At 34.3% G+C, this 53,963-nt stretch overlaps 1 protein-coding gene, 2 long non-coding RNA genes and 1 other non-coding gene across 19 annotated transcripts; 2 read left to right on the top strand and 2 right to left on the bottom strand.

The window, feature by feature from the left end:
• The first annotated feature begins 631 nt into the window (after nt 1-631).
• Nucleotides 632-4,951, top strand: LOC115963120. Its single transcript, XR_004085702.1, has 3 exons — nt 632-778; nt 4,670-4,750; nt 4,861-4,951. It is a non-coding gene; the product is annotated as an uncharacterized LOC115963120 (long non-coding RNA).
• Nucleotides 4,952-7,697: 2,746 nt separating this feature from the next.
• On the bottom strand, nt 7,698-17,705 carry LOC115975915. Of its 3 annotated transcripts, XR_004088210.1 has the most exons (6): nt 17,437-17,705; nt 16,466-16,621; nt 10,054-10,107; nt 9,257-9,932; nt 8,377-8,538; nt 7,698-8,072 (listed from the first exon to the last, which is right to left on the bottom strand). It is a non-coding gene; the product is annotated as an uncharacterized LOC115975915 (long non-coding RNA). The 3 variants fall into 3 exon arrangements; XR_004088211.1 differs by lacking the exon at nt 8,377-8,538; XR_004088209.1 differs by having other exon boundaries at nt 7,698-8,538.
• Nucleotides 12,209-12,317, bottom strand: LOC115978512. The gene has a single exon (XR_004088782.1). It is a non-coding gene; the product is annotated as a small nucleolar RNA R71 (small nucleolar RNA).
• Nucleotides 17,706-26,469: 8,764 nt separating the features above from the next.
• Nucleotides 26,470-51,164, top strand: LOC115975916 (putative disease resistance protein RGA3). 14 transcript variants are annotated; one of them, XM_031096958.1, is made up of 30 exons: nt 26,470-26,822; nt 26,939-26,987; nt 35,838-39,500; nt 39,904-40,043; nt 40,148-40,406; nt 40,875-41,131; nt 41,745-41,901; nt 42,006-42,150; nt 42,588-42,635; nt 42,740-43,038; nt 43,563-43,797; nt 44,493-44,649; nt 44,754-44,810; nt 45,070-45,167; nt 45,259-45,357; nt 45,460-45,505; nt 45,657-45,811; nt 46,325-46,379; nt 46,468-46,542; nt 46,661-46,763; nt 46,851-46,888; nt 47,013-47,116; nt 47,256-47,318; nt 48,330-48,394; nt 48,600-48,699; nt 48,831-48,899; nt 49,008-49,115; nt 49,285-49,374; nt 49,478-49,582; nt 50,347-51,164. In XM_031096958.1, exon 3 carries the CDS (start codon nt 36,116-36,118, stop codon nt 39,443-39,445), a length of 3,330 nt encoding a protein of 1,109 aa, XP_030952818.1. In that variant the 5' UTR covers nt 26,470-26,822; nt 26,939-26,987; nt 35,838-36,115; the 3' UTR covers nt 39,446-39,500; nt 39,904-40,043; nt 40,148-40,406; nt 40,875-41,131; nt 41,745-41,901; nt 42,006-42,150; nt 42,588-42,635; nt 42,740-43,038; nt 43,563-43,797; nt 44,493-44,649; nt 44,754-44,810; nt 45,070-45,167; nt 45,259-45,357; nt 45,460-45,505; nt 45,657-45,811; nt 46,325-46,379; nt 46,468-46,542; nt 46,661-46,763; nt 46,851-46,888; nt 47,013-47,116; nt 47,256-47,318; nt 48,330-48,394; nt 48,600-48,699; nt 48,831-48,899; nt 49,008-49,115; nt 49,285-49,374; nt 49,478-49,582; nt 50,347-51,164. The 14 variants fall into 14 exon arrangements, with proteins under 14 accessions (XP_030952818.1, XP_030952821.1, XP_030952825.1 ...); XM_031096961.1 differs by having other exon boundaries at nt 45,657-45,728; XM_031096965.1 differs by having other exon boundaries at nt 45,657-45,682.
• The last annotated feature ends 2,799 nt before the right edge of the window (nt 51,165-53,963 follow it).

The following is a 53,963-nucleotide window of genomic DNA, read 5'->3' on the forward strand; positions in this document are numbered from 1 at the left end:
TCTGTCTATAACCAAATTCCCACAATTTTTATGTACCAATTATATATAATATATATATTATATATTCCCATAATTTTTTTTGTTTTTATATATATTTCTCTCTCTAGCACACCTACATTTTATACATCATATTAAAGCGTAAGACAAAAAATCTGTTGCTAGTGTTTGTTAAGTAGGGTTGTCCAGCGATCCGTTCAAACGGACCCGCCCGAACCGAAGGTCCACGGGCTGCTCCGAATCCTAGTATGGGTCTGTCACGGGTTATAATTATTAAGAACCGAATGATCGGTTTAGGTGGCGGTTTATAAAATATTTCACCCGAACCGACCGAATTACCAGTATAGCCTAACTTTTCTGGCCACTGGCTCTGGGAAACGTATGTCAGTATATAAGCTAAATCAAATGTCTGCTTTTTGTTGCACAACTTCCCAATTTACAAATCCACCGTTTATATCAAATCAAAATTTAAAATCCACGGTGAAGATTAGTACAGATTATAGAGCAGTGATTCAATAGGCACAAGTACCCTATTTGTAAATCATCCGTTAAAATTAGAATCATGACCAAAATCGAACGGTCAAAATTAAATATTCGACTTTTGGTTTGATCTCTCACTGGCTCTAATCTCTTCACTTCAGTCTCACAGTTTCACGCTTCCTCTTCAGACTTCCCTGACTTCTTCGGTCTTCTCAGTTCTCACCACTCTCTCAATCCCTCATGCCTCTGCTCTCTTCTATTCAATCTTTGGCTTTTCGCCTCAGTTCTCATCTCTCTCTTTGTGAGTCTCTCATTGGTTTCATTTGTTATGGAAATCAATTGTTAAATTCAAATAAACCCAAAGATTTATAATTTGAAAATTTAACTGAAAAAACTTGATACCCTAACCATTTTACTTTTGTTCATTGTTCAATTTTTTTTATTAATTTTTTTCAATTTTATTTTGGATTGACAGTTGTCCAAGGCTCCAAGTTGGGTTTTCTGTCTTCAAAAACGAAACTCCAACACCCAATTATGATTTTTTTTTTTACTTTGTGTTTAGTTTTTAAAGTTGGGATTTTGTTCTTCTTTTGGTTTGACTTGATGCCTGATATGAAAAATAGACCAATCTGGTGTAATATGCAATGTAAATCATATCCTATGTTTAGTTGTAATTATTAACTGTAACAAATTATTTTATGTAGATTAGATTGACTCCCTAAACCATTTAGGAGGGAGATTCATATGTTCTTTGGTTTCCTTATAAGTTGTTTTAATGCTGTTGTTTGATGTTTCTTCTGCTGTTAGGGTTGTTGTTGTTTTGCTGTTGTTTGATAAATTTTGAGCATCATTGCTTTTGCTTTTATTATTTAATAAAATTTCTAGTCTCATACTGTTTGTATTTGAGCTTTTTTATTAAAAAGTTTAATTTAGTCTTGTGTTTTTATTTTTTAGGGATAATTACACTTTACTCACCTGTGGTTTGCCTCTAATTTTTTTTTTGATGAATGGTTTGCCTCTAATTTGATTTGTCTACCCGTGGTTTCAATTTTGACACTTTACCCATCTGAGAGTACTTCCGTTTAGTTTCTGTTACCCACCTCCCTTTCATACGTTACTCTAACACATTTTTTATCAAAAAGAAAAATCCAAAACAGATCAAGCACTCCTCTTTCTCCCAAAGTTATATAGTTTCAAGCTTATGTAGATGAAACTATTCTGAATCTGAATCCAACTCGGATTCCTTGAATTTCAAGGCATAAATAATTAAATACATAGCCTTTGTTTTATAATCCTTATTAAAGTTTCTAAAATTATATAAAAGTTGCTAAAACGTACTAACTCTATTTGGAGAATTAAAGGTTGTGTTCTTGGGAGAGACCAAGCCGAAGACTCTTGTTACCATTATCAACAATCTCACTACACGTTTTCTTGTGACAATGACAAAGACACAAGTTTCAAGTTTTGGCTACTTTCTTTAATTTTCTCATCTGGGTTTTGTTTAATTGTTGCATTTTTCTTTGATATTTTTTTTTTCTGGGAAAATGGGTGTGTTTGGAACAGTGAGTGTGATTGCTTTTTTTTTTTTTTTGGGGCATAATCAAAGTGGGTTTTGTGTTGAGTGAAAATGTTGTGTGGAGTTTGATTTGATTGATTCTTCACTCAATGAATATGCTTTTTTATTTTTGCAATTGATGTGTGGATCTGTTGGGTTTGTGTGTTTCACGGTGGTTTCTTGTATAGTGTTTCAAGATAGTCTCTAGCTCCTTCTCCATTTCATCCTCCCCATCTATTTCTGGGTTCATTTGCTCGTTTACCATTTCAGCATCAGTTGTATGATGGCGAGCCCGTCGATGCGGTTGGGATGAGGAGGAGCTTGTACTTGTCATTGAGGGCTTCACAAGTGAAACAGTTCCAGGTGATTGCTGTTCACTAACATCAATCAAAATGTGATTGGGTTCTCTAGATCTGTCAAAAACCATGGCCAAAGGCTTAAGGACTAAAAACAGGTCTTTTGGGTAAAATATTGGTCACAGGTGTCAGGTATCGGAATTGCTTGTTATTCAGTAAAGGAATCACCGAACTAACAAGCAAGAACGAGATCTAAACCCAGCAGAGTACCCAGGTGATTGAAGTTTATCCTCAACTTCAAGGTTAATTTCGCCACCATTTTGAATGCCAGAATTTTCTGCTGTGAGTATGACATCCAGTGTGAGTGTGACATGTCCAGGACTTGTCTTAGAATCCCAAAAGTCAACACCATTTTTCAATCCAGAGTACCCATTAGAAAATTCACCTGAAACCACGCAGTACATAAGCTTTTTATTAGCAATAAGGCTACAAACACAGCACAAACCCAGTAGATCCACCACAACATACCCAAAGCTGGCAACAACGAGATCTAAACCTAGCCAAAAACTGAAATCCAAACACACAAACCACCGTAAAAGATTTGTGGTTTGTACTTTGATGATATTGCTTGATTTGATTTGATTTGATTTGTATTAGTTTTCTGAGTGCATGTTCTTCATGTTTGTGTATGTGCTTCATGTTTGTGAGTTGTGAGAAACTAATACGATATTTTAATCTTGTTTTTCTTTTGTTTTTCTTGTTTTGGGAGGAGAGAGACATAAAATGGGTGTAAAAAGACTTATTTACCCTTCTTTTTTAACAAGGTGGATAACAGAGACTAAACGGAAGTAACCTCAGGTGGGTAAAGTATCAAAATTGAAACCACGGGTAGGTAAATCAAATTAGAGGCAAACCACAGGTAGGTAAAGTATAATTATCCCTATTTTTTATTTTTTGGGTTCATAAGAGCATCCACAGCAGTGGATCTATATTTTTAGCTTTTTAGCTATACAAAAAGTCACTTTATCTATTTTAGCTCCACACATACTACAGCAGTGGATCTATTTTAGCTTCTAACCCAATAAAATAATATAAATATTCCAATAAAATAATATAACTACTATAATAAAATAATAATTCTCACTACAAATAAAAAACCTCCACACCATCGTCCACAACCACCTCCATCATCAGCCCCACCCACAACCACTACCACCACCACCACCACCAGCAGCGGCCACAACCACCATCTACTTTGACAATCACAACAGAACATAGAAAAAAAAAAAAAAAAAAACCAAAACCACAACCACATTCACAGATTCCACAAACACCATTTCTATTCTCAATTCATTGAATCAATCACTTCTAAACAACGATTCCAGGCACCGAGCTCCCGGCCTGAGCTGTGGGACCCAGATTCTTGATCTTAACCGTGGCGGAGGAGCTCAGATTCTCCGTCTTGATCTGCGTGTTTCGAGCTGAGCCGAACCGAAGCCTCCACCCGCGTTGGCGGTGTCGAGGCGAGCTGCGGTGAAGGTGCGAATGGAGGAGTCGTCTTCATCGGAGTTTCAGTGTTTGCAGCGTCGGGGGCTTCCTCGTCGGAATCGTCGTCAGAATCAATGTGGGCGATGGTGCTTCGGGTGGGTCGGCGAGCTGGGTCGGCGGAACAGATCGGCGATGAGGGAGTTGGCCGGCGAGCTGAGGGATGAGGGAGATGAGGGGAGCTGTCCGGCGAGAAAGAGAGGAAAAAAAATTGAGGAAGAAAGAAAAAAAATTGAGGAAGAAAGAAGAAAGAGAGAAGCCGGATAGAGAGAGAGAGAGAAAATAGAAAATGTATATTTAATTGGAGAGGAGAGAGAATTGTAATAAAAAAGTATTTTTTTTTTTTACCTGTGAGCTACAGTGCACATCTAAAAATAGATGTGCACTGTAGCTGAGGAGCTAAATCTTTTAGATTTAGCTCCACTGCTGCATTGTGTTTTTTGTGATAAAAAGCTAAAATTATACCATTATACCTATATAGCTCTACTGCTGCAAATGCTCTAAGTAGGATATTGTTACTGTTTGTATTTGACCTTTAAAAAAAAAAAAAATTTAGTTTAGTTTAGTTTTTGATTTGTGTATTTGAGCTTTTTATTTTTTGTTCAGTTTATATTAGTTTTGATTTGTGTGTTTTTTTTTTTTTTTTTTCCCCGCACAAGTAGGATACTGTTACTGTTTGTGTTTGAGCGAGGAATATGTTTAAATTCTAAAACTTTTTTTCTATTGAGTTTTATTAAATGTCTCATGTATTCAAAAAAAATTTAAGCTATTGTTTTTATTTTATTTTCATTTCTAGTTATAAATCAACAAGCAACAGGAAGTGCAGCAGCAAGTCCTAGCTCAGGCAAACGTCCCTTAATTTGTATTGATTGACTTGGTAAGTTACTGTCTTTAGTCCCGTACTGTTATTAACTTACTGTCCTTACTCATTGGTCTTGTACTTGCTACTGATATATTATTTGTTAAATATCTTTTTGTCTATTGTAGGAGGAAGGTCATTCATTTTGGAAAGGAGGCAGCCTTTTGGAAACATTTTAGATATTGCTTGTCTAACTATACTCAACTCTTAATGCATATACCTTTCCCCCCCCCCCCCCCCAAAAAAAAAAAAAAAAAAATCTCTTAATGCTTATAGGAAAAAAAAAAAAAATCTGACTCCATAGGTTTTATTTTTCTATAAGCTATAGACATTATTAACTAAAGAGTAGTTGCCAGTCAATGCTTTGGAAAAGCTATTATCTGATAATACCTGTGGTATTTCATAGTTGTAACTAATTATATTGCTAGGAACTTTGTATAACTAGCTTTACTGCCTTACAAACTTGCAGTAACTGCCTCTATGGTTACCATTATATATCCATATATGGAAATATTGCAGTATGCTATTATCTGTTTCTTATGCTTGCTGTTGTGATTTATTTGCTGCTGGAAATATTATTTGTTGTGTGATTGGCAGGTTTAATAGGTGTTAAGATTGGCTTTTTTGCCTACTTGTGTTGAGCTACTGGCTTACTGCCTAGGTGCATATTGTGTTGTTAATAGATCACCAATGGTAAAATTAGGTTTTGTGTGTGTCGTGTTGTGCTATTTCGTCCAAATTTAGTCTATTTTGTTGTGTTTATTTTTTGTATTTAATGTGGAAGAGATTATATATTTGGATTGATATGTACTGCCCAGGTGCTTCTATTGTGTTGTTTAAGAGATCACATGTGGTAAAAAGAGGCTTTTTTGTGTGTTCTGTTGTGTTATTCTGTCCAGGATTAAATTTATGTTATTCTGTTATTTTCTGTTTCTCACAAATTAATTACAAAAAATAAACATAACAGAAAGATTGTTTCAGCAAAAAAAAAAAAAAAAAGAAGAGAAACAGAAAGATTGTATTGGGATTGATTTGTATGTCCTGGATGCCAACAAATCTAGTGTAGTAGGAGATTCAAAAAATCTAAAATGTATAGGAGATTCAAAAAATCTGAAATCCAAGTGATTTATAAAACTGCTAAACCCCTTAATTTGGGCTAAAAAAGGCCCCCAAAAAAAAAATTACGAAAATTTTAATGAAGTTCAAAAATTTGGACCAATCGGAGTCCCCAGATCCTGACAACTCTGACCAGTACCCGAAATGTTGGATCCGACCCAAACACCCAAACATTTGGTAGGGAAAAATGTTCTAACACCCTCCTAATCTTTGGCTTGTTGCTTCGACACGCTTTAAACTTTTATTTTAGCAAATTTATCACCTGAACTTCACATGTGCGTCCGATTGCTGCTTCTGCCAGTGCCGTTTAATAAGCCACCGTCTACTCACGTGTGGACAAAAAGCAAATACCAAAATCAATTGTTTGTTGGTTCAGTTTTGAGCGAAAAATCTTGGAGAGGATCCAACCATACCGAAAACCATACCGAATAGAGAAAATCGAACCAGATTTCTCCAGGGACTGAACCAAACCCTAATTACTCAGTTTTTCAGGTCTCGGTCTGTGTATCCCCCTTTTTTTTTCTTCTTTTTTCTTTTCTCAAGCCATCGAATCTAGGAAACCCAAAAGGATTGTCTCCAAGTCATACTTAAACACATGCTTTCTTTGCAACCTACTCTTTCTCAGCCAATTTTTATCTCACAACTCAAATATCCAGGGAACCAAATCAGTCAATTTCCTATACTAAGACCCGAAGTTTTGACCAAGAGAGGAAGAACTTTGTCAAACAGTTGGGTGCTATTAATCAGATTTGACAATCCCAAAAGGGAAAAAAAAAAAAAAACAAATACGAGTCTATAGAAAACAAAGATTGCAAACAATTTTAATCGGTGGAACTAGCATAGAGGTATTTTAGATAATGGTAATTAGATTAAGAGTCAACATAAAACAACAGTTGCAAAAAATTTTAGTTTTAGTTTGATATCTCTCTCTCTTGCACGGAAGACAGAAAATGACCCAAATCCGGCAGGACCATGAATGTTGGCTCTGGCGGTATTACGAACGTCCTATCTCTCTCAAATTGGTCCTGCAAACAAATTTTTTTTTTTTTTTTTTTTTTACATACGTTTTCGTTGTTTTGTGCTCCCGTGAGAACGACGTTAGATTACTAAACAGCAATAACAGAAGTAGTAATTTGAAACATGTGTGAAATTGAGGTATTAAATTAGCTAAAATAAAAGTTTAGGGGAGTGTCAAGGCAACTAGCCCAAAGTTCATGGGGGTGTTAGGACATTTTTCCCAATTGTTATATATTCTCTCTTGACTATAGATAAGCATTCATAATAAGTAGGGATTCCATTTATTCGAACTAGTATGTAACCCCGTGCTACCGCACGGGACTGGTTAATTGTAATGATGCTATTGGCCAATTTTGTTTTGTTTTTGTTTTTTTGGGATTATCACACGGATGATAGAATTAAATAAAACAATAACAAATATATATTGCATATTATTATCTAACAAATATATATTGCATATTATTATCTAAGTAATGCTATTGGTCTTTTTTTTTTTTTTGGTTTATCATACATAGGATAGCATTAGATAAAACAATGAATAAAAAAAGAGAATATTGCATTTTATTATTTAAGTGATGCTACAGTGAAGAAAAAAGAGAATATTGCATTTTATTATTTAAAATATATAAAGGGACATTAATGGAACTTTCTTCAAAAGTTTTTAATAAAATTGGACATGAATAGCATATTGGAATCAGAAGTGTGTTGCAATTCACAGTTTTTAGTGGAGATGTCATCAGATAGCACTTTTCCCCTATAGACATGTCTAATATGCTGTCCTTGAGTTTATTTTGAGTACGTTTCAAGCCGAAGTCAATATTGTTGTCTCTTTTAACACTTCAAATTGCCATTGATCAGTTTCACAAAATTAAAATTTACAGAACATTTTACCTTCTTGTTTTTTCAACATCCGAAGGTTAAATGTTTCTATTAAAATCCAAAAGTTCACCCAACTAAAAATCAAATATACATATCTTTCAGCTATTGTTAATAGCTCTACAATCTATTTATGCACCAAAAGCAATGACTAACTTGAAAGAAGAGAAAGATTACATGTTAGCATAAACTATCACTTCCAAAAGCATCATTAATCAAATATTAAAATGAAACTATAATTCAAAATAATTCCAGCAGTTGCCTATGTCCCAAATTGTAAGCTTCAATCTTCTCCCACCAATTGTGAGCAACTTAATCTCAAAATCCACACCTGAAAATGATTAAAACAATAATGAAAGTTCATAATACAATCTAAAGAATGAAAATAGTGATCCCTACAAAAATAGAAATAAAAGGACATGAAAGCTCTTGGTGCACCTAATAATACAGAGACTAAGGAAGCTCTTGGCCACCCTGATTAGGTCTTGGTTTTTCTCAAACCAAGATAATATTGACTATTTAACTCAAATGTTCGGATAGCACACAATGCAGAATTGTGACTGACGAAGTTTTTAAAAAAAATACAATTACATGAACTCCAAAAAATGAACTTAGCTCAGCAACGCAAGCAATACCTTACCAACATAGTCTACACTTGTGATAAGCAAGAATCCAATGTGATATTTGAGTCCTATAGAGGAGATGCAAATCTATAATAGGATGAGATGAAGTGGGAATCGTAGCAACTTTAGAGAAGCATATATCATGACAAATTCCTACTCCAAAATGACCAACATCTGCATTGAACTCTTGCTTATCAGTGCCAACCAATTTTGAAGAAATTGCTCTTCAACCAATAAATCTAAAAGATAGATTTGTGTTAACTTTCAATATAATTATTTTCAAATTTTGTTATACCACAAATTCTCACAATTGGTCTCAAATGAACCTCTGATGATGGCACCTAGTGGCACCTTACAAAACCACATCCACTTTATCTAAGTAGGCATAGAAGGAACAGAGCCAATCCTCTTAGAAGTATGGATAATACACATTTATGGTGAATAATTTCTATACAATCTTATCACAACAAATGGTAGTTATTTAAGGTTTGAGTCTAAATCATATACACCTATGTTTGGCAACCCAAATTTTAAAAAATCTGGGATAACTACATAAATAAATAACATATTGGAATTTTGTTTGTGTTTGTGTAGTAAAGGGAAAACAAAACCCATAGAGTATAATAAGAAGAAATATTAAGCTAGTATCAACTATCAATTTTTGAATAAAGAAACTCTATGCTTCAAGTGCATCACAAAAAACAAAAAAATCACAAATGGCATTTAAATTAGGGAAATCTTACTTATATACTTCCATTCAGGCAATCAACAGTTCAATCAGTATGAAATGTAACGAACTTAGAGTCATTATTCACTTCTCCAAAAACACAGTCCTTATTTACAAATCAAAGCAAATGAAAAAAATCAGCAATGAAAGAAGAATTTAAGCTACCATTATGTGATGTTGTTGACAGTCTCAGACAGCCTTAAAAACTTTAGTTTTGTTGCCTTATTAACCCAAAGACACACAAAACAAAAACCTGTGACAAACACATGGAATGGAAATGAAATTTTCTCAGAAAGCAAGAAAGCATAGGATACCTTACGTTAAGTTTTGTGAATGTTATACCTTATGTTTTGTTTAAGTGAGGGTCAGATCTGATATCATTCATAAGCAAATAGATATCTAACTATCATAAAAATAATAAAAAATAAAAAAATCACATGAAATTAATACAAACTTGCATAGTTATTAATGAAAGATTGTGTGCACCATTCCTACGCTTGAAGCCTGTCAATGAGACAGCGAAATTAGGACAAGAAAAAAAAAAGTAAGAAGTGAACATCAAATTTAATATTTAGTATTAAATTTTAGATTCAGCGTAGAAATTCTCACCAACAAAACCCATCAACAGAATTTCTCAACCAACCAAATAAATAAATAGAGCAATACAAATTCTGTTAGTTTCAATAGAAAACAGGCTAATTTTCCGGAACCAAATATTATATCTTAAAAAATCATTGCCTTTGAAGGATCTTGGAATCTGGTTGCTATCAAAATTAATCAATCTGTAAGTCCACGAAAGAATACCAAGAATCTCTTTGATGCAAATTCAACCTTTTTCCTCCTGCCACAACAAAGGAAACTTGAGAACTATAAAACAAAACCTAGAAAAGTATTTGAACTCTATGATTGAAAACCAATTAGATGGCAGATTATGCAGAGAACAATCAGCAAGGAATTGTTACCTTAGCTTTCTTCTACATAGAATCAACAAACTTCTCCTCATAACTGGCTCTTCTCTTATAAGCCACAACACATTAAAAGAATGAGACATGAGATATTTCCAAATAAACCAAAATAAAATCAGTTTGTTAGAGAGTGGTCACTCTTCTATGGCCACTGATGGGAATATATAGAGGGTTATTGATGTGCATGAAATATATACAATAAAGTACTCACATATCTACATATTTAGCCTTACTTTTATGTTATTTTGTGACTAATTATATAATATCTTTGTGTTGTAGGTAACAAGGGCTTTACATGCAAAGTGGGGCTAAGCCAATTGAATCAAGCCAACTTACATTCAGCCAGGCATGAATCCAAGAAAACACCAAATCCAAGTCCAATTCGGATTAGGATTCCAGATTGCACATCAGTTATTATTTTTGGCATAACTTTCGGCTCAGATGTCCAATCGAGATGATTCAAGTTGGGCTGGAACGATAACTTAAAGGGCTACAACTTTGTAGTTTACCAAAAGTCCAAATTCTGACGTTAAATGGGCCAAAATAGTCGGTTAAGTGAAGTCTAAAAATCTGGAATTTTCTCCAAACGGGAATTCAACTTGTAATAGGATTCTTTAACCTATTTAAAGGCTCTTTAGGGCAAAATTCAGGGAGGTGAGTGCTAGGGCTGAGGGCTGAGGGCTGAATGTGTAGAGAGTTGCAGCTACTTCTTCCATGACAGTTAGTTTTATTTTATTTGTCTAGTTTAATGTTTAGTATTTTATTTTTGTGTTTTCTTTCAATTACTATGAGTAGCTAAATTTATAATTAGGGTTGAGGATGAAACCTTGTTAAGGATTATCAGTTATATTTATGTGATTTGATTTTTCCCAATATAGTTGTTCTTTAATGATTTAAATTGTTCTTACTTCATATCAATTGACTAAGATGGAATTCTAGATATGAGTTCAATCATGTTTTTCTCATGATTTAGGATTTGTCTTAATTAATTGAATGCTTGGTTTATTAATTCTTGATTATAAAATTGGATATCACTTGTGATTTGTCTGTCAATGGATACAATTTATGATTTGATTTTTAGAATTGGATATATCTTGTGATTTATTTGACTACGGATACAATTGATGATTTGATTTTATACTTAAGAAGCGAAGAAGAACATGCTTTAGATTTTTAAACATAAGTTTTAATGATGATATTTTCCATGATAGCAAGATTGATTTCTAGATTATCATGTAGTGAGTTGGGAAAAGTTAATGATCATAAATATATGCTGATATGACTTACAAGGCGGATTCCAAAACCTTAATTCCTTTCTCTTGATTGTTTACATCTTTTTATTGCTTTATATATTTTTCTTAGTTTAACTATTTGCTTAATTTTATTAATTGCTTAGTTTATTTTATTGTAACCAACCAATTTTTATTTAAACTAGATTAGGATTGATTTGGTTAAGGTTTAATTAATTTTCCTACATTCATACAAGTCCCTGTGGGTTCGACCTCGTTCTTGTCCAACTATACTTCGGTACGGTTCGTACACTTGCGAGTATTTTAAAATTTCACAACAAGTTTTTGGCGCCGTTGCCGGGGACTTGGTTAGGAAAATAAATTAGGTCTTAATTGAATTTTTCCTTCTACTAGTTGTAGTTATTTTTTTTTTTTTAAATAGAAAAAAAACAAAAAAAAATAATAATTTCTTTGTGCTTGGTGTATGAGAACTTGGATACGTGATAAAGAAAATCGTCTTGTTAGTTTTGATTATTCATCCACAATGGGAGAAACTGGAGATGATTCAAAAACTCTTAGGGAGTTGTTCTCACCCATAACCACCAACCCTCCATCTTGCATAGTATTGCCTGCAACCACTGCTGCACATTTTGAGTTAAAGCCACAGATAATCCACCTTCTTCCTACTTTTCATGGATTGGATAGAGAAGATCCTTATATGCATGTGAAGGATTTTCTTGAGATTTGTGCTACTTGTAAGTTTCAGAATTTCACTGATGACTCTGTTCGCTTGCGTTTATTCCCTTTTTCCTTGAAGGATAAGGCAAAAGCATGGCTTAATTCTTTGTCACCTGGATCTATCACTTCATGGGAACTGTTGGTCACAAAATTCCTCTCTAAATTTTTCCCAATGGCCAAGACCAATGCTTTAAGGAGAGAAATTGCAGATTTTTATCAGGATGAACAAGAGAAATTTTATGAGAGTTGGGAGAGATTTAAGGACTTGATCTTAAAGTGTCCCCATCATGGTTTTGAAACATGGAGACTAGTACAATATTTTTATAATGGTTTGACTCAGACAAATCGTAACATGATTGAGTCCATGAATGGTGGTGGATTTTTGAGTCTTGTAGATGATGAGGCTTACAAATTTCTTGAGAATTTTTCTGAAAGTTCACAACAATGGGATTTTTCCAATCGTAAAGAGAGATGTGCCCCTGCAATTAAGAAATGAGGATTGTATGAAGTCAGTGAAGATTTAGACATAAAAGCTAGGTTGGACAATCTCACTCGTAAGGTTGAAGCTTTAGCTTTAGGTAGAGGAATGAATTCTGTCAATCAAGTTCAAAGTGAAACATGCTCTATTTGTGCTAGTCCTATGCATACAACACAAATGTGTCCTTCTGCAGCTGGGTACCCTGATTTTTATGCTGAGCAAGCAAATGCACTGAATAATTATGGAAAACCATTTGCTAGTCCATTTTCAGAGACATACAATCCAAATTGGAGGAACCATCCTAATTTCTCATGGAGGCAAAGTCAGCCTCCCACAAATGTAGGTGGACAACAAGTGCATCAACAAAGTCAATTTCGTCCACCTACTCAAGCATATCCTCCCATTCCTCAATCAACACCTCAGTTTGTAACACCACCAAGACAACAACCATCTTTGGAGGAGTCTCTCAAAACTTTCATGCAGTCAACTAGCCAAGCCATTCAAGAGATGAAAAGTTCCACCCATTTGAATACTCAAGCTATTTCAAAGTTGGAAAATCAAGTTGGCCAGTTAGCAACCCAAGTTGGAGAAAGGGAAAAAGGAAAGTTTCCTAGTCAACCTATACCTAACCCAAAAGGACAGTATGCCATCAATGGTTCTTCTAGTTCTACTCATGGACAAGAACATGTTCAGTCTATTACTACCCTTAGGTCTGGTAAGCAAGTTGATAATCAAGTGAAAATGCCAGAAGTGGAGGATGATGAAAATATTATGTTAAAGGAAAAAGGAACTCATAGTTCACATGATGATCATAGAGAAAAGAAGGACAACCCACCCGCCACTCCAATTCAGGATCTTAATTCCCCCCTTGATAAGAGGTTTGTTCCTAAAGCTTCATTTCCTCAAAGGTTAATCAGTCCTCAGAAAAGTGCACAATTTGGAGACATTTTAGAGGTCTTTAAGCAGGTGCAAATAAACATTCCATTTCTTGATGCAATTCAGCAAGTTCCTGCTTATGCCAAATTTCTAAAAGATCTTGTGACAATGAAGAGAAAGACAAATGTCCCTAAAAAGGCATTTTTGACCGAGCAAGTCAGTTCAATCATTCAGAATAAATATCCAGTGAAATGTAAGGACCCTGGATCTCCTACAATTTCATGTAGGATTGGGGATCATCTCATTGAGCGAGCTTTGCTAGATTTGGGGGCAAGTGTGAACTTATTGCCATATTCAGTATACTTACAGCTAGGTTTGGGGGATTTAAAACCAACAACCATGACACTTCAATTAGCTGATAGGTCTGTGAAAATCCCTAGAGGTATTATTGAGGATGTGTTGATTAAGGTGGACGCATTCTATTTCCTGTTGATTTTGTTGTGTTAGACACTGAACCTACTCTAAATGCCAATACACAAATCCATGTCATTTTAGGTCGCCCTTTCTTAGCCACATCCAATGCTTTGATCAATTGTCGGAGTGGTGTGATGAAGATTTCTTTTGGGAATATGACTGTTGAGCTTAATATTTTTGACATAAGTAAGCAAGTACTAGACAATGAGGATATATGTGAGGTTAACATGATTGGGAGCCTAGTCCATGATACTTTCCTACAATCAAGTTGTGAGGATCCCCCAAATGCTTGCTTAACCCGTTTTGATTGTAATTTGGATACTGAAAAATCAATTGAGGAGGTCAATGCATTGTTGGATTCTATTCCTCTCTTAAGTATTGATAGCTGGCAGCCAAAAGTGATCCCTCTTCCACTTTCTTCATCCCTATTCCCATCTATTGTAGAACCACCAAAGTTGGGTGAATTTTGGGAACACCAATTGATAAGTATACTTCAAGAGTATAAGGAAGCTATAGGTTGGAAAATTGCTGATATTAAGGGTATTAGTGCTTCTGTGGTTATGCAAAGAATTCACTTGGAAGACACTGCAAAAGCTTCTCAACATGTTTTTGACCCAGGTAAGTTACAATATCATTAGACTAGTCCATTCATAATATGAATTATTTATCTCCATGGTGTTGTTGGGATTTGGATGGTCCTGTTTATCAGGATTGATCTCCAGTTGTGTTAAATCTTTTTGAAAAAAAAAAAAAATTCTTTTTTATTTTCTGATTTTAGATTAATCTTTGTGTTTATTTTCTTGTTTAGTTTTATTTTCTTTTGTTCTAGCTGATATGTGACAGAAATTAAAATTTATAACAATCAGCTTGATTAAGGTACGTCTCCTCCTTCTCCTTACCTTACTTTTCCTACTTGAGTTTCTCATGTTGCATATTCATATTTTGCTCTCTTTTCATTCAAGACATATATTTGAGAGTATCATTTTTAACATTGAGGACAATGTTTGGTTTAGGTTTTGGGGGGATGCATATAGCTTTCTATCTTTTTGTTTTGTTTAGTTGTGTTAAAAAAAAAAAAAAAAAACTTTTGCCTAGCTTGAGGTTTATGTTTTGAGTTCATTATACTACTCTTGCTTAAAGAATTTCATTGCTTTCATGCTCAATTCATTGCACATGCACATAGCCACTCAAACACAACTTGTTGTTGAAGGATAAAAATGATTAGAAAATCTTGATGATAACAATGTGGAGACTGTAACCCCTGTGAGTTTTGAGCCAATCATTATTTTTGGAGGGTTATTCATTGTTTCTAATCTTAAAATTCATTTGGAAGTGCATAACATATTTCCCTTGTTGTAGTCTCATTGTTTTTTTCTTTTGGCCAAGAAAAAAAATATATATGATTTTATGCCACACTTTAATCTTTTGAAGTCATTGATGTTGAATGAACTATACTAGTCTTTGAGAGATGAGATTAGGCCATTTTTGTCTACTTTGAGCCATATATGTATTTTTCTTTTTTTTCTTTTTTTGATACATTATCGCTAGTCACCCCGTTGAGCCTTTTAATTAGCCTTTCTTTCTTAAAGCCCTTATCCATAGTGTTTCAAGATTGAATTTGATCAATTTGTTTCAATGTGGTGGTTTGTAAGAGAATTCAAAGAAAGAAAGAAAAATTCAAAGAAAAAAAAAAAGAAAAAGAATTGAAAAGAGAAGAAAAAAAGAAGAAGGGAAAAGTGTCAAAAAGAAGAAAATAAAAAAGGTTCTCATCAAATTTTGAGAAGTGAAATGTAAGGAAGAAGTACTACTTTGAAGAAGAAGAGTTGAAAAAAAAAAAAATGCTGAATGAAAATTCCAAAAAGAGTTGACATTCCAACAAATCTTGAAAACACTTCTTATTATTTACCTTCACCCTTTTTCATTTCATTCCCTTTGCTTTTACCCTACATTACGTCCTAATAAAGTCCTTATTTGATCTTGAAGATTGTGTAGTTCAGATATTGATATGACTGAGAAGAAAAAGGTGTGGTATAAATTCTTTTTGGCATCCTTTCATGAGACTACTTGTTCTTTCTTGATTAAGCGTTTTTCATGTGTTTTATATGTGAGGTATTTGATTTTGCTTACATTACTCCGCTCACATATATTGTTGAGAGTGTAACACCCTATTTCAGAGTGATTTCATTTGTTGAGTGATAACACCGGAAAGATTTGAGTTGAAGCATACTTTCAAATAGAGATTCGAGTCAAGTTTATTCTAAAACTAAGAGTATGTTTGGGTTGGCTACCAGTTATATATTGAAAGGAATCTATATTAGGTTTTGACTATACAAAATCTAAACCAATTTCTTAAATCAAAACCAACCAACCAAAATAGCAAAACCTAAATCCTATTAAACGCACAAAATTAACATAAACGATTTTACTTGTAGCAGTTCCAGCGATCTGATATTGGGTTGGTTGTGAATATCAAAACCTAATCACAATTAATAAACAAACTTAAATTGAAGATAAAAACTCACCGGTAGTGGTTCCAGCCTCTCTTTATCTTAACAAATTATTAAATTTCAGAAAAGCAACTAAATAAAAGTGCAGAATAAAAGAAAGGTCTTACTCTTTGGTGATCCTTCTTTCTGTAGTAGTACGTGCCTCCCCTCTCTTTATGCCTCCATAATCCTCTTCTTTTATAGTGAAGAACCCTAATTTCTTGTCTGCCATTGACAGCGAGAGAAAGAGCTATCAAGGATTTTAGAAAGAACCCACCTCATCTCTGTAGAGAAAGGAATTGACAGATATAAATCCAAAATGCTTGAAATCAAAAAATCCAAATAACCAGAAAATATTAAATAAGAATAGTCACAACTGAAAAGCATTCATTATTGATCCTGAGAGATGCTTTTCAAATTTCATAGCATTCATTGAAAAAAAGGGAATGGGTTGTGAAATTGAACAAAAAATGAATGACCCATTATCAAAATCATCCATAAGATAATGAAAATCACTCTTGGATCATCCGCAAACTCCATCTACTCACAAAATAAATAAATAAATAATTACTTATGAATTATGATACGGACAATGAAATTGGCATTTTTCAATTCACGATTAACTCCTATCAACTCCCTCGCTTCTATGAAGATGATATGTCATAAATCAAAACAGAATCATAATAACAAAAAAAAAAGCTAGTGAACTTAGCCCAAAACAACCCTTTTGTTTACTAAAACTCCAAATTTGATGTTCATAACTATTCTTCATTTTCACTCAGGAACCAAACAAAGGCTATGAAATTGAACAAAAGCCGAATATCCCAGCATCAAAATCAACAATAAGAAAATGTATAAAAAAAAAAGCGCTCTCAGACCATACACAAAAACCCATCTACACACTAAAATAAATGAATAAATTCACAACATTTAGATAACCAAAAAAATCTAAAGAGCATCCAAATTTGATTTTCACATCTTTCCCCTTCATTTCCACAGGAACCAAACAACTTCTAAGAAACCCAACGACCCAGAATCGAAATCATCAAGAAGAAAACGAAAAAAAGAAAAAAAGAAAAGCGATGGATTAGTAAAATACCAACTGTAACCAAACGCGGAGGTACCGTAAGTCGTTTTTGTAACGGCGATCGGAATCGAAGGTCTGCGCGCACTTCTGCAAAAACCGTGGCAGCTTCTCGTTCAGTACTTGCGAAGGCAGCGAATCCTTCATCTTTCTGATCCCTCTGTATATACAAAATGCCAAACAATCTTACTTTTTAAAACCATTAAAAGAGCTACCCACAAAGAAAGAGAGAGGCATATTGGAGCCATGCGAGAAGAGGGTCGTTGCCAGAGTAGGATTTGATGTCTGAGATCAAGGAGGTCAAGAGATCGGTGTTGTTGTCGTTGTTGACTTTGGCAGAAAGGGAGGTGAACCTGTAAAACAGGTGTGTTTGATATATAAAGAAGAGCAAAAGGTTTTATTTAGCCAAAAAAAAAAAAAAAAGAGCACAACATTTAAATGTAGAACACAGATTTCTAGAAGGGGAGGTGAAATTGGACTCCAATTTCAGATTGAAACCCAGGAGTTCCAATGCCTTTGGGTGAGGTCTTGTGCTTGGCGCGTTTAATGACATGCCCACTAACCATCGATCAAAGTAAAATTCACTGCTGAGCTAAAATCCAAAACCCTCGAAAAGAAAATTGTGAAAGCACGATTGGGAAAAAGGGTTTTTTGCGTTGTGTACGGACGAATAAGAAGAAGGGAATCAAAAATACAAAAAAAGAGAGAAATTTTTTGCTTTTAAATGGGTTTGCTTGGAATGATATGTGTGTGCGTTGTTGGCTTTGGTTTTGGGCTTTGAGAGAGAGCGCCAATGATGAAGGTGGAAGTTTTTTGTGTGACAAAAGGAGAAACTAATGAAACAGAAGATAAACATGCGAAAACAAAAAAACTTATATAATTAAAGAATAAAAATTATTCACAAAAAGGAAGGAAAGCAGATGCAGATGAAAGAAAAGAGTAATCGAACCTTAGGAAGAATTTGTTTTGCTGCTCAGGACCATTAAAATTGTGAAGAAAAATACAATTGGAATAGATGCAGAACCACCAGGACCATTAAAACTGTGAAGAAAAGTACAAAATGCAGAACCTCTTCTATATAAGATAGAGAAATACCAAGAAGCATGCATCATTGATACCGAGATATTCTTTTGAAATTCCATAGCATTCATTGAAAAAGAGGGGAGCTGTATATTGAAGGAGAGTAAGGATTTTGGGTTTTGAGAAGGGGAGGTGAACCTAAAAATACGCGGGTGTGAAGAGCAGAATGTTTTATTCACCCAAAAAAAAAAGCACAGCGTTAATTGACTGAAATTGATGTGTACACGTGGCAATCTAAATTGGAGTTGTAATCTGGACATGTGGCACAAAATTAGAATTCTAATTTAGAATTCAATTTCACACTCTCTCTGCTTCACCTATTATTTTATATATAGATTATGGGCTAAAATAAAAAAAAGTAAAGACTATGAGTAATAAAAAAAAGCCAATATAAAGCAAAAGAGATTCTAAAAGAAAAAGTTCTATTATTGAGGTGATCAAAAGTATACTAGTTAGAGGTACGCAACTTTCTTATACATAATAATAATAATAATAAATAAAAAGGTTATAATGAAACTTTAAACATTAAGTGATTAGATTATAGATCACATACACCAAACATCTAAATAGGATCTCTGCAAATAATCGTAGGAGAGAATGTCGATTGATATGGAAGAAATAAGTTAATAACATGGGTAGTGGGTGTAATGTACCGATCCGTGTTCAATTACTTTTTCTTTATACTGTGTTCTCTTTTGGTCATGAATTTTAAATATTTGTTGTTATTGATAACAGGAGTGATACTTGTAGGCGAAAAACTGACCATTTTAGAAATTGAAACTACGTTCTAATATTATGCAAAAGCAATCGGGTCCATTCACAACCAATAATTAATTCAAGGAGTTTATCAAAAAACCAATAATTCAAGGAAAAGACACTCCTTTCTCAAAAAAAAGAAAAGGAAAAGACACTAGAGGCATAGAGGGTGAGTGCAAAGCTATTTATTAGTTCAGAGCAATCAATCACGGTAGGGACATAGACATTTTTGTTGTTGTTGGTTTGAAATGGCATCCAATAAACAAATGAAACAAGAAATATTGATAGAGAAAGAAATAGCAAACTTTATTGAAATAGAAAAATATCTATATATACAGCCCCAATAATAGTCTTAGCCATGTGAAAGCCAAATAGCTAAATTATGCTAGTTTAAATAAACTTCTATATTACATTCATAACATCTTAAACCAATTAGCTCTCAGCAAAAAATTAACCTTGGCTATAGATGGCTTTGGTTAGAACTAACAAAAGTCACAAAACACCTTTGAAAATGATGCAACTTTAGGCATATCTTAAAAGCTTGTAGGGATTTCCTCTACCACTTAAATTCAAAACTTCAGAGCTAGGGAAGCCAGCATGAAAATCACCTGTTTCATGGCTATAAAGCAGAGTGTATTTTCCAACTTTTGAAACTTTGCAGCAACAACAACTTGTTAACCCAAAAAACCCATGGATCAACTAGTTGAGATTTCCATGAAAAAATTGAATTTCAATTATCGTAAAACACCGAAAGTGTTGTGAGACTTCTAATAATTATCATAAAACAAAAACTATCGTGAGTTCATTATTAAGTTATTTGTTTTTTTTAATAGAGAGGAAAATAATCTAAAAATGTGGTAAGGGGGCAAAATAAGCTTTAGACTCTTGTATTGAAGGAGTTTGGGGGAAGGTCAGAGGGGGCATTTGCCCCCCGCACGCCCCCTTGGCTTCGCCCCTAGGCCTAACCTTAATATGGGATAAGTCATTAGGGGTTGGTAAATGGGAAGCATGCCTACTTGCCATAAAACCGTATCACATGTTAAAGTCGCAGATTCTAATTAGCTCAACTAATAAAACCTTTTATTATAGACTTGGAATTCGAATCTCGCTTGTACCAAAAACCAATTAATGTCTTGGTTTGACATTAAAGAAAAATCTTAATAGAGTAGACGATAGAGTTCAAATTATATTGTATCTAATAAATAAAATAAAATAAATGGGCAAAGTTGTATTGAATAAGTTATGCTTAATTATTGTCACAAGATTCACGACTCATCACGAGACTTACTATAAAAAAAAAATGTAAGTCATATTGAATAAGTTATGCTTAATCATTGTCTACTTTGATCCCCATCCTGGTTTACCACGTGTTTTCTGTGATCTTAGGCATTGATCTCTATCTTATCAAACTAATAGTTCTACAACTTTCTTTCTTATCGAACTAATCATTCTATAACTTGGATCAAAGAAAACAAAAATTCCACGAAGACAATTGAGTAAGTTGTCAATATCTCATATTCATTCTCTATCAATCATGGCAAAGACAATTCTACAAGCATCTTTTTTTCCTTCTCTTTTTATTTTTTATTTTTTTAAATTTTTTTATGTGTGTTTATTGTAAGCATAGAGAATTGTAATATCTAACGAGAAAGATCTCAAGAGAGTTGCATTAATTCCTATAAAAGATGTAATATTGTATTTTGTTAGAGATATATTAAACATATTAGCACTGTTATAAGCCCAAGGTCACCTACTTTGTGTGAAAGGCAAGTCTCCTACTTGTACTAGAAGTCTAGAGTTTAGTCTACTATATATACTGATATTATGGTTCATTCTAACACATACTTTGCACTACACTCTCATATAATAATGATATAGCTCTTAAGGGTTTCCTTCGTGGACATAGGTCGTCATGGTTGCACCACATAATCTCATGTTCTAATGTTCCTACTCTATACTTCCTCTTCCGCATCTACTCTAACATATATAACATAGTATACACGTCAATGCTAATATTTAACATATTTGATGCTACCTTAAGAATTGAAAATAAACCGAGAAGATTTTGTAACTTATTTTATTATTATAATGAATTCGTTTAAGGCTGGTTCTATGATTTATTCCTAATGGGATTTCTTAGTGCTTTTGTTAGAGATTAATATGTTTTTGTGAGTTTAAGATCTTGGCCTGGTAATTTTGATTATATTATTTTTGAGGACAGATTAGAATTATTTGTTAAATTTCTTTCTTCAAGTGTTCGTTTTGGCAAAAATTATTTTTGCTAACTTATTTTATTATTTAGCTTGTTTTTCTACTATTTATGGGTTCCACTATACTTTTTGGTACTATTTAAGGGTCCTACTGTACTATTTTAGGCTCAGCTAATTTTTACCTTTATCTACAATACTTTCAGTAAAAAAATTTCAATTTCAGCAAAATAAGCGAATTCCAAACGGACTCCAAATAAAATTAGATTGTGGCCCAACAATGTCTTATCAAAGCTTGGCTCATTAAGATGGATAACATTTGATGCGATAGTTATATAATTATATTGGTACGACTTATTAATGGAATTTATGAGAAAATAATATTTATTACAAGTTTCCAATTAGTTTAATAAAGTGCACAAGAGCATGGATTTAGTTATGGAGACAATGATTATCTTGTTCAGGGAAATTTTCCTCTTATTATTTATTAAGGTGGAATTCTCATGAAATGAAGATGGCTTGATATAATTTGTGTCAAGTAAAGATTGCTGAGTATGTAATTGTCTCAAATTGTTATTATGACTTGGATAGTTATTTGAGTTTTCTAAATTAAGGAAACTTCAATTGGTTGTCATTATTTATTTATTTTTTTTTTATAGGAACTTGGCTATCATTGTTTTTTTTTTTTTTTTTTTTTTTTTTGAGAAATAATTACAATATGCTGCTAACCCCGCAGCTCGAACCCTTTCCCTCCAAACCCCCAAGCACTTTGTGCATGGGAAGGTGCCAATTCAACTACAAGACCTTTGGCATCATTGTTTTTCCTTGATGTGGAAGAAAATTTTATTCCTAGCTAAATAAATTTTATAGATCACATACATGGAAATAGATATAAACTATCACCAAACATCTAATAGGATCTCTGCAAATAATCGTATGAGAGAATGTCGATTGACATGGAAGAAATAAATTAATAACAGCAGGGGAAAATATATAAGACTCTAGATGGGAAACGCAAAAGTCATTATATCACTTGGGTAGTGGGTTATAATGTAATGTAAGTGTTCAATTACTTTTTCTTTATACTGTGTTTTCTTTTGGCCATAACTTTTAAATATTTGTTGTTATTGTAGGCGACAAACTTGACCATTAGAAATTGAAACTACGTAGTACTGATATTATTTATGCAAAAGCAGTTGGGTCCATTCTTTTTTCTTTTTTTTTTTGGCTAGGAGCAGTTGGGTCCATTCACAACCAATAATTCAAGGAAAGGACACTAGAGGCCGAGAGGGTGAGTGCGAAGCTCTTTATTAGATCTGAGCAATCATGGCACGGACATGGATTTTTTTGTTGTTAGTTAGAAATGGCATCTAATAAACAAATGCCATGCATGACACATTTCTGATATACGAAAAGAAAATGAATTTTACTAATGTGTGTTCTTAGGACACATATTAATTTTTATTTTTGGAAAATTTTTTTTTGAAAATTGAAAAAGTAATGGTAGTTTTTTCAATTCTTGAAAAAATATTTCTAAAAATAGAAAGTTTAATGTGTGTCCTTAGGGCACACGGTAACCGAATCCAAAACAATTAATAAAACAATTAATCGGTAGAATCGAATTTTAAAACAATTAATAACACCCTATTTTTGATAGCTTCCCAGTATGAATGAGGAAGCACATTGTGAGAGAGTTGAGTCATGACAATCAGTCAATCACCAATAAAGCAACTCCTATATAATATCATTAGTTAAAGTTTGATTATTGATAATGTATAGTGTATAACTGACAACTTCAACATCTAACACATGTATAAAAGATGGTTTCACTCAGCTTAATTTTTTGTAATATGATTAAGGGTTGTATTTATTACACACAAATTATTACGTACAGTTTTACACATTCTCATTTTTGAACTGAAACATGACTTGAAGTCATGATTAAGTTCAAAATTGTGATTTTAAGTTGCAGTTTAGTTCAAAAATAAGGCGAATTTAATACTGAATAACAGTTTGTGTAACAATGCAACAACTCTTAGCCTATGGTTAAACTAGGTTTCTATGGTTTGGTGGAAGTATCTTAATTGTGTAAGTAATGTCCTTTTACTATTATGAACACACTTTTTTATTGATTAGATAGTCAAAATAGTTAGTCTACATGTGTTAATATAATGATTCCAAATGAGAGTGAAAGAGAGAGAAGTTAACCGGGAGGACAGAGTGTGAATTGTGAATATCTAGTGAAAATCTTTTTGGAAATGTATTTGAGAGAGAGAGAGAGAGAGAGAGAGAGAGTAGACTAGACTTTTTAAAGGCATAACAGGAGGCAAAGTGGTGGAGCATCCTCTTCTTTTTTATTTTGCTATTTCTGATAATCAATCAGATCTTATTCCTTTGCGATAGATAGTGAAGGGCGGTCCCTCCTATATATGTGATGGATGCCAACCCGCACATAGCGTATGTGTTTTGGCACAGAAGGAAAAAAATAATAATAGAAGTGACTTCAAAACAAAATTAAAATTATATATTATATATCAAAACATGTTCAAGCCATGTACTTTCACATTAGTCTCTTAAAATTAGCATTTAACAATTTGGGATAGTTATTGCTTGTAAAATTAAAAATGGAAAGGGTTTGGCCTTGAGGTTTGCTAGAAAATGTATTCATGAAAATATTCTAGTGTTAAGCAAGGAATGCATGGGTTTTGATTAAAGTTTGCACATACCATAGAAAGTTGGGTGTGACAAAAAAGAAACAAAGGTCGGTCCATATATTTAACAGTAAAGGCAAGTGGGTAAGCTTTTTTGCACATTGTGGGGTCTAGAAGATGAGTTTCAATTTGACGAGGCCAAAGCATGAGACCATTTTCTTCTAATTCTATAAAAACGGACAAAACAAACATATAGAGTGGGACCTTTCTACGTAGTGAGCGCATAATTGAATCTGATAGTGGAAAAAAAGAGACTTTAGGTGGGAATTGAAAAAAGTCATTTTCTCCCTTAGAAAGTGGGTATAATGATAAGTATCAATTCGGTTACTTTTTCTTTATGATCATGTGAATCAACATGAATTATGATAATCACGTGAGTGGCCAATTATTTTTGATAATAAGGAATTGAACCATCTATATCATCAGTTACATTTGTGAACGCAAGTTGCTGAAAATTAAATAGCAACGATAATCTTTCCCTACATAATGATAAACTGTTTTGAGCCGGTCCGGTGAACAGAATTTTTTTATTTTTTAAAAAAAATATATTTTTTAACTTTTCGAATTCATGATTATTCATTATTTTCACGGGTGTGTATACAAGAAGTTGTATTTATTTATTTATTTTTGTAAGAAGAAGAAGTCAGTATTTCCTAATATTTGTTTTCCCTTTTATCAACTAATTTACCTTCCTCTTTTTCACATAATTTTATTGTTTTTTGTAATGATGACAATTCATGTTCACATGTGGGGATTGTTTATGAGTATTCGACTTTATAGGTCAATAAAAACATGATAAATTTATTAATCATGTTAGAATCACTCGACCTTTACACATGTACAGTGTGTTTATTAAATAGGTTGACACGACATGACTCACATAACCTATTTAATAAACAAATTGTGTTAGGGTTGACATGACCTTGCGTGATCACTATAACTAGAAGCATAAATATTCTATCAAGACAAGAATCAATGTGTATAGATTTTTCTTTTCCACAATTTATTGTGTTAGCAACTTGTTGTGAATGACAAAAAAAAAAAAAAAAAAAAAAAAAAAAAAAAAAAGAGGTGTCATTGATAGATTCCTATAAAAACAACCATCCACCAATCATAACTTACCATCTGGGTGGCATTTATATTATTATTGTGAAGTAAGTTTTCATAGCAAATTTGATTCTTACGTAGATTTCTTCATGTGTTAACACAACTAGCATGTAGTCCGTGCTTACACACGGAAATATTAACAATTGTGATGATAAGATGTTTATCTTAGTAGATTCAATTTCCACATTGAGCATTATGAATGGAAGTAACTTAACACCAACATTTAAAAATCAAATTGGACACATAGCACAAAATTAAATTACAATTAGAAATCAATTTGATTCAATTTGAATTCTAAAATTGAACTTCAACTTAATATAATATATATGATTATATTTTTGTCACTTTTAACAAATTAACAAAATCTTAATCCAGACACACTAAAAACTATTAAAAAATAAGAACAAATCATTGAGCTTAGAATCTTCTTGGAGGCGCCAATGAAGCGCTAATGTATGAGAGTGTGAAGCAAGGAAGAGTGGGATTGAACATTGTGTTTGAACCCGGCCTTGCTCTAAAAAATCTGTAAGGAGGAGGAGAGGGCAGTGTGTGGATCTAGTTGGTAGAGGTTGAGAGAGGAGGAGACATGGGATGAAGATATGGAATTAGGAGGAGATGATGTTTTACTTTTATAGTCTTTCTCGTTGGACTCCTTGGTTCTGGTTGTGGGATTAGAAGAGCTCCAGACTCTATTGAGATCACCCATAAAAGTGTGCAGATGAGATGTTCTTGCTTAGGCCAATGAGTATTATTATTGTGGTTTTCTTGGCTTCCGTGTTAAATGTTAATGCATCATTTATTTGGGTACAAAAATTAGAAAATTTAGATAAGATACATGATACAAAATTGGAGTCCAATTTATAATCTCCATGAAAGTGTGCAAGTAAGATGTTTTTGCTTAGGCCAATGAGCATTATTATTGTGGTTTTATTGGCTTCTGTGTTAAATGTTAATGCATCATTTATTTGGGCACAACAATTAGAAAATTTAGATAAGATACATGACACAAAATTGAAGTCAAATTTATAATCTAATTAAATATTTTTTTTGAGTTTTGATTAGGACAAGTGGCGCAAAATTGAGAATCCAATTGAAATCTAATTGGATTTTCTCTCTGCTTCACCTATTATTATATATATATATATAACAGTAGCCAACAAAGCCTGAGCCTAACAAATAGGAAACAGCAGAAGGTCGTTTGGCTTTTCCTTTAATTATTTTTCCCCCTTTCTTCTTTGCTTTCTCTCTCACTCATGGGCTGTGCTTTTCTTTGTCCCCCACATAATTTGGCTTTAATCATGTTGAGTGCCCATGTGGGAAATTGGGAATCTTTGGTCCTTCCAGTTCATTAATAAAGCAGGAAAGAAAAATATCAGTATCACCTCTAATCACCTCTTTTTCTATCTCTTATTCTTCTTCTTCAAGACATTCAGTTTAACTCTACATCCTCCTTTCTTTTTCTTCTACTTTCGGATTTAGTTTCTAAACAATTTAAACAGGTACTAGCAAAGGCTCCAACAATTTTCAGGTTCTATCTTTTGTAAGTTCCTCTTTGTTTTCTTTTGTTTATCATTGACTTTCTTTGAGTTCTTACCTGCCATGGCAGCCAAGTATTCATAATTTGAGGAGTACTTACCTGTGGGTCAATGTAATTAGGGATTCAAGGGTGTTTGTGCTTGAACTGAGTCCTTGAAAAAAGATATTGGTAAGGGTTCTTTCTTTTAGTTTTGGCCTAGAATTAAACACAATTTTTTTTTTTTGGGGTTTTTTTTGGAATTTATGCTTTTTTTAGAGGATTACGCGACTTGGTTTGGTTTGTTTGTTTTTTTTTTTTTTTAAATTAAAGAAATTTACTCTTCTTTTCTTTTCTTATATAGTGGGAATTTATGCTTCTCTTTGTAAAATAACGTGACAAACTAAAACTCACCTCTAGTGTAATCCTATTTTATCAATAGCATGTTACAATGTGATCCATAAGAACAAAATTTTCTTGCTATAGTGCTATCCATTCATCATTATTAATCCAATCAATGAATACTGGCATGGATCTTTTTTTATATATGAATTTACTTTCTTTGTAAAATAACGTGACATAACACACATACTACTTGGTTTAGTGTTTTTTTTATTTTTTTATTATAGGAATTTTTTGAGGGGATTATGCTACTTAATTGGTTTCTCAATTTAAAACAAACACAAACTCTATATATATATATATATATATATATATATATATATATATATATATATATATATTTATTAAAGTTTCCTTTTTTTTCCCTAACTTTTTTATTTCTCAAGTTGACATATGCACAAATTTATTGGATTGCATTAACGAGGTATTGGAATGAAATATTAGATAAGATGGAGGGAGAGAATTTACAAGATTTATTGTATAATTCAAACCTCATAGGAAGTGGTTGTTATCTAAGAAATTATCTTAAAAAAATTTCTTTTGTAACATAAATTATATTTATCATTTGTATAATTTTATGTGAAATTCAATTTACCTTTTTTTATAATTATTAATATATTACTCCATCAAAAATGTTATGTACCCTTTCTCAGTTTTAAAGGTTTTTTTTAATGGATTTGTAGTAAGTGGCTAACTTTTAGGATTAAAACACTACATTTTAGGATTAAAATTGAGCCTTTTACTATAAAAGAAATATATTTAAAATTTAAATTCTTTTTAACTTTTGTTATGAATGTGTAGTAAGTGGCTACTTTTAGGATTAAAACACTACTGTGGGGCCCAATAATTTATGGGCCAGGCCCACTTGCTCATGGGGAGTCCAGAGGCCCAAGCCGAAAAAGGTGATGGCCCGAGCTCAAAAATATAAGGCAAAAATGGCCCGGAGACGCAGCCGAGGACAGTCGAGTCCTCGGCAGACCCAAAGCTCCATTGAGAAGAGGGGTAAAAAAGAGATATAGGAACTTATTTGTAAGGAGATCTAAAATACCTTGGGAGAAGTTATCCTTACTACCCTTCCCAGATAAGACTCTGCACCTGACACAGCCGTATTCTTCAGCTTTATCAACCATCCCCCACAATTCTGGGATTGGACTGATGACAGCCTTGTAAAGGTTGACCCTACACGTGGACGAAGGACAGCGAACGCAGGCTGGTATAAAAGAAGAAGTAAGTGAATCTGGTAGGGAGGGGATCCCACCCCACCTCCAAAAAAGGGAGACGACATGGGTGAGAACACCTCAACAACACTTGACTCCATCGAAAAAGCCCATCGTTGTGTAACCGGGGTAAGACCTTAGTAGTCCTCGGACCAAGTCCGAGGAGTTCCATCTCATGGAGTGCGACGCCGTAGGGCTTAAATGTTCAAGCCTAACCCCTTTTTCTACATGAATTCCTCTAAAACCAAGACCGGACATCGCCCCGTGACCAACGGCTAGTTTTTCAAGCCCATTCTCTACAAATCATATTGTGAGGGATCTTTCATGTGCGAGCCCAACATCATTATTGGGCCGCAAGAGAACTGTGTCCTTACAATTGGCGCCGTCTGTGGGAAAAGCTTAAGCGTTGGCGCGAGTGGCGTTGGAGTCAACTCTCTAGCAAACGGAAATTCCTGGGGTTTCCTCCGTCTCCGGCGACATACAGTTGCTGCTCCGGCATAAACTTATGCTAGGGGCTACGCCTTGCAGTGCCAAGGGCGTGGGCATCTCTAGGGGCTTCCGGCCTCAAGCCAACTTTCCCCGCCCTGGTATGGGGGCTTATGGTCGAAAAATAAACCAAATAAAAAAAAATCCTACAAGTTTTGGACAGAACCAAGGCCTTGCAAGGTCCTCGGACTCAAGCCTATGGGGAAACCAAGTACAAAAGGGAAATCCTACAAGTTTTGGACAGAACCAAGGCCTTGCATGGTCCTCGGATTCAAGCCTATGGGGAAACCAAGTACAAAAGGGAAATCCTACAAGTTTTGGACAGAACCAAGGCCTTGCATGGTCCTCGGACTCAAGCCTATGGGGAAACCAAGTACAAAAGGAAATCTTACAAGTTTTGGACAGAACCAAGGCCTTGCATGGTCCTCGGACTCAAGCCTATGGGGAAACCAAGTACAAAAGGGAAATCCTACAAGTTTTGGACAGAACCAAGGCCTTGCATGGTCCTCGGACTCAAGCCTATGGGGAAACCAAGTACAAAAGGGAAATCCTACAAGTTTTGGACAGAACCAAGGCCTTGCATGATCCTCGGACTCAAGCCTATGGGGAAACCAAGTACAAAAGGAAATCTTACAAGTTTTGGACAGAACCAAGGCCTTGCATGGTCCTCGGACTCAAGCCTATGGGGAAACCAAGTACAAAAGGGAAATCCTACAAGTTTTGGACAGAACCAAGGCCTTGCATGGTCCTTGGACTCAAGCCTATGGGGAAACCAAGTACAAAAGGGAAATCCTACAAGTTTTGGGCAGAACCAAGGCCTTGCATGGTCCTCGGACTCAAGCCTATGGGGAAACCAAGTACAAAAAATAAACCTTACAAGTTTTGGGCAGAACCAAGGCCTTGCATGGTCCTCGGACTCAAGCCTATGGGGAAACCAAGTACAAAAAATAAACCTTGCAAGTTTTGGGCAGAACCAAGGCCTTGCATGGTCCTCGGACTCAAGCCTATGGGGAAACCAAGTACAAAAAATAAACCTTACAAGTTTTGGGCAGAACCAAGGCCTTGCATGGTCCTCGGACTCAAGCAAGTACTATGGGGCAGAACCAAGGTGCATGGTCCTCGGACTCAAGCCTATGGGGAAACCAAGTACAAAAAAAACGCTACAAGTTTTGGACAGAACCAAGGCCTTGCATGGTCCTCGGACTCAAGCCTATGGGGAAACCAAGTACAAAAAATAAACCCTACAAGTTTTGGACAGAACCAAGGCCTTGCATGGTCCTTGGACTCAAGCCTATGGGGAAACCAAATACAAAAAATAAACCTTACAAGTTTTGGACAGAACCAAGGCCTTGCATGGTCCTCGGACTCAAGCCTATGGGGAAACCAAATACAAAAAATAAACCTTACAAGTTTTGGACAGAACCAAGGCCTTGCCTGGTCCTCGGACTCAAGCCTATGGGGAAACCAACTGCTCGGATAGGGAAAGTCCTCGGCTCAAATACTGTAAAATGTTAAGGCCAAGAAGAGTGTTACGATAATGGCGGGACGCTCCGCTATTCGGCAGCCTAAGGGGGCTGTTCATTTTTGCAGGTGATATGCCTTCGAATAATTACTCCCTACACAACGTAGAACATCCAGTTCTAATCTCGGCTTTGTTTTGGGTAAGTATCGCTATCTACAGGTACGCATTGCTATGTTAAACAATTCTATTAACGTTATGGTGACATCTTTTTATTAGCAGGTATTTTGGCTTTAGTTATCATTGATTCAAATGATATATTATTGTGCCGAGCAGCGCTTGCAAATTTGTAAAAACATAGACAGAACATGCGAAGTAAAATAACAACTTTTATTAATATGAAAAATTGTTACAATGTACAAAAAGGGGCTCAAACAAGCCTACACAAAAGGTGAGCTGCCGAGGCAACACTGACATTCGCAGTACAGATAAATAAACAGCTAGGTGTCTTTTAAACTCGTCTTCAAAGTCTCTCCAATCTCTGCCTCAGTATTGCTCATATCGAAAGAAGAACCTTCTTTGGAAAAAGATGAAGGAGAAGGAAGAAGAATTTGAAGGAGAAGGAAGAAGAAGATGGAGGAGATGAATGAAGAAGATGGAGGACATGAGTAAGAGAAGGAGGAGAAGAAGAGGGGAAGAGATGAAAAGAAAGAGAGAGGAGCAAAAGAGGGAAAAGGACAGCACCAGGACGGAGCTGGTGCTGGGAAGACTAAGAGAGGAAGGCGGAGGAGGGCACCAGTGAACGAAGAAAGGAAGAAGCAGAGGCACTTGGCCCCTGCCTCAGTCCTGACTCCTACCACACTGGTGCCATGTTAGGTACGCTCGTGAGGAGCCGGGTGGTGCTGATAGTGGGTGTTCTCGACTCAGTCACGACGAAAGTTTGACGTGACGAGCCCCTGCTTCGGATTTTGGCTGAAAGGGAGGTGGGGCAAATCTTAAGTCTCCGCCATCCTTGTCCTGACCGAGCCATTTCGAGCTTTATTAGAACATGGTGTTTTGAGGAGGGGTATGGTTCCTTCATCACTCATTATGGTAAACGTATTCTGATGTGGGGAATAACAATTGGGTTAAGGGAACGCTAAGGGAGGTTGAGGGTTTCAGATCTCAGAAAGATGGAAGGGTGTCTGCACGAAAGTGATGGCTTCCTACTTGCCTTCTTATAGGAAGGGCAAAACGGAAGGTATTAAATTCATTCAGGTTTCCAAAAGAATCTGAAGAATAAAGATGTGTCCGTTCCACTTCCCCACCTCATCAGATGAGCCGCCGGACGTAAAGGAGCCTCGTGAAGGGAAGTCATTAAAGGCGCGTCTTGGACAGCCCAACGGCAGGAGCGGTCATGAGCAAATTAAAGGGAATACCTTGTAAACCGGTGAGTTTCCTGGACAGGTGGAAAACCGCCCACATTAATGCAGGGCTGAATTAAATAAGCCCTACTAAAAGCCTGGGTTTACCAAAACCCTCCCTTCCAACCAAGAAGTCGGATAGCAGGGTTTTGAGGGGCTATTGTGGGGCCCAATAATTTATGGGCCAGGCCCACTTGCTCATGGGGAGTCCAGAGGCCCAAGCCGAAAAAGGTGATGGCCCGAGCTCATAAATATAAGGCAAAAATGGCCCGGAGACGCAGCCGAGAACAGTCTAGTCCTCGGCAGACCCAAAGCTCCATTGAGAAGAGGGGTAAAAAAGAGATATAGGAACAAATTTGTAAGGAGATCTAAAATACCTTGGGGGAAGTTATCCTTACTACCCTTCCCAGATAAGACTTTGCACCTGACACAGCCATATTCTTCAGCTTTATCAACCATCCCCCACAATTCTGGGATTGGACTGATGACAGCCTTGTAAAGGTTGACCCTACACGTAGACGAAGGACAGCGAACGCAGGCTGGTATAAAAGAAGAAGTAAGTGAATCTGGTAGGGAGGGGATCCCACCCCACCTCCAAAAAAGGGAGACGACATGGGTGAGAACACCTCAACAACACCTGACTCCATCGAAAAAGCCCATCGTTGGGTAACCGGGGTAAGACCTTAGTGGTCCTCGGACCAAGTCCGAGGAGTCCCATCTCATGGAGTGCGATGCCGTAGGGCTTAAATGTTCAAGCCTAACCCCTTTTTCTACATGAATTCCTCTAAAACCAAGACCAGACATCGCCCCGTGACCAACGGCTAGTTTTTCAAGCCCATTCTCTACAAATCATATTGTGAGGGATCTTTCATGTGCGAGCCCAACATCATTATTGGGCCGCAAGAGAACTGTGTCCTTACAACTACATTTTAGGATTAAAATTGAGCCTTTTACCGTGAAAGAAAAAAAAATGTTAGTTGCTAAATTTTAAATATAAAAGCTCTTTTAACTTTTTGTTATGGATGTATAGTACATGGATAAATTTTAGGATTAAAACACAAACATTTTAGGATTAAATACAACATGATATCTGTCCTAAATAAAATAACAACAGCAACACCACTAAAAAGGAAAAAACATGGATGCACATCTGAGCCTTTCCTTAACCAAAAAAACTAAAACAACAAAAATTTGAGCCTTTTACCGTAAAAGAAAAAAAAATGGTAGTTGCTAAATTGTAAATCTAAGCTATTTTTAACTTTTTGTTATGGATATTTAGTACATGGCTAAATTTTAGGATTAAATACTACTCGATAACCATTAAAAAGGAAAAAAAAATGTGGATGCACATCTAGAGCCTTTCCTTAACCAAAAAAAAACTATAACAATTTTTTTTTTGGAGTCTTTTACCATTAGGCCTTGTTTGGGAGGAGGGAATAAAATGGAATGAAAAAGAATGAAAAGATTAATTTTAGAATATTCGTCCTTCCCTTATTTGGGAGTTTTAATGGAAGGAATGGAAAGTTAATTCTCTTGTTTGAGAGTTTAAGTGGGGGGCAATGGAATAGGTAGAAGGGAACACTTATTCCTCTCTATTCCCTTTAAACCTCAAATTTTCATTTTTCCTGAAATTGGGAGAAATGGGAGGGAATGAAATTAGATTTAATGATTCTTTTACTAAAACTCCTAAAATACTCCTATATATTCAACCATTTATTTTAAAATAGGGGTCTAATTGTAATATTATCATAAAATGATTTCATTCCATTCCTTCCATGTACTCCCAAACAAGATTATTTACATTCCATTCATTTTCATTCATTTCCATTCCTTTATTTTAAAACATCCAATTATGGTTACTTAATTCTATTCCATTCAATTCTTTTCTATTCATTTCCCTTACTTAAATACATTCAATTTGATTTCATTCCATTCCATTCTCTTATGATCATTTCATTCCATTCTCTTATGAACTCCCAAACGAAGCTTAAAAAAAAATGTTGGTTGCTAAATTTTAAATATAAGCACTTTTTAACTTTTTGTTATGGGTATGTAGTACATGGCTAAATTTTTGGATTAAAACGTACTACATTTTAGGATTAAATACAACTTGATAACTGTCATAAATAAAACTAGCCTTAGATTCTTATATTTTTTTTGGGGAAAAAGTTAATAATTTGTATGTATTGTAATTTGGAATTACAACATTTTTTAATCACAACAAAAAAACCTAAGGTGTAATGAAAAATTATTTCACATACAAACACATAGTACTCATCACACTCTTAGGTTTTTTTTGTTGTGATTGGGAAATGTTGTAACCTCAAATTATAATATATGCAAATTATTAATTTTTTCACAAAAAATAGAAGACCCTCTCGCATGCTTAGAAGCTAGTATTATTTCAATAGGTAATGTGTTAAAGTAAAAAAAATGCGATATATGGTATATTGTTAAGTGAGATGTTAAAATAAATAAAATAGTTATTTTGAGGGCTGAAAGTTAAATTTTTTAGCACCATTGATGTGAATGCTCTTAGATTATAGAGTATAGTATAGTCTATATAGATCCCATCGAGCTAGATAAATATAAACCAATAATTCTAGAGACACAAAAATTTCACAACTATTGATATAATAAATTGTTAGTAGGTAATGTTCTTAGATGAAAACCAATAAAAACTTTTGAATTCAACTTGTAAAAAATTTTGAATGTTTAGTATTAATTTTCTATTGGTCTCTTAAAATTAGTATTTTGCAATTTTGGATAGTAATTGCCTGTAAATTTAAAATGTGAAAGAGTTTTAGTGGGAAAAAGTAGATAGTCTAGCCTTCAACAATGCATGGTTTTTAAATAAAACTTGATCATAAACATCAAAAAATCAAATTTACGGCTTTTATGGTTATGGCAGCCCAGATCAATTTTGCAGATTATAATTTATATCCATATATATATTAGTTTTTTTTTTTTTTTTGGTAAACCATATATATTAGTTATTAACTTCTTATTACCATAGAATTTGCTGCTTTGTTCCATCTAACTTTTTAAGAAGTTAGGTGTAACAAAAATTAAATAAAGGTTGGTGGAACTGTAGATGCAAGTGATTCTTAAAAAAAATAAAAAACACTTAGTTTAGGTTTAATGCTTCTAGTACATCATCTTAATGATAAGTATTCGGTTACTTTTTCTTTATGATCATGTGAATCACCATGAATTATGATGATCATGTGGGTGGCCAATTATTTTTGATAATAAAGAATTGAACATCTATATCATCAGTTACATTTGTGAACGCAAGTTGCCGAAAATTAATAGCAACAACAATCTTTCCCTACATAATGATAAACTGTTTTGAGCCGGTGCAGTCATGAGTAGATTTTTTTTTTTTTTTTTTTTTTTCCAAAAAAATTGTATTTTTTAACTTTTTGAATTCATGATTATTCATTATTGTCACGGGTGTGAATACAAGAAGTTGTATTTATTTATTTATTTTTGTAAGAAGAAGAAGTTAGTATTTCCTAATATTTGTTTTCCCTTTCATCAATTAATTTACCTTCTTCTTTTTCACATAATTTTATTGTTTTTAATAACTATTGCAATTCATGTTCACATGTGATGATTGTTTATGAGTATTCGACTTTATAAATCAATACTAACATAATAAATTTATTAATCATGTCAAAATTACTCTACCTCTACACAACGTGTTTATTAAATAGGTTGACACGACATGTTTAACACACAACCTGATTAATAAACAAATTGTGTTAGGATTGATATGACTTTGCATGAGCACTATAACTAGAAGCATAAATATTCTACCAAGACAAGAATCAATGTGTATAGAATTTTTTTTTTTTTTCACAATTTGTTGTGTTAGCAAGTTGTTGTGAATGATAAAAATAAAAATAAAAATAAATTAGAAAGAGGTGTCATTGATAGATTCCTCTAAAAACAACCATCCACCAACCATAAATTACCATCTGGGTAGGCATTTATATTATTATTGTGAAGTAAGTTTTCACAGCAAATTTGATTCTTACGTAGATTTCTTCATGTGTTAACACAATAACAGCAGCCAACAAAGCCTGAGCCTAACAAACAGGAAACAGCAGAAGGTCGCTTGGCTTTTCCTTTAATTATTTTTTTCCCCATTCTTCTTTGCTTTCTCTTTCACTCACGGGCTGTGCTTTTCTTTGTCCCCCACATAATATGGCTTTTACCATGTTGAGTGCCCATGTGGGAATCTTTGGTCCTTCCGTTTTATTTTAAAGCAGGAAAGAAAAATATCAGTATCACCTCTTTTTCCAGTTTCTTCTATTATCTACAAAACTTCCCACTTCAACTGCAAGTATGGCCGAACCTCTAGTTTCTGCTATCTTGGATCAGTTTGTTTCAATTGCTGCTCGGGAGGCGGAACAAGAGATAAGATTGGTAGTTGGTGTTAAAAAAGAAGTCAAAAAGCTTGAACGCAATCTCAAAACCATCCATGCAGTGCTTGAGGATGCTGAGAAAAGACAACTGACAGAAACAGCTGTGAAGGTTTGGTTACAAAAGCTCAAAGACGTATCCTACGAGATGGATAATATGCTGGACGAGTGGAACACTGCGTTGATCCAATCAGAAATCGAGAAAGAAGAAGCAAAATCTGAAAACTCCCTTACTGTAGAGAAGAAGGTACGCTCGCTCATCCCCTCGTCTTCATGTTGTTTCCGTCCAGTTAAAAAACTTTGTTTGCGTCACGATATTGCTCACAAAATAAAAGAACTGAGTGGAAACTTAGATGAGCTTCTTAAAGAGAGAGTCGGTTTCGGGTTTGAGTTGAATAGGGATACTGAAGTAGTTGCTCGACCAAAAACTACCTCCCTTGTTGATGTGTCTAAAATATGTGGTCGTGATGAGGAAAGGAATGAGCTAGTGAACAAACTCTTGGGCAGGGGTTGCCAAGAAGAAAAGAGCCCCCATGTCATCTCCTTAATAGGCATGGGTGGTATGGGAAAAACAACTCTTGCCCAACTAGCCTACAATAATGTTGATGTGCAGGCCCATTTTGAAAAACTAATATGGGTATGTGTTTCTGATCCTTTTGATCAGATTAGGGTTGCCAAAGCAATCATTGAATCTATTGTAGGTCAATCCCTTGACATTACTGAATTGCAAAATCTAGTAAATAGAATTTGTGATTTGATAAGGGGAAAGAAGTTTTTTCTTGTTTTAGATGACGTGTGGTCTGAAAAACCCAATGATTGGGAGCCATTCGAACTTGCACTCAAATGTGGCGCTCAAGGTAGTAGAATTTTGATCACCACTCGTAAGGAGGGAGTTGCAAAGGTGGTAAATAGTGCATATACCATCAATTTACATGTATTATCTGATGAAGACAGCTGGTTGATATGCAGTCAAATGGCATCTGTTGACAAAGACGATGAGCAACTAGGAGAACTTGGTCGAGAACTAGCAAAAAAGTGTAAGGGCTTGCCACTAGCTACAAAGATTCTAGGGAGTGTCATGGGCAGGCAAAGAAGTAGGCAAAAATGGAAGACTATTTTGGACAGTAATTTATGGGAATTAGAAGATGTTCAAAATGGTGTTTTAGGACCATTATTATTTAGTTATAATGAATTGCCGTCACCAACAAAACAATGCTTCTTGTATTGTGCTAACTTTCCAAAGGATTATCTCTTTTCTAGAAATGAGTTGGTCTACCAATGGATGGCACAAGGATATTCTGGTTCAAAATCTAATATGGAGGATATGGGAGAAAGGTATTTTGAAAAATTAGTTATGCACTCCTTCTTCCAAGATTTTGAGAAAGACAACAATGATGATGATAAGATAATAAGATGCAAAATGCATGATATGGTGCATGACTTTGCCTTATCAATGACAACAAATGAATGCTTCACAATTGATATTGACAAAGTGTTGGAGATAGATTGGAAAAGTGCTTGCCATTTGACATTAGAATTGAATGAGGAAACACAATTTCCAGTATCTATCTATAATGCAAAAAATCTACGGACTCTTTTTCTACGAACTCCTCCTTATCTTAGAAGAATGGTCTTCCCATCTGATTTATTCCAGCATTTGACATGCCTCCGGTCATTGAATCTGGAAGAAACTTACTTCAAGAAAGTTCCAAATGAAGTGGAAAAATTGAAACATTTAAGATTGCTTAATTTATCAAATTGTTCTAATATTACAGAATTACCTGAAACTTTGTGTAATTTATGTAATTTACAAACTTTGGATATTAGTGGTTGTGGTGAAATTAAGAAATTACCCCAAGGAACGGGTAAACTAATTAAATTAAGACATCTTATTGGAAGTTATTTGACCAAACCCTTTCCAAAAGGGATTGGGAGATTGAGTTCTCTTAGAACATTAGAGAAATTCATAATAGGTGGTATAAACAATATTGGGGAATGTAAACTTGGAGAGTTGAAGAATCTAGTCCACCTTAAAGGGTCTCTTGAGATAGGAGGCCTGGAAAACGTAACAGATGTACAAGAGGCTGAAAATGCACAACTAAAAAATAAGATACACCTCCGTAAGTTGAGATTACATTTTGGTGAGGAAGCTGAGAATAGAAGAGGGGAGAATGATGAATTAGTTCTTAATGCGTTGGAGCCACATCCAGAGTTGGAGAGTTTATGGATTTATGGGTACGGGGGTACAGGGTATCCTAATTGGGTGATGTCTTTGACCATTTTGAAAAAGCTTGAGCTTCATTGGTGGGATAATTTAGAGCAATTGCCTCCTCTGGGGAAGCTGCGTTTCCTCGAATCATTAGTGATAGAAGGTGCGAAAAGTATGAAAAAGGTGGGTGTTGAATTTTTGGGAATAGAATCCAATAGGAAGAAGGATGAGGAGATGGGATCAACATCAACATCATCACTTATCTTATTCCCTAATTTGAAATCTCTCTTTTTTTATAGATTAGAAGAGTGGGAAGAATGGGATGGGATGGGAGAAAGTGGTGTTTCAGAATCAGTTTTAATTATGCCACGTCTTCAGGATTTGTGTATTGACTCATGCCCAAAGCTAAACTCACTGCCCAACTTCCTCGAGAAAACTTCGTTAGAGAAATTGACTGTCGATTGTCAAATTTCCAATTGGATGACGTTGGCAACATTATCTGGATTGAAAACACTTTGTCTCTTGGATATCGACGTAGAGCATTGGCCCCCTTTGGGGAAGCTGCTGTTGCTCGAATCGTTAGAGATATCTGCCCCCATATCGATATATTGTGCCCATAGAGTGAAAAAGGTGGGTGTTGAATTTTTGGGAATAGAAGAAGAATTCAACAACAACAAGAAGATAGACGACGAGAAGGGATCGACATCATCATCTTCTTCTTCTTCGCTTGTCTTATTCCCTAATTTAAAGTCTCTCTCATTTTATCATTTGAAAGAGTGGGAAGAATGGGATGGGATTGGAGGAACACTGAGAGAAGAAGAAGCACAAGAAAGTGGTGTTACTATCACTATTATGCCACGTCTTCAGGAATTGCGAATTTCGAGATGCCCCAAGCTGAAGTCGCTGCCAGACTTCCTTCCTACAACTCCATTGAAGACACTGCATATCCTTCGTAGTCCAATTCTCAGTGAATGTTGCAAAACAGAGATAGGAGATCAATGGCCCAAGATTTCTCACATACCCAACATCAGCATTTATGGATGAACTGTGCGAAGAGATGGTCGATTGGGGCTCTGCAAGTCGCATCCATTCAAATAAGGTAACTTCTTTCACTTTGTCTTCTTCGTTTTTTACTTTCTTTCTTTTTATATCACTTATATATTCTATTTGTCTAGGAAAAAAATAAATTAACAACGTTCGTAGATAAATTCATCAGATTTGTGACCAAATAGTTCAATTTCATTTGCCCACTAATACTATTCACAAAATTACAAAAATGTGTTGGAGATTTTACTACTGCGTCTTAATTATTTTCATAATCCCTTGTTCTTCATTATGTTGTCTTGTTTTATGATTATCCAAAAAAAAAAAAAAGGTTACCTTTGTTTATTGTATTTTTATTTTATATGGTTTTTCTTCTTCATACCAATGACAAGAAGACTCTTCTTTGTTAAAGTGTTTTCTCTGTGGTAAAATCCTCATGCTAAATATTTATTTTGTAGGCCTTATTAAACCAGAAATCAAACGACAAGCATATTTTGTGCTGGAGAAAATTTGCGCGTATGGATGCATGTTTGTAAAACACCCACAAAAGAAAGGCTTGCATTTTGTATCGCATACTGACAAATGAAAGGTCAGCAAGGTATGTGATATTTTGCAACTTATGCAATCTTCTATCTATTAAATTTCTAGAATAAATATTTAGCATGAGGATTTAGCTCATAATCATCAGCTTTAACATTGCAGGGTAAAGAGTTTGAATCCAGAGGAGTGCATGTGGTTTTCTTGTCCTTTAGATTGAAGTGTTTCGTGCAAATAAAGAGGGAGAGAGTGGGATGTTAGCACTGGGATAAGAGGGAATAACTAGATAGAGGTTTGTTGTTTGTTTGTCTGTAAAAGGCGAAGAGTAGTAGACTGGACCAGTTCAAAAATTCCCCAAATTCTGGAATCAAGGTCATTCAACTTTTTGTTTAATATGGGCACTTTGATTATAGGTCTCCTACAGGTAACTTCTTGTTTTTTTTCAGCCCCTTTTTGCTATTGTTGCATTTGCTTCTTTGTACATTTTTAACAACTATAATGTCCAACCTATCAAGGGTCTAGGTATGTTTCACTCTCATTTAGTCCAGACATAATGCAAAAGTGTTACATGCTCCTCGGGCCTCATTCAATCTGATTTGATTTGGTGATACATGTACTTTTTTAATGGATATCATTGAGTATATTCTTTTAAAAGTTTTAAAATCCTAGCACATAGCACAGTTTTTTTTTTTGGGTAAAAATCTCTATTATCAATTCAAAGATAATTAGATAATTTGCATCTTTTATCTATATGTTAATTTTAAGATGAAAGAGAATGGCTCTTTAGGCTCCAAAATGATTTTGCTGATGATCAAGTTTTATAGATACAGGGTAGATGCTTGCAAGTTATCAAGTTTTATATCATTATCGTATGTTTTGTTTCTTGTCTCAGAGGCTGAAGTGATTCTTTACATAGAAGAGTGCGATGAATAAGAGGTGACCACTGGTCAAGAAGAAAAAATTACAAATACCCTGGCTTTGTTAGTTGGATGGAAAGAGTTGGATACTCTTTTTTGGAGCAACATTCATGGAATGGTGGAAGTGAATAACATTTTCTTAATAGTCTATTACAACTTCTTTGCTGCCTCAATCTTATCCTCACTCAACAAGTTTCCTCTATGGTTATGGTTTATTTCCTTCATGATATAGGTAATTATAGAAACACCACACATAGATGTACTCTCTCTCTCTCTCGGCTGAGGCAAATTATAACTTCTTGCCTCTATTCTTTCACTTGTCATTATGTCTTTTATCACACATTCATACATGGGGGCTTTCAACTTTCTAACAAAATCAAGAACTGTTTAATCATGCTTCATAACCACCCCCCCCACCCCCTTGTTTTTTTTTTTTTTCTAAGTTTGTATTTTTCCCAACTGTTACATTTTTTTTTTTTTCAAATGGGTTGTGGTCTTATGTCAATTCTTTCTCCTAAGCAATTAACCTTTACTTTAAATATTGAGTAGTTTCAAAGCAGAGAATTTAGTTTTGTAAAAAGACAGTTAGCCATCATTTTTTCTGATTACAAATTTTGTGAGGAAAAGTGCAATAAGAAAGGATATGTGTCCAAAATCCATTGCTAGATATGGTTTTTAGTTTTTATCTTTTATGTTCATTTTTTGAGGGGTAGTAATTCTAGGAGTTTCACTAGAATTCACGTTTGGTACCACAAAATAATCTCAGTTGCAAAGCTTGACAAAATTTTCTCAACTCATGCTTTGTGTTTCATTCTATCATTCCGTCATTTTGTTTTATTGTGCAGGGTGAACTCCAAACTATGTGTCATTTGGGAAAGCACCTCTTGCACAAGAGGGAATGGTCATGCAAAAGATTTTGGCACCATGATTGGAACATCTTGAGGGGTTAGTTGCATCTCCAAAGCTGTCTGCAGAATTCAGGAGCAGAGCATGTTGCAAAATGTTTGGTATTAAACTTTAAGATTTGAATTTACATAGTAGTCTTTGCCTTGGTAAACAGCTCCAATTTATATGATTAGTAATTGTTAACTCTTGCATCTTAGCAGTTGTACTTTCGTGGAGTAGATGGGACTTGGAAAGAACTTCTGTGATACTAATATGAGGTAATGCAATTTGATTCAACACAAATATTGGTTTGTTGTACTGTGGAGGTGAAATTGGGGCTCTGCAAGTCGCATCCCTTCAGATAAGGTAACTTCTTTCACTTTGTCTTTTTTTTCTTCTTCTTCTTCTTTCTTTTTATATCAATTATATATTCTGTTTGTCTAGGAAAATAATTCCCACCATAAAAAACAAATTTAAATTAACAACGTTCGTAGATAAATTCATCAGATTTGTGATCAAATAGTTCAATTTCATTTGCCCACTATTCACAAAATTACAAAAATGTGTTGGAGATTTATCTATTTGAAAAGAAAAAGAAAAGGGTCAGATTGAAGTTTAACTATTTTTTTTAATGAGAATATTAACGTTTTTTTACTACTGCGGTAAAATCAAAGAAAAGACTCTACTTTTTTTTAAAGTGTTTTCTCTGTGGTAAAATCAAATGGGAAGCATGTTTTGTGCTGGAGAAAATTTGTGCGTATGGATGCATGTTTGGAAACTTATTTTTCATTTTAAAATTGCAGTAAGGCTTGCATTTTGTATCACATACTGACAAATGAAAGGTCAGGAAGGTATGTGATAATTTGCAACTTATGCAATCTTCTATCTATTAAATTTCTAGAATAAATATTTAGCATGAGGATTTAGCTCATAATCTTTAGCTTTAACGTCACAGGTTCAAGAGTTTGAATCCAGAGGAGTGCATGTGGTTTTCTTGTCCTTTGGATTGAAGTGTTTCATGCAAATAAAGAGGGAGAGAGTGGAATGTTAGCACTGGGATCAGAGGGAATAAGTAGATAAAAGTCTGTTGTTTGTTTGTCTGTTTATGCCATCCATAGTTGGTTAATTTTGGAATGACAAAGTAAAAGGTGAAGAGTAGAAAAGTGGACCAGTCCAGAAATTCCCCAAATTCTGGAATCAAGGCCGTTCAACTTTTGGTTTAATATGGGCACTTAGATTATAGTTCTCCTACAGGTAACTTCTTGTGTTTTTTTCAGCCCCTTTTTGCTATTGTTGCATTTGCTTCTTTGTACATTTTTAACAACTATAATGTCCAACCTATCAAGGGTTTAGGTATGTTTCACTCTCAGTTAGTCCAGACATAATGCAAAAGTGTTATATGCTCCTCGGGCCTCATTCAATCTGATTTGATTTGGAGATACATGTAATTTTTTAATGGATATCATTGAGTATATTATTTTAAAAGTTTAAAAATCCTATCACATAGCACAGGTTTTTTTTTTTTTTTTTTTTTTTGGTAAAAATCTGCATTATCAATTCAAAGATGTAGCTAAACTAGCTACCCTGCCATGTGACACATGAAAGGAAAATTAGATAATTCGCATCTTTTATCTATATGCTAATCTTATGATGAAAGAGAAGGGCTCTTTAGGCTCCAAAATGATTTTGTTGATGATCAAGTTTTATAGATACAGGGTTAGATGCTTGCAAGTTATCAAATTTTATGTCAAAATCGTATGTTTTGTTTCTTGTCTCAGAGGCTGAAGTGATTCTTTACATTGAAGAGTGCGAAGTATAAGAGGTGACCACTGGTCAAGAAGAAAAAATTACAAATACCTTGGCTTTGTTAGTTGGATACTCTTTTATGGAGCAACATTCGTGGAAGTGAATAACATTTTCTTAATAGTCTAATACAACTTCTTTGCTGCCTCAATCTTATCCTCACTCAACAAGTTTCCTCTATGGTTATGGTTTATTTCCTTCATGATATAGGTAATTACAGAAACACTACACATAGATGTACTCTCTCTCTCTCTCTTTGCTTTCGGCTGAGGCAAATTATAATTTCTTGCCTCTATTCTTTCACTTGTCATTATGCCTTTTATCACACATTCATATATGGGGGCTTTCAAGTTTCCAATAAAATCAAGAACTGTTTAATCATGCTTCATATACTTCCCCCCCACCCCTCTTTTTTTTTTTTTTTTTTTTTTTTTTTTTTTTTTTTTTTTTTTTTTTTGTTCTGAGTTTGTATTTTTCCCAACTATTACATTTTTTTTTTCAAATGGGTTGTGGTCTTATGTCAGTTCTTTCTCCTAAGCAATTAACCCTTACCTTAAAGATTGAGTAGTTTTAGAGCAGAGAATTTAGTTTAGTAAAAAGACAGTTGGCCGTCATTTTTTCTGATTACAAATTTTGTGAGGAAAAGTACAATAAGAAAGGATACGTGTCCAAAATCCATTGCTTAGATATGACTAATAAAAAAAGAAAAGAAAAATCCGTTGCTAGATATGATTTTTAGTTTTTATCTTTTATTTTCATTTTTTAAGGGGTAGTAATTCTAGAAGTTTCACTAGAATTCACGTTTGGTACCACAAAATAATCTCAATTGCAAAGCTTGACAAAATTTTCTCAGCTCATGCTTTGTGTTTCATTCTATCATTCTGTCATCTTGTTTTATTGTGCAGGGTGAACTCCAAACTATGTGTCATTTGGGAAAGCACATCTTGCACAAGAGGGAATGGCTATGCAAAAGATTTTGGCACCATGATTGGAACATCTCGAGGGGTCAGTTGCATCTCCAAAGCTGTCTGCAGAATTCAGGAACAGAGCATGTTGCATAATGTTTGACATTAAACTTTAAGACTTGAATTTACATAGTTGTCTTTGCCTTGGGAAATAGCTCCAATTTATATGTTTAGTAATTGTTAACTCTTGCATCTTAGCAGTTGTACTTTCGTGGAGTAGATGGGACTTGGAAAGAACTTTTGTGATATTAATATGAGGTAATGCAATTTGATTCAACAAAAATATTGGTTTGTTGTACTGTGGAGGTGAAATTGGATTATTTTAGGATCCTTGATTTTGTTAGGACTGGGTTGTGTAATATTAAGAGCCTTTTAGCTCAACATCTCATGGTGTTTCCAATGGAGACATCCAGGTTGTAACTATATATATATATATATATAAAGTAATACTAAGAAGCTTCTGCAAAATAATAAGTAAAAATTTGAAACTTGTGTAAAAGAGCACTCTTCTTTGCAGGAAACTAGAAGGCGTGCTCTCAAAGTTGTTATGGATGGACTTCCTAAAACCATTGATAAAGACATATTGGAAGTCCAGGACGCTTTGAATAATTTGTGGTGGGTTTTAGATCACATCTACCTTATCTCCTAATGAAATCATAAGTTTAAATCTCATATAATTGAAATCTGGTTGCCACTCATAATTCAGGCCACAGAAAAAGGTCCTTGCTGTTTACATACCGTAAACGAGACTCATTAAGCCCATGTTTGAAGTTGTATGCATAGAGAATGGTGTTATGCACTACAGGTAGGCTTTGTACACATCTTTTTACTAGAAGTTCCTAGTTTTTGAATGTTCGGAAGTGATAATGATCTAAAAGATTGGCTTTTTCCAAATGCTTCATTGTAGTCTTAGCATTGTCTGATTTCTTCCTCTTATCCACCTTATTTTGAAGGTATGTATTTTGTTTTTCCCGTATGAGGACCAACTATATTCTTGAATGAACAGTGTTTTCTACTAGATTCTTATGACTTCTTTGGTCTTTACTGCCTCAATCCCATCATGAGTTTCCTCATTAATTTTGGTTTATTTCCTTCATGATACAGATGATTACAGAATGCTAAAGATAAATGTACTTTGTAACTACTCCCTCTCCCTCCATTTCTGGTTAAGGCAAAGTGTGATTTCTCTTCCCTCTTTCTCTTTTCACCTCTTTTTTGGAGCCATAGCTCTCTTGTTTGATCACACATTTATTTACTAGGTAATTCCAGCTTTTCAAACAATCAAAATAGTTAAAAATGCTCCATAAATTTTCCTTTATTTCTTGTATGAGTTAGTTAATTGATTTTCTTAGCAAAAAGCGATATAACTACATTATATGATTGTTTAAAGTTAAGAAATAGGTACACGTGAAATGAATTCTTGTTTTTATGTTCTTTGTTTTCGCTTTCGCTTTCCAACAAATTTCTTGAAAAAAGGACGTGTTCTTATGTCCATTCCTTTTAAGCAATTATGAGTTGAAACATTTTATAGTTTCTAGCAAGAGAAGAACTTGTCATAAAGAAGCAACTAGCCCTTCTATTTTTTTGTTATAAAATTGTATAGTTGAGAAAGGGTAATGACAATGGTTTTTTAGGCCAAAAATATTGCTCGACATAATTATGGTATCTGTAATTCTAGAAGTGAAACTAGAATGCCCCTTTAGTAACACCCAAAAAAAAAAAAAATTCTTATACATTAATTCTCTCATTCTTTCTTCTTGTTCATTAAGCAGGTTCAGTTGGGAATTGTGATGTGTTTGGATAAAACATCCCATGCAAGAGAGACCGGTAAATGCTCCTTTTAAAAAAAAAAAAAAAAATTCCTACCTTTTGTTACCATCCATAATTTCCTAATTCTGGAATGGCTTAATAAAAGGTGGACAAGAGAAGATTGGACCAAGTAAAGAAAAAAAAAATCCAAATTTGTCATCAGAATGAGCAAAAAATATAGGTATTGAAGCCATATAACTCTTGCCTTTGATATGGGTACCTCAATTCTAATTTTCCTACAGGTAACTTTTTATTCTTCTCTTTCCATGATGTTGCTGCATTTTCTTTTTGCTCCATAGTTAGTAACAATAATTTCCAACCTATTAAGGGTCAAGGAACACTTTGCCCTCATTCTGGCCAGACATCATGCAAAATGTTGCGTTCCCTTGGGCCTCAGACATTGTGAGTAAATTTCTAACTACAAAGCTCTGTTATCATTTCAAAGATGCAGCAAAAACAATCTTGACTTCAAATGCTGGTGTTCTGTAGGGGCCAGTCTATTTGGTGACACATAAAAAGCAACCGAGGTAATTGGCCAGCAAAATCTTTATGTTATCTCTTATCCATATTTTTGAATGCTCGTAACTATTACATTAAAAATATATATATTGACTTTTTAATCAATGTCATATGCTTGTTTCTTGTCTCAAGGCTAAAGTGTTCTGTGGCATGCATGGGAAGCAACCACCAGGTAGAAGAAGATATTACAAACATCTTGGAACAACATCCCAACTGGAAGAGTGTGGGCATGGGAGGTAACAATCGGATACTGCTTTTATGAAACCAACATTAATGGAAGTGAATAAGAGTTTCTTGTTGGCTTATTACGATTTCTTTGCTGAAGGAGATTTTTACTTTCCTTTTTTGTTTTGGTTCATTTCTTTTATGATACAGGTAATCACAAAATTCAAGAAATCTTTATGTTCTTTTTCTCCCTCCTCTTTTGGTTGAGGCAAAGTAAAATTGCTTATGACTCTTCTTGCCTATCATACTGTTCTAGTGTTGATGTATCACATATTCATTTATGAGGGTTTTCAGGTTTCTAATACAATCAAGAACTAGATACTCATGTTTCATAAATTCAATTCACTTTTTTTTCTTAACTAGTTGTCAATTATTCCTATTAGATTGCCCCAAATCATTGCATTGAATAATTGCTGCATCTTCTCACCATTGATTAGAACTAAATTTCAACATGTTATCGCTATCAGAATTTTTTATGTACAAGACTAAGTAATTGTAAATAGCACTGAAACCACACCGTAACAAGAGTTCAAGGCTACCTTTCTTTTGGGCCAATGTCTGCTTTGCTACTATTAGTTGCTTAGCTTTTATCTGATTAGCATTCTGAAGCACTATAGTTCACCTTGATATCTTTTACTAATGAAAAGAAATTTCTTTAAAATTGGTCTGCAAGCCTATATTGATTCCTTTCTCAATAAATTATAATGAGTTGGAAGATTGTTTAGTTTCTAAGCATAAAATTAAGATTAGTTGAAAAGCCAATTGGACATCAATATTTTGTATTATAAAATTTAAAGAAGAAAGGGGGCAATAAGGAAAGATAAAGAGACCAAAACAATACATAGTTTGTTAGACACCATTTTGGTGGCTATGATTTTAGAATTTGCACTTGAATGCACAGTTAGTACTACAATGGCAACAACAAAAACAAGAACAATTCAAAGGCTTAGAATGCACAATTATAAATACAAAATAATTTATGTGGCAATCTTTAAAGATGATGTTTTTTTTCCGATAAGTAAGAAAGATGTTTATTAAAAAAAACTGCTTTATGCAAAGTAGCACAAAGCAAAAGAAAGATTACAAAAAAGGAAAGAAAAGCAGAAACATAAAGGAAAAACTAATTACAAAGAAAAAGAGAGCTAAGGAACAACGAGAGAGAATCACTAGATGTTATTATTTTTCTTTTATTTATAATTCATTTTGTCTTATTTATTATGCAAGGTGAACTTGAAACAATGTTCCTCATGGAAGAAAATCTTGTGCCAGAGGGAAACGTCCTGCAAAAGGTTAAATTTTTTTGTAGCACCATAATCTGGACATCACATGGCTTAGTAACACCTCCAAAGTAGTTTAATCATTCAGGCCCAGGGAATATACTAAATATATATTGTTTGCCACAGATAACTTTATTATTTCATTTTCATAGTTATCATTAACTTGGCAACTCCAGTTTATATGTTCAGTGGTTATTGATCTATGCATTCCAACCAGTTGCACTTGCTTGGAGTAAATGGAACTTGAAGAGGGACTCTATGATCTACGTGGTAATGAAATTCGGGTTGGCGCAAATATTGGCTTTCTTGTTGCAGAGGTAAAATTGGATTCATTTTATGATCCCTTATTTTGAGAGGCGTGGGCTATGCAATGGAACATTAATAAGTTGCTGTGAAAATGATAATTTACAAATGTGTAACTTGCATAAAAGACCATCCTTCTCTGTAGGAAACTAAAAGGCGTGCATTCAAAGATATTGTGGCTGGACCCCCATAAAACATTGATAATGGAACTCCGGTAATCATATGCTTTGTTTAACCTGTGCATTGTGAGTCTGATCTTATCTCCTGATGCATATAATTTAATCTCAAAATTATCTCAAGCTGGTTATTAATCCTGATTTAGGTTACAGAGTCTTTTGGTTCTGACACTCACATGGATGAGGCCTAACATGCTGTATTGATGCCCATGTTTGAAGTTGTAAGCATTGAGAAGGATTTGCACGCTGCAGTGGTGAGCTTTACCTTTATCTTATAACTAGAAGTTCCTAGTTCATGACTGTTAGTATTGATGGTCCAAAAGATTGGCTTCCAGTCTTGTGCTTTGTAGCCTTAACATACTCTGATTTCTCTCATTCGATATGCTTACCTTGATAATTTGATTTTTGTTCCCTTGAATTCAGCATATTTTGAGAAAGGGACTTGATGGGGCATTTTGTCATATAAATTTGCAAGCAATGTTATCCTGTGTATTTGTGGCTAGAGAATTCAAGGTAGTGAGGGATATATTGAAAGCTTTTTTCATTGATCAATGTTGTTTTTGTAATCCTTTTACAACCATGCATTAAATTTAAAATTATTAATTTGCTCTTACAGTCCGAGTGTCCACAAATTTTACAGTTAGCCACTTATTTGCATATACGTGAAATTGAAGGCCATTAAGTACAGGCTATGGTATTGTGTATCTCATTCAACATATAGGTAACTATTTATCCTTATTCTTCTTTATCATCTTACCTTTTTCATATTATCTAAGAACTTAAACAATAAAATCTGTAATTATAATTTCCATTTTTCTTATTATAACCAACACATTGCTCAATATCATTATACTATGTTATTGTAGGGGATTAAGAGGACTAGTTGATATCTTATTTTCCAATGGTTATGCTCAACTCCAGCCAGATTAAAACTCTTCCTTTTCTGCCATTGGGAATGGCATAATTTTCTGAATCTTGCACGTTTTGTATACTTACACCAAATACTTGTGATTTTCTTTTGGTGTCAAATCCACTAAAATTTTCATAGCAATGATGGTCTTACATCCAATGTTGGGAAAATTTATCATGATGTTCAATATGGTTTTCAAAACATTTAATTGTGAAAGCACCTGATTGATTGTTCAATTGAGTTTACAAGTGTTTAAACATTGGAATTATTCTCATATTCTTTACGCTTTTACAAAATTTGGAGCGGAGAATCTCATCAAAATTCACTTCTGGTTCACACTTTCACAAGAATGATTTTATAGTCACATAATCCACCAATACCATAACCTACAAATCAAAGGGTGATTAAGAGGATTTACCATTATTGTGAATTAATAAAAATATGATCTTGGTATTAAAGCTGAGGTTTTTATGGAGTCGTCTAAATACTCCTTTAGTTTGGAGATTTTTGTTTATGGGCTTTGCTTATGAGTATTTTTAACAATTTTTCCCCTTCTTGCATCTTTGGCTGTGCAGTCTTGAACATTTGGTGAAGCACATTTTAAATTGGGAGTAATTAATAAGCAACGATGTACCTCAGAAAGCCATTTCTTACATTCGGGTACAAGTACAGTTGATTGAAAAAGCTCTACACAGTCAAATGATAGAGCTCCAAATGGCAGAATGGAAAGTCTCTATGCTTGATTTGTAGACACAACAGTGTTGATTGATGAAGCTCCATTAACATATCATAGGCGCATCAATGTAGCATGTCATGGAGTTGAAGAAACAATATTGTGAAGCAGTGGCACACCACACACCAAGAAATTTATGACCTGAGAACTCAGTTTTTCAATTTCGAGTCTAGAATTTGCATCTAACATTTACACATAAATCCAGATTTTTGAACCTTTTGTGTGCTGTGACTTGCGTATAGCCATGAAGCTTTTGGGAGTAAGCATTTTTTTTTTCCATCATCCTCCTTTGACATGCATGTGGTGCTACTCATGGAAATTTTTTTGTAAACTTGCTTTTCATCTGGATTGTTGGTGGTGTCCAATATGATTGTGGTTTTACTGCGGTGAACTATTTGATGTTCAGCCCCTCGTGCTATGATTGGAAATCAAGTAGGAGATCAAATGAAATTAGCTTTGGTATTTGGTGGGCGATCAATTCCAAGTAAAACTGGAACATCACAAACCTCAGATGCTATCAGCTACAATGTATGTTTTAGATGCCATCAACTACAATGCATGTTTTAGGTGCCTTATACTTGAGATTATAGAAGTGAGATTGCTATATACTTCTATCTGTAACTATCTTCTCAAAGTAATAAATCCGCGTAACATTTTCTTCTACAATAATAAGTCATTGAACAACGCTGGATATTCAAGGTGGGGTGACTTGCCAGTATTATTGAGCATAACAGTCACATTTGATATCTGTCTTGTTAACACAAAATAGTCTTGCATCGAACCTACTTTGATTATAAGAATGTCTTTATTACTTCATTTAAGTTCCTACAAATGCAATTCCAGATTTGTACATAAAGATTTATGAAGGCTAACTTTTGAGCGTGTTTGGCTCTGTACCATCTATTTGTTCACTTATTAGGCAGTTTGCAATTATGGCCATGATAAAGCCACAACCATATTATATTGTTAAAAGGTCAACACGACATTATATTATAGTCCTATTCATTTTTTTGATTCCACAAACCGTAAGCTTGCTGGACCATGTTGATTACTTTACTGGACTATTTTATGATTTTTTATTTTAAAAGGACTATGTTAATGTTTTGACTTTTATGGCATAATTTAATAGATGTGAAGGTAATGGAATTAGCCAAAGTCTAAAATTTTAAATTCTATTATACACGCATACAAACATATAATATTATATAACTTAGATTGACTCTCATATTTTGATATTCAATAACTTATAAATATACTATTATGTTTGAATTTGAATTATTTAATAGTTGAACATTAACTTAAACTTGAGCTTAACATCTTTAATAAATTAACAAATATACACGTTTTTTTAGGGGTAATTACATTCTCATTTTTTGAAATTTGGAAAAATGACACTTAACTTCAAACTTGAAGGGAAAAAACATTTTTCCTTTTACATTTGTTTGACCAAATTTTTTTAAATTAATATTAAAAAATTGTGTACTAATGTGGTGCTTAAGGGTAGGTTTCCAAAATTATCCTCAATTTCAAAATAAAAAAACCTTATTTTTAAATTAAAGGGTAATTTAAAATATTAAGTAATAAATTTTGTTTTTTTTTTTTTTTCCTTTTTTTTTCTCAACGAGTTATAGAGAGATTTTTAGTTGCAATCTTTTTTTTTTTTTTTTTTTTCCTCAATTAGTTATAGAAAGATTTGTCATTGCAAATGTTTTGGTACTTGATAAATTTTGTACTTTTATTCTAAATTTATAAAGAGATTCTTAAAGAAATTTGAAATATTTTGTTATTAATATAAATAAAAGGGAAGAGTATTAATTTCTTCAAACCTTAAGGCTCAAAGAAGGGGAGTGTTATTACTTTTTTCCCCCCTTAAGTCACACTCAAGTTATAAACAAAGAACTTGGTTTATTTATAAACCAATCCACGAATCAGTATATTCCATCTGCCTCCCTACCCCACTCCAATTTGTTTTGTTCTAACTTAGAGAAATAGAAAAGGAAATGAGTCCATGCCTCTCGATATTATTCAAAAAAATAAAACAAAGGTTTGAATTTGCTATTTTGCTACTGTCATTGGATCAATCTATTTTTCCATACAATTTGCAATTCAATAATGTTTTTTATTTTTCCTCAAGGGAAAAACACTAAAACAAAAACATGGTAGAAACTATGAAGATCTTTGACTTTGAGGTGGGTTGTTGTGCTTATGGCCTAGAAGAGCCCCACTAATTTAGGGACCATTAAAACAAGTACAGAATGCCAATTTTGCTAACAGATCAACAACAATTTTTTTTTTTTTCTTCAGATGAGCAAAAATTTTAAACTCCATCTGATAATTTTATTGGATATTAAAAAAAAGAAAAAAAGAATGAAAAACCAAATTTAATTTTCTGTTTTCATTTATATAATAAAACAAATGTTTCTTGTTTAACTTCCTAAATTTCTTTATCCTATCCCTTCTCTAGTGATAAATGAAAGGAAATTTTTTTAAAAAAAAAATAGCGATTAAATTGGTCAGCCATTAGATTTTAGGTACAAAGGCCATCTAAAATTAACCCACCAAATTATCTAGTTCATTTTTTTATTGGCTTAACCTCTGTATCTTTCTTTGCTTCTCAACTTGAAATCAGAATCTTCTCTATCTGTCCATAACCAAATTCCCACGATTTCTATGTACCAATATCTATGTATCAATATTTATATATTATATATCTCTCTCTAGCACACCTACATTCTGTACATCATATTAATCATGACATGTAAGACAAGAGTCTGTGGGGCGAAAATGGGTAAATACCCATTAAAAACAAACTATTTAGTTAATAGGGTCTGTTTACAAACTATTTATAATTTTAGCAACTCGAGTCTCAGAGACTCGATTTTGGGCCCTTAAATCGACTCTTAAAGGCTCGATTTTCATGGGTTGTTCCTGTCTGATGTGGCAGTTTATCCAGGTGGCGTCTACATGGAAATCGAGTCTCTAAGACTCGATTTCCAACCCAAAAATAAAATATTAATGACCACAACCCAAAATGCAGAACCAGCGGAAAAAAAAGCAGAAAGAAAGAAAAAAAAAAAAAAAAGAGAAGAAGAAGAAGGAATGGCGACACAGACAGATCCAGGTCGCACCGCGACCCAGGTCGCCGCGCGACCCAGGTCGCACCGCGAGACCCAGGTCGCCGCGCGACCCAGGTCGCGCCGCGAGACCCAGGTCGCCGCGCGACCCAGGTCGCGCCGCGAGACCCAGGTCGCGCCGCGAGACCCAGGTCGCCGCGCGACCCAGGTCGCGCCGCGAGACCCAGGTCGCCGCGAGACCCAGGTCGCCGCGCGATCTGGGTTTTTTTTTTTTTTTTTTCTTTCTTCTCCCTTCGCGATGCGATCTGGTTTTTTTTTTTTTTTTTTCTTTCTTCTCTTCGCGGTGCGATCTGGTTTTTCTTCTCTGATGAACATTCTTCTCTGG

This window comes from Quercus lobata, chromosome 2 (genome assembly GCF_001633185.2).
Source record: "Quercus lobata isolate SW786 chromosome 2, ValleyOak3.0 Primary Assembly, whole genome shotgun sequence".
Classification (NCBI taxonomy): domain Eukaryota; kingdom Viridiplantae; phylum Streptophyta; class Magnoliopsida; order Fagales; family Fagaceae; genus Quercus; species Quercus lobata.

What these genes read in the sequence shown, in the direction of transcription:
- LOC115975916 (XM_031096959.1), top strand. Translation starts at nt 36,116, where the DNA reads ATGGCCGAACCTCTAGTTTCTGCTATCTTGGATCAGTTTGTTTCAATT.